Source organism: Ammodytes marinus (assembly GCF_949987685.1).
Source record: "Ammodytes marinus genome assembly, chromosome: 6".
NCBI classification, from domain to species: domain Eukaryota; kingdom Metazoa; phylum Chordata; class Actinopteri; order Uranoscopiformes; family Ammodytidae; genus Ammodytes; species Ammodytes marinus.
Genome location: NC_137235.1, coordinates 18,747,615 through 18,808,562, shown reverse-complemented (window position 1 = coordinate 18,808,562; position 60,948 = coordinate 18,747,615). Strand labels below are relative to the sequence as shown.

The 60,948-nt window shown below is 38.8% G+C and overlaps 5 protein-coding genes across 5 annotated transcripts; 3 read left to right on the top strand and 2 right to left on the bottom strand.

Annotated features, from left to right (window-relative positions):
* Nucleotides 1-330: 330 nt before the first annotated feature.
* On the bottom strand, nucleotides 331-19,028 carry mcoln1a (mucolipin TRP cation channel 1a). Its single transcript, XM_080030011.1, has 14 exons — nucleotides 18,887-19,028; nucleotides 10,820-11,097; nucleotides 8,983-9,150; nucleotides 7,726-7,882; nucleotides 6,654-6,735; nucleotides 6,258-6,354; nucleotides 4,526-4,625; nucleotides 4,114-4,220; nucleotides 3,729-3,878; nucleotides 3,503-3,604; nucleotides 3,192-3,314; nucleotides 2,641-2,847; nucleotides 2,387-2,517; nucleotides 331-2,106 (listed from the first exon to the last, which is right to left on the bottom strand). The coding sequence occupies exons 1-14, from the start codon at nucleotides 18,915-18,917 to the stop codon at nucleotides 2,070-2,072; spliced, it is 1,770 nt and encodes a 589-aa protein (XP_079886137.1). The 5' UTR covers nucleotides 18,918-19,028; the 3' UTR covers nucleotides 331-2,069.
* A 2,846-nt stretch (nucleotides 19,029-21,874) lies between these two features.
* Nucleotides 21,875-32,771, top strand: pglyrp2 (peptidoglycan recognition protein 2; the record flags this gene model as incomplete). The annotated part of the gene is made up of 4 exons (XM_080028818.1): nucleotides 21,875-21,947; nucleotides 30,087-30,947; nucleotides 31,522-31,732; nucleotides 32,465-32,771. The coding sequence occupies 4 exons, from the start codon at nucleotides 21,875-21,877 to the stop codon at nucleotides 32,769-32,771; spliced, it is 1,452 nt and encodes a 483-aa protein (XP_079884944.1).
* A 1,248-nt stretch (nucleotides 32,772-34,019) lies between these two features.
* On the top strand, nucleotides 34,020-36,239 carry LOC307251914 (lysozyme g-like). The gene is made up of 5 exons (XM_080029368.1): nucleotides 34,020-34,098; nucleotides 35,025-35,102; nucleotides 35,231-35,430; nucleotides 35,529-35,676; nucleotides 35,767-36,239. The coding sequence occupies exons 1-5, from the start codon at nucleotides 34,095-34,097 to the stop codon at nucleotides 35,919-35,921; spliced, it is 585 nt and encodes a 194-aa protein (XP_079885494.1). The 5' UTR covers nucleotides 34,020-34,094; the 3' UTR covers nucleotides 35,922-36,239.
* A 1,594-nt stretch (nucleotides 36,240-37,833) lies between these two features.
* On the top strand, nucleotides 37,834-49,205 carry LOC307251446 (uncharacterized protein). Its single transcript, XM_080028817.1, has 12 exons — nucleotides 37,834-38,131; nucleotides 38,811-38,879; nucleotides 38,979-39,056; nucleotides 39,184-39,398; nucleotides 39,494-39,644; nucleotides 39,734-39,859; nucleotides 41,404-41,426; nucleotides 42,189-42,270; nucleotides 48,215-48,289; nucleotides 48,430-48,635; nucleotides 48,738-48,876; nucleotides 48,967-49,205. Exons 1-12 carry the CDS (start codon nucleotides 37,876-37,878, stop codon nucleotides 49,098-49,100), a joined length of 1,554 nt encoding a protein of 517 aa, XP_079884943.1. The 5' UTR covers nucleotides 37,834-37,875; the 3' UTR covers nucleotides 49,101-49,205.
* Nucleotides 49,206-49,726: 521 nt separating this feature from the next.
* LOC307252433 (zinc finger E-box-binding homeobox 2-like) lies at nucleotides 49,727-54,815 on the bottom strand. Its single transcript, XM_080030100.1, has 6 exons — nucleotides 54,768-54,815; nucleotides 51,806-52,089; nucleotides 51,436-51,665; nucleotides 50,809-50,925; nucleotides 50,528-50,693; nucleotides 49,727-50,061 (listed from the first exon to the last, which is right to left on the bottom strand). The coding sequence occupies exons 2-6, from the start codon at nucleotides 52,062-52,064 to the stop codon at nucleotides 49,883-49,885; spliced, it is 951 nt and encodes a 316-aa protein (XP_079886226.1). The 5' UTR covers nucleotides 52,065-52,089; nucleotides 54,768-54,815; the 3' UTR covers nucleotides 49,727-49,882.
* Nucleotides 54,816-60,948: the final 6,133 nt, after the last annotated feature.

Genomic DNA, 60,948 nt, shown 5'->3' with positions numbered 1-60,948 from the left:
CCTCTCAACTAAAACATGCAAAGTATTTAGCTCACAGCTCTTTGAATATGTGTAAGATTGAATAATTCAATTAGAGGAATGATAGTTTATATTACATCCTCTGTCTAGAAAAATGGACTTATAGTCCTTTGGTGCAGTGTTGCATGACTCTGTATATTGTCGCATGAACTTGCCCCCTCTCCTGATAACCCAGACGAACTGCACCCAAAGTTACTGTGGATCAAATAAGGTTGAGATACAAAATAAAGTAAAACAATGTTTTAATAGAGCAGACACTCCTGGAAACTTTGATCAGTGGTTTGACAATCACTTTAGGAACCCACATGTCTTTGTGCAGATAATTTGAATAAAAAATATGAAATTGTAGGTAAAAGGTACATCTAGGCATTACTACATAGTATATACATGCTTGTCATATTATTTAAAGTTAAGGCCATGCACAAATTTGGCACGTGTTTGCCAAACTTGAGATGACTTGAAAAATACTGTCATCTTGCACTTCATTAATCTGCTACATTGGACCAGAGATCAACTCTCCTTTACAAACCAAACCATTTTCCAGAATATACCTTCTGGAGTCCAGGCTGGGAGCCTTCTTTTAGCTATTGTTTTATTTGGTACAAAGAATAGATTCAAGCGTCTACTAAAGATCCAGTCACTTTGCAACAGTTTTTAGCAAGACATCACAATGCAGACAACAAACAGACTTAAAAGCACGATAATTCACTTTGACAGGACACCATTACCAAACTACAAATATGTGCCCGCCATCATGAAGTCGTCTTCTTGTTTTCTACCCTGAACCCTGCTCCGCTCTGTAAGGCAATTCAAGTAATTTTTCTCCTCAAACAAGGCAGACATACTGTACAGTTTGTAGACTGCCATCAGTGTGGCACATAAATAAAGCAAGGGGCTTACATGTCTAACTCCTGAACAATGTATGAACTCTGTGTTTTTTCAACATACTTTGACATCATTAAAGTAACATGCCTAGGGCCTCTGGAGAATGGCTCTCCGGGCCGTAGCAAAACTGGCAATGTAGAATGCTCTTGAAGCAACTGATTGGATCCAATTATATCTACAATATAAAGCTCAGATAAATGCAATACATCACACAATCTACCAGCCCAGTGACCAAGTGCTGCAAATAAACCCCACTACAGTATCCACATTTGGAGGCAATGTGGTGCATGTGCAGTCAGGCCGCAGCTAACGTTGGCGTTTGAAACTTCATACTGGAGGTTCTACACACAGGAAAGAAAAACAAATCGATTCTACACCTGAAACCCCACACTGTTTGTTTGTGGTCCTGTTTCCCAGTATTTCTCTTCCTGATTGTCTGCTATAAGGTTGACTGACTTCCCTCGTTCTGTATGACGTCACACATCCCATTATGAATTGATATGATCCTAGTGTTTTTTGCAAAGTAGTTTTAGGAGCAAAGAATGTGTTTAGAGTGTTAGGGTCTTTTTTGGTACTCCTAAATATTTAGTATTGGTAGATGGGCATAAGAGAAGTGGCTGGATATGTTTTGTGAGATGTATAAATGCCTCAATTTAAGAGCCCAGCACTCAGGAGGTAACATATTCCTTAAAAGGAAAAACGCACAAAAAACAACAAAAACAAACTAGTAAGCACCATGGTTGCACTAGTGCAGTCATCAAAATGGCAGCCGAGCGTACCTTGACAATCCGTCCTGTTACTGGTTCAGCATTGTGCATCATTAAATACATAAGAAAAAAATACTTTTATAAACGACAAGGAACAAAAAGTCTGTGCATTAATAGTCATCCATGATGCTGCAGAGTCCTGCTCATACAAAGGGAAAGGTCCAGTTCCGCATCAGTCTGGGTTTCTTCTTCTTCACGGAATTGAGGACAGGAAAAATAAGATGTCCAAGAAGAAGACTGCTTGTACACGTTCCTTCTGCAGAGTTCTGGTCCAGCTGAGGGGGACTACTCCTTCAGATAGGTGTGTCAGTACAGAGACAGACACTGGGCGTCAGGAGAGTGTGCAGTGCATCTCAGCAGCGGAGGATGGCGATGCTTCTGAGGTCACGTAAGTCAACTTCAGTTCACCAGCAGGACGTCCTCATAGGTCGTCGTTCTGGTGGAAATCAAAAGCAACATGGCTCATGTAACGGTTTTTCTATGGTCATTGAGAAATATTTTATATGGTATGTACTGTATGTATGCTTACTGTTATGCAAGATTCAATATCTTCAAATACATTTTTATCACTAATACACATATTCGGATTCCATATGAATTATTTACCCTTCTTTCCTTTGCTACTACGGTCTGTTATTAATTAACCCTGCTGTCGTTCTGTTATACTATACTGCTGTGAAGTAATCTTTTCAAAAGAATGATCCTGTCCTCCTCACCTGTCGCAGCAGCAGAAGATGGAGCACGGTGAAGTCTCCACACCCCTGAACTTCCCAGAGTTCGGTGCGTCCGTACACTCTGCAATAAAGGCGTGCAGGTCTGTGATGTGGAAGGGTTCTTGGGTTTGGTGCTGTGGAAATCAATGATTTATTGTTAATTATTTTCTATTTTTCTAGTGTACTTCAGCTCCGACAACACCCTGGCAGTCCCGGGAAAAAAAAAACCCTGCTATAAGTCAAACCCATTTATCTACCTTGATGGTCTCGTAGGCTCCTGTGATGAGAGCGATGAACAGCGACAGCACCATGTAGATGAAGAGGGAGATGAAGGTGTACAGGTACACCTGGCTGAAGAGCCACACCAGAGTGCTACTGTCCTGCAGCTCCGAGAACGTCACAAACATGTCGTCCCCGTTAATGAGGGAGAAGAGGCACTCGGACACCATGGACAGAGAGCGGAACTGAGGTAGTGAAAACAGTAATGTACAAACGTTAAGAAATGTTCTGCAAGTAAAAGAAACAGGTCATTTAAAAAAAAACAGACTACCAGACTTAGCAAATATTATAGCCAGAAACATTAGTCAAAATAACCCATATTGGTAGTAAACAATAACTTCTGTATTTGTAAATAAGCAACGCTTCCCTAAAAAAGTGATCTAAATTAATTTCATTATTATAATAATGTCAATTTGTGTCCCTCTGCCCCCAAGTGGCCAAAATTATTATTGCTAAGGGTTAAGTGTTTTTTTTTTTTACAACACTAAACAATCAAATATCTTTCTGCCAGAGCTTCACTTAAGTTGACCTTGACGTGGTATGGTCCCAGGACGATCCAGCCACAGAAGCAGTAGCCCAGATATATAACGGCCACGCAGCAGCAGAACCGGATCACATTGGGGAACGCTGCCCGAAGTGTCACGATCAGGATCTGTGTGAGGCACGGAAGCATTAGACAGATGAAATTACAGCGTGAGAAAGAGAGAGAGCAGGGAGACTAAATTAATAAGGTTTATTACATTACATTACATCAAGCCATCAAGAGGAGCCTTTTCTCACTTATGATGAAATCAACAGGGACATTATCAGTTGATGCACGTCAGCGCATCTCCAACTTACATTGTACTTCTGGAAGAATGTGAGGTAGCGAATAACTCCAACCCACACCAAGAGTGTGGAGGTTCCCAACAGGATGCCACACAGGTCATACGAGGACATAGTCTGTCAGGGCAAAAGAGGGCAGAATGAAATAGTTAATTATTGACTTGACGGTGCAGGGGGGGGGGGAGGGGGGGACTACAGCAGATATTGTCACTGAAAAGTGTGTGGTGGTGAGAAGACACACCTTAGACTCGATACCAATTTTCATGATACTGCCCGTGATGGTGAGGAGGTCGCTGATGACGAGGAGGATATACCAGCCGTTAATGAACTCCATACGGTCGGCCCAGACCACTTTACGATCCAGAGTCTCCTTAAAGAACTGCACATACTCCTGATAAACACAGACAGTAGGGGAGGAATTAGCCAACCCTGAAGTTTGAAGAACACATTAAGTAAAAGGCTTATTGAATGGACAGTACATTATACAGGTACGTATACAATTATTATAGCCTAGCTGCTTACTCATATTATCCCTTAATATACAATCTAAACCCCGATTCAGCTGGTGATTGTAATGCTGTCATTCAAAGCCCTCATTCGAGTGTTCCCCCGTCCTTTTTCTGTACCTGTTGTAGCATGATTCCGCGCAGTATGGAGCGTCCACACAGCAGCAGTGACAGTGTGCATACCAGAGCCACAGCCACATCAAACGCTAGACGTGTGTAGTTCTCAGCTGGTGGGTTTAAGGTGAGAAAGTAGAGCTGTTAGCAGTGTTTCAGTCAGATGCGGTAGATGTAGTGTACTGGTGAGGAATAAAAACAATCTGCCTGTTGCTTCAGTATTGGTAAACTAAAGAAACTTTTTAGAAGATTTCATCATGATCTGTAACACCTTTGTAAACCTAGCCACTAGTTCAGTGTCATAGTTCAATTGAAGACTACTATACTGTTGCAGTGTTTCTGACGGACTGCTTTGGGTCTTCTGCTACTTGCCGCTCTCTCTTTTTTTTCCCATCCATCCACTCATGTGGTCTCTCACCCTGTCCGGAGATGCTGGGGTCTTTACACTCCTTTATGGAAGCTTGGTTTTCTAGCCGGATCTTCACCTTTCCACTGTGAGCCTTGTTGTCCAGGACTATCTGGAGAGGAGAAAGGCAACCACAGAATAATTCATATTCTTTGAAAACTTTACCGTATTAGAAAAATGAGTTTGCAGAATGAAATAGTATATATATCCATATATATCAATACAACCCACATATATATATATATATATATATATATATATATATATATATATATATATATATATATATATATATATATATATATATATATATATATATATATATATATATATATATGGGTATATGCATGTATATACCCATATATATATGTATATACATATATATATATGGGTTGTATTGATAGATATGGATATATATACTGATTGTATAGATATGTATGTAGATATGGATATATTGATTGTATATAAATATAGATATATGCATTGTATAAATATATAAAATATAAAAAATCATAGTATATTAAGTTGTATGTATGTATAGATCGTAAATGTCAAATATAGTATCGCCAATTGTATAGATAGATTGTATAGAGATTATATGGAAGACAAGAAGCGAATATAATAAATATTTAAATTTTTTTTACTATGGAAAAGGGGTAGGATTAAATAAGTGTATACTTCTTCCTGCTCCTTTTCAGGCATATCACATCAATACAGATAATGTTTTCTTTTTTTTCTTTTTGTGAAGTCATTTAAACATACATTTTGTTTATTGTATTTTTATGCTTTTCATTTGTTTTGTATTGTTTTTGATATGTCTGAAAAAAAAATTATAATAATAATAAAATAAAAAAAATAAAACATTCACAGCTGCAATTGAGAGCACAGGGGTTGTGTTTTTGAGTGAGGGGGTTCATGTCCTGAACAGGAGTTTGTTTAAAACAAAAATTATTTTTGATTTAAGGTATAACATGTTTTTTACTAAATAACTATAATTCAATTTGATAATGTTTAAATGACTAAATACAATAACTTGAAAATAAAATAATTTATTCAAATAAACTTAAATTTGATCAAATCCTTTCTAGTCCTTGTTTTTTCTTAGTAGAACCAATTAGCAATACATTCGGGGCAAAGACTTTTTCCACGCTTTCACAAAATTCGCAAAAAGTTTGTTCTTAACTGATCTGCTTTGTTAATTCTGAAAAATACAAGTTAATGTACAGTTACAAAATGTTTTACTGAGTAAGTTTGGTGACAGAAATTACAATACAAAATCAAGTGATGATTTGGAAGGAAATCACAGTAAATGGTAATAATCCCACTAACTCTGGATTTGTTAATAAAATAATTAGCCATGTTTTTGATTAATTTGTCATTTGGTCCTAATGGTCAGCATGTAATGAATTGTAACCGTTGAAACCCTGGTCAGTAGGTGTCATTTATAGTTATGATGGGAACATGTCTTAGTTCTGAGTTAAAGCCGTTTCACACCAGTGCGATGCAAAAATCCAGTGTGGCAATGTGGAAAATGCTCATGTGATTTTTTTTTCAACCAGACATCTTAAACATTTTTACCCACAAAGATTTTCTGCAGGGGTGTGCATATGTTAATAAGAATTTAATCTGTTTTGTTTTTAAACATTTAATTCCAGACAAAAATCAGTGCTTTTTAATGGAAGGGGTTTTAGCCTGAAGGTGGGAAGGGACAGGATAGATAACTTTTAGGCCTTTCATTGCTTACCATTATGTAAAAAGTGTAGCAGTCCGGGATTTCACTGTTGATGATAGTCTGTATATTGATCGCCTTCAACTGGAACTCTATGGTCACGTTAATGAGCCTTGGAAAGAGCAAAGACAAACAGACAGATGAGTGGGGGACCGGCACAGACTGAGAGGCAGAAGCAGACATTTTATGTCACCAGAATGACTGAAAATAACCAGAAACACACGAAGGGTGACGATTTTTGCACACCTCTCTCTATATGTGTTTTTATACAGAAACCAGTGCTGTTGTACTGTGCATGCTTCACTAAGTGACTTGCTGAATGGCGTCATCAGACACTATAGAGATAAATCTCACCACCGCGAGGACATTAAACGAGGTGGAGCAGGAGCCATTTAAGAAATGAAGCCATACTTGTGAAACTTGAGTGTAAAGTTCTTGTAGCTGCTGGTGAGTGGAGCTGGAGGGATTGACAGCGGGTCCACACCGACACAGTCTGAAATAATAGTGAATAAACAGACAAAAAGTGTAAGGGTAAATACATGCATACAAGGGAAGAATTTCTCATTTCTAGTTCCTCTCTATTAGCAGTGAATACATCATGAAACAAACACGATGCAATTTATCAAAATTATAAGAAGCAGCTCACATAGAAGCATTTGACATACTTCTGAAATGAGGTAAGAAAGAATTTTTAACATGTGGCTGTTTCCACTTTTCTTACTTCCTCTTAACCTGGTCAAATCGGAATCAAAAGCAAGTTGATATAAGGAAGTAAGATACTGAGGGTAGAAATCACCCTCTCTCATTAGGCCTGTGTGTATGTATGATGTATGTTAAGATTAACAAAATTGCTATTTAACATGTAGGAGCGGTACGTAAACATTTAAAAAATGGTTTATAACAATATAATGTAGCTGGAAGCTCCTATAAGGACATTTGACATGTTTATTGATATACAGTATTTGTCAACTTTATTTTCATTAATTATTCGTTTTTACATCAGCCATTTTGTTCTTCTTTTGATTTCTGACCAAGGATGAAGTGACATAAAATACTATCGCAGGAAAAAATAACCTGTGAAAATAAATTGTGCTGAATCATAAAAACATCAATTTATCAAATTTTTGTTTAGAATAAGCCTGGTTGAGAATACACTCCAACTCTGGTAGTTACTTGCGTCAAAGCCAGGGTGCATCCTCAAACACACTTGCTTGAAGGGATAAAAAAAAATCTTGACTTGCTCCCTTAGGGCAAAATCTGTCACCCTGGATGGCCTGCAGCTAACTGTACTCTGCTTGACTTCTCTGACTATATCTAACTTAATTATATGCCTAGAAAATAATTTTAGAATCATACATGGTCTGCCTCTGCGGCACTATCGCCACTCTTTCTTGTTTGTTTAACGTACAGAAATGCTCACTTGTATGGAATGCACCACAATGGTTAAGCAATATCTTCTCACTGTACAGTGTAGTTCATTTACCTGTGATGATGCGTGGGTCTATAGTGAAGGTGTCATTGGCTGGGTCGATGCGCCCTTTCTTGTAGTACTGTTGGCAAAGGGAGAGTGCACTGCCATTCACACCCACACCGTAGACGTATGCATAGCGTCCCACCGTGGTCTCTGGTAAGGTTAGATACTGGGGAGAAGATGAGGGGTAGAACAACCGAGTGGACAATGTTTCATGATTTTCTATGGCAGACAATTTGTCTCTGACACACTTTCACTTTTTGTTTGTATTTAGCATAATGTATTTTTTATTTATTATCACTGAACTAATAGAAGTTGTTCTCTAACTTATGAAATAGAAAAGTGAATCAGCTTTCTAACGCGCCCCACACACATCCTGCGTCTACCTCTGGAGCGCGTCGCCTTACCTTACTGCTGCCTCTCTCGGACTTTTCTCGGACACACATGCAACGTCTCAGCAGCTGCTGCTGCTTGTTGGAAGTTTTATTTTGAAGGGGACACACCAGGAAATGGTGAAACTACAGCGAAAGCTGCCAGTATGAAGTCAATATGACTCTCAGCAGAGTATTTCAAAAATCACTTTACTGATTTATACGGGAGAGAGAGAGGGGGGTGTGGTCGGGGAAGAAGAAGGCCGTAGACACAGATAGAGCAACGGAAAACTGTTGCGCTCATCATGATCTTTTTTATTTCTTCACTATATTGGATCTCTATATGTGTCATTTATCCAAAAATGAAATGCCAGAACTAATTGAAAATTAGGTTTTGAATCCCTCGGATTTTGATTGCACAATTACATCGTGAAATAAAGGGATTATTTGCGTATACGACTGAGGGATGTTTTATTTTGAAATAAACACACCGGGTAAACGTGTAACTAGAGTGAATGCTGCTGGTATGACTGTCAGCAGAGTATTTCTCTATCAGTTAAAGCACAGAGACGCGAGAGAGACGCGCTGCTCTCAGAAAAAAATAGGCGAGCCTCCTGAGGTGAAGGGGAGCGGCGCTGCAGACGTGCCTCCGACGCGCCTCAGCAGTGCGTCTGAGGTTGGATGTGTGCTCGCTCTACGTTGATTTCACAGTCTGTGACCAAAAGTCAGACGCAGACGCGAGGTAGACGCGCAGTAGAGGTAGGATGTGTGTGGGGCGCGTAATGCAGCATCTTACCTAACAATACTTGATAAATGAGAATCAAAAATTGGAGCACTACTATAATTGGTGGGTTCATATATTTAAGCGCAACGTTTCCAAATGTTCTCAGGGGGGTACCTGCTCTACGGCGTAAAAGATTTGGTCGTAGACCTCTTTCTGTGTGTAAACAGCAAAGGAGTCGTCTGAGGACTCATCGTAGTCTTTGAGGAAGAGGTGCTTGAAGGTCATGGTGTTCTCCTCTTTGAAGTTCACCACCACCTGGTTACTGAGGCCAAACAGCACCAACTGCAGCAGAGAGAGGAGAGCACGACGTGTTATTGGAGTGTAGATGGAGAAAAGCACTGAGAAAATAGGTTCCAGACGCATCTCCAAGACTGCAGGCTCTGTGTTAATGATTGGCTGATTTTCAAAAAAAGTAAGTGACTGTATGAACTTCTGACAACAAAATGTATTTGGATTGAGATGAGAACATTTAGACTCTCCCATTTAGACAATACGCAATTCATCAAAGCTTTGAATTGACACAGGTCAGCATTATTTACAGGAACATAACTGTTTTTATATAATCAGTAAAGGAAACAGATTGAAATCACTTATGTGGTACTTTCACGTAGTGTTGTTTTTATACCTACAGATCACAATTTTTCATCAAAACCGTAAATTATTTATATAACTTGTAATTTAAAATGGCATAGGGGAGAACGGGGTAAGTAGGCACACTTTTTACTCTAGTGAGAATTGCTCATCACCTAAACATCTTTCAATAGTCATTCCTACATTAAATTGAAGCTTAAGGTGTTGGCTTGAAATGTGTACCCCTCACTTTTTCTATCTTATTGTAATAAAGAAGAAATTAATCGTCAAAGACACCCTTACACATTGTGACAACCAACCCCATCAAGGGGTCGGTTGTCACACACTATGGGGTTGTTTGTCACAATGTTATCTTAATGGGAATAATCTTAAAAAGAAGACGAGAAAGCAGAACAAAATTTTAACGTGTAATTGCATTGTCAAGTTGACAAATAGGCTTACATAACTTACTGTAGCCTTGGCAGCTGGTCTAGTTTGGGATGCACTGGGTTGTTTTGATTTTTTTTCTTTTGCATGCTAGCTGCCTTTTCCTGCTCTATTCTCTCCTTCTCTGGGGTGTCAGTGAGGACACAGCTTGACAATTTCTTTCGTTATTGTGTTCCTTTTCTGGCTGCAGCCTTTGGATAACATGTGACAACCAACCCCCCAAAAAATGTGACGACCAACCCCAACTTGAATTTCTTGCTAGCATCAAGGCCTACAACCATCTGACAACTAATTAGCTTGCTAACCACAATCTAAACTATAGTTTACCCTTCACACTTTTTATGGGTAACAAGTGTTTTGTTATAAACCCATTGTGTAAAAGCCTAGAAGAAAAATACTGAGGAGCTAAATATTTTCAATTTGACATGAAAAACACAAACAGTCCTCTCACCTCAAATTCAGCAGTCTAACTCCAAGGAAGACTATGTAGGTGACCTCTGACCCCAATTGTGGATATTTACAAACCAAAATTTCACAGACAGCGCCTTCTGGTTCCGAGATATAACGATTGTGACAACCAACCCGTGTGACAATTTACCCCGTTCTCCCCTACATACAATTACAATGAAAAGGCTACAAAAATGGGTCGGAATAAAAGTTTTCTGCAAAGTGAAACATTATTTTACATTTATAGGTGCCTGTGTCTTGTACTGTATTTTAGATTCCTTTCAGCTTTACACTTTCACAAAATTCAATTGACTAAATAGAAAGAAGAAACCATGCATGTGCAGTTACAATTTAAAATGTGCTAAATAAATAAATAAAAGTGAACAAGTACATACTGTAAGTACGTAGGTCTGATAAGGAAAGAAAAACATTGTTGTGTTGAGAAACCAAAGAGCATCACAGGATTTAGATGCTACATGTTTCGTACCTGAGCCGTGACAATAACGATCTTGAGCACCTGCAAGAACAGCTTATAAGGCTTGCGGCCCTTGGCGTGATATTTATCACAAGGGCTCATGAAAAAGTACTTCAGCTTCCTACGAATGGCTTCCTCTTCCTGATCAGCCCCGACCCAATGACCTGCCGTCGCTGTTGGAAACTGATGGTTGCTATGCTTGTTGCCATGACTGTGACTCGGATGGTCATGCTCCCCGCTGCTGTCTGTGGAGCCGTAGTGAGACACTGAGCTGGACAGGCCTCCTCGCTCTGAAAGAAAAGTAAATAAATAAGAAACTTTTCTTTCTTTTTCCCTAAGAACTTCATCTGAGTCAGAGCGATAAACTGTATGTAATTAATCTTTGCTCAGGACTCCGCTTCAAAGACAACTGATGTAATGGCTTAACAGACTGAGAAACAAAAAAATATCCCACGGGTTTACAAGCCATCAGTAAGACTCTTGTCGATACTAGTGCTTGGTCAAGAAATCTTCTGGCGCATCCTTAGTTGCAGTCCTTTATATGTGTCCATGTAACGCGTTAGCCCACTAAAAAGCCCTTTAATATTAGCAAAACTCCAATGTGCAGTATATTAAAAACACATTATTCTTCTGAATTAGTGTCTTCCCTCATAATTTCTCTGGATTAGGACTGATAAAATGTAATGTTTTATTTGATAGAGGTGTATTGTAGGCCTATTTAGTTGTATTACAGACGATGTATTCTACAGACTTTGGTGATTCCTAAATCTTCACATCTAGCGCCACTATAAGGTGGAATTCAGTCTGACCTTAAAAAGTAATAAAATACGCAACAGCCTCAGCTTTGATTTGTTTTGTTTGTTCGCTAATTAGCAAATGTTAGCATGCTAACATGCAAAACTACAACAGTGAACATGGCTAGGTCATATGGGTGTCACACTAAAGAATGCCAAGGCAATGATAAACCAAACATCCATAGTAGCACATTGAAGAAAACTAGGAGCTGAGCACAAGGACAGGAGATCCTATTGTGCAGTCCAACAGTTGTAACTGTAACAACTGCCACCAGTCACACAGGGGCTGGTCTTCCTAAATGTTGGGCTGATCTCTATTAATTTCTTGCTAAACTTGATTCCACTTTGGACTAACTGACACCTACTTCTTCCAGCGACAGCATCCTGTCAGCACTCAGCACCAGACGGGTACCTGCTTCAGCTTTTACTGCTTTCATCTCAGTCTGACACTTTCTCTTTGTCTCTCAGTGTATGGATTTACTTCTCTCTGTCCCCTCAGGCACTTTGCACTCAACTCAGCTACACATGTGATGTAACCCTTCAAACGCTAAGGCTACATGGATGAGGGGAAACAAAGAAGTGTTGTTCTCTAATGTACAGTGTACATCAAAAGGGAATTATTCGTTTATATGGTTATATTAGAGTGTTAGGGTGTATTCACACATGGAAAGTCCGTTAGTTCACTTGCTTTGGTCCAGACCAAATAGAATTTGGATTTTTTTGTTTGGTGTGGTCCACTTTCATATTGCCCCTTTTGCAAGTGAACCAGCATTACGAAGCAAAACCACACGTGATCTAAGGTCATTCATTCATTGGACAGACATTCTGGGGTGGAGAGAAGCAGGAAGAACGAAGTAAAAACTGCGAATTTATCATTGATATAATATGGAGTTAAAAATAATACAAATGCCTACATCTAGCCTATAAATAAAGAAGAAAAAAATCTAATTATTGTTGTTTCATATGTTTATAATATGTAGCCCTATGACAATGCCACGTTATGTGGCTTCTAGCCTACGATGTGAAACATCATTTTTACTGTATTTTTGCTGCTGGACGCGCGACTCGCGTGAAGAATAGGCTCAAACTGAAACACAGCTGATTAAGCTGTGTATCAGCTGGGTGTCAGTTCGGCGCAGTTCAGCACCAAACTGACACGGGGACAGTATTGACGGTCCCGTTGGGAAGAACAATAAAAACACACACTTCATGCAAAGCGCAGCGTGAACCTGTTGGCACTGTAGGCTACGGGAGACGCTCCTCTCCATCTGATCGCTGATCCGCACGCATCATTATCAAATGTAATATTTTCGCTCGGGGCTCCCGGTCAAACCACAACTAATCTTCCTAACAATGGCGACAACAACACTTTCCCATAATGTGAAGCTGATGGCGATTTATTAAAAAAGAAAAGAAAGAAAAGGCGCAGTGCTTCCTGCAATTGAGTCGGATCGAGTCCGGCCAAATTCACACCACAAACGAACTGCAGCAGAGTGCGTTTTGAAGCGCATCGAGACTACCTCTTCAGCTGGGTCTCGGAGCGTTTGTTTGGTCCGCCCCCGAGTGCGATTGCTGTATTCACACCTGTCTGAAAGATGCGCACCGAAGGTGGAAGTGCACCTGAGTTCGTTTCAACCGAACTAAACACAGCATGTGTGAATACACCCTTAATGACTTCTGAAACACTTTCTCCATTTCACTTTGAATACCTAAAAAGAAACTGATGATAAGGGGTAACTATAGGTCTAGTCTTGTAAGTGCAGAATTGTATTTCAGTCAGTGTCTGCTAGTTACTGCTGACATCAGCGTAGTACATGACTAGTGGTGGGAGAAGTGAGGCAGATTCCTAAGATACTTAAAATAATACCTGACAAATCCTAGAAGTCAGGCCTGACTGGGTTTGACAAGGGTAATTTATGAAAGTACATTTAGGGTTCAATAAACACACCTACCACTTAACCAATATGTTCTGCTGAGCATAATGACAAGGTTATCCTTTTAGGTAATAAACACTGTGTTAACACACTCATTCCGACAGGCTGAAAAAGAAAATAAAGGCAAAATGAAATACTGCGATATCTTTCCTAAATCCAAAGGTTAACACTATCTGACTGTATTCTTCTTTCTTTTTTAAAAAGATTTGAATGTACTCATCCTCCGTAGTTAAATGGTAATATGCCCTGGTTTCAACTGAAATATCTTCAACCTTTAACTGGTTATGACTTTAAATGCTTTAGTATAGTGTGTCATTGTGTTATTTTTGTGTAGAATTTCTGCACAGTCCACACAAAACTGATTCACCACCTATTTTACAATATAACATCATAATACCAGAGCGACTGGCTGCACCAAAAAAAACAAAAAAACAATAGATATTGTATTAAAAAACAGAGCAGAAAATGTATGGTCTGAAACAATGTTGCTCCAAGTGTCTGTGTTGGAAGTGGCCTCCATCATAGAAAAGCCACATCACGAAGTTGGCTAATCACGCTTAATATTTGTCACATGCTTTTAGCTGGCTGGACCTGGCTGTCTTAAAGAAACAACCAATAATGGGGTCCCTCAGCTTGTCCCACTCAGTTAAAATTCAGGAAAGGACTCGCTGGGTTGGCAACTTGGCATAAACTCTCAAACTAGTCATGGTGGTTAAAGTTGTCCTTTTGATTGTTATCGTTTAGTCGACGACAGAGTCACATGAGGAACTAAAGTATTATAATGTAGTCAAAGAAAACACATGCAAGGCCGAATAAACTGCTGAGTCAGGATGAATCCAGACAAAACTGACACAGTAAGTCAGCAGAGAAATCCACCAGCTTTAGCAGAGTTGTCGATTGTAAATGAGAAGTGAAACAGGACAGAAAGAATGTGTATTAGCCAGCAATAACTGTAAACAAGTTCAGCGGAATAACATTGCAGAGAAAAGTTAGGGACGGGCGTGACCCAAAATTCTTGTCACACATTTTTTTGTTGCAATGCAAACAAACAGAAAAAAACAAATGTTCTTTGTCAAGTTTTATGGTTTTGCAACATGGTCAAATTCTTCTAGCAAAAATAAATAACACAGTTTGATGAAGCGTCACATTAACCGCCCAGCCTAGGGTTTTAAAGATCTTTTGCGCAACAATGCGGAAATTGATTTGTTTATATGGGTGTTACCAGCTAAGGTAACACCCATATATGGTTTAAGTCTTAAATTAAGTCTCAAGTTTTTAAGACTTTGTTGTTTTCTTGCTTAACGTCTGCTGTCTGACTGCAATGTTTACCCAGCATGAATCACCTTAGGAAACAATCGGTAACCTGAGGGTTTATGTTAACTGCATGTGGTTTCCTGCAGTAAACCAAAAACCATTTTCACAGGGATCGGTTCCTACTTTATCCAACACCTGTGGTTTGACCTGTGAAAATGTATAGCTGTGACTGTGATATGAATAAGATGAGAACTTCGGCTTCAACAACATTTTGCAGAGTGTGACAGCATCCTAATTTAACTTGCTACAAGCGAGGCAGACGAGCTGACCCGGCTTTGACAGGGGTTGCGTGCCTCCGTGAGAAGAATGAAAGACAGCTGAAAGAATCCAACCACTTTACATTTCAAGCAGACAATAGGCGGTAGACGGAGTGCACACATATCTTTGATCAGATGAGTATATCGACCGTCACGGAAGATAGCAATCGGACAAACAGAAGTAGGTGAAGGCCACTGAACGTGCCACCACATTTGACACAAGCTGAGTAAATCCGTGAAAATATCTGGCTTCACGGATGTCATCAGCGTGCTGGCACAAAAAACACTATCGCAATCAAAACCCTTGGTCTGTAACTGGAAATCTGTCCACAACGTGGTATATGTGCTTGCATCTAGTCTGGCGGTCCACAGCAAGAGGCCACCCACATGGTGAGAGTCACAAACTTCCACTTACACCTGAGATAAAGGACACGGATTGAATGAAAAAAGATGATACGATAGCCATGTTCTGGGCTGTTTGTGGGTAGGAGGTGATACTATTTATCAGCTGAAATGTTTCACTTGCAGGAATGTGTTTAACTTCACTTTACCATGAGTATTTGGATCAGTTTACGTTATCAGGGGAAGAAAATAATTCCTGATAATGGGTTATGACATATCCAGTTAACCCAAATGACCAAACACAGCATTTTCTTACTTCCCCCTAACAGTAATAGTTAGTGGAGGTAAGCAAAAAAGCAGCTCAAAAACCTTAATAAGCGATTAATCCATGTGTAATTCTGGTGAATTTACCCTTTAACTTGAAGCCTACTGAACAAATACTGTGTAGGATGATGCTCCATAAACCCTTAATCTATATGTGATGCTCCTTAAAGCAGAACAGGAAAACACAAACTGGTATTAAATTATTTCAAAAATCTTAAATCTCAAAAATATGTTAACTCAAGGTCTTCTAATGGCCTTTTTTTAGTGTTTTTCCTTTCCACCACATCCTACACTCTTAGAAGTCTTGCAAAAGCTTCTTGAATCAAGAGCTTTCCCGCCTAACTAACATTTCAAATGTTAAGAATCTCAATTAAAAAAAACCATCACAGTGCAGAGTGACTAAAATCAGTGAAACCTTAATTCACCCAAGCCAACCCATGTAAACAACCTGTCAAAAAGAGGAAAAAAAAGGAAAACCCCTGCAGATTCATGCATGAGAGCCGCTTAGGAAGGTTGTTGAAATTATCTTTATGCATGACAAAGTCAGGCTGTTTAGATGTGCCTGATTAAGTTGATTTTCTGGTGGATGCCGAGTCTGGGTCTTAATGGGGGACAGTATCAGCAATCTCTTTTAAACCAACCACACCAACCACTGGAACCGCAAGATGCAAAATTTTCCCAACAGTGCTAATGTTAAGTCAGCTGATTCAACTTCAAGGCACTTTCTATTCATTTCAATACGTTTAGCCCCGTTGAAGCGAAATGCCCATAATACACATCTTGGGATGCAACTTATAATACTTTTCCTTTTAGAATAACCTGTCATTTTCCAAAATTAAACAACCAACCATTCTAAAAAGGTCATTAAATAGTAAAAAAATAATATATGCCACTACATCACAATTTTCAAAGAACATAAGGTCATGTCGACCAACAGCCCAGAACCCAAAATTCGGCTATCCATTTCCAATCAAATGCAAATCTTGACATTAAATAAGCTGGTGACAATGAATCTTTGGCGTTTTTTGCTTGAAAATTAATCAAATGATTAACTGATTGTCAAAATAATAATATATAATATTAATAATAATAAGCTACATTTGTTGATGCGACAATTCATTTTACCTCTAATGTAGGCCTAGTTAATTTCGGCTCTATATTCCAAAAAACAACTAGTGAAAATACAACACCCTTAAGTTAGTAATGTGTACCATAGCCTATAGGCTATAGATAATTTGTTATTTAGCCTAGTAACTCGACAGGTTGAGCTTTGAAGATCAAGTGCCAAGACTTTCAGGAGAAGATAAGGAATTGATAGCCTACCCATCTCTAACTGGTCGGCTTTAATCGTTTTTATTGTTTGTTTACTATATGATAATCAAAGAAAGGTTGTGTCTAAAAAAAACTCTGTAATGAGTTTAGGCTACATTCTCATCTCTGCCTGAATGCTGCTACCAGAGTTTATGTTATTAACTCATGACTTGTGGAGGAGTGGAGGGGGGGGGGAATTCCACTTTGTTAATCATGGTTAAAACAAACAGTCATCGCCAGGCCCAGTTCTAGACAGTTAGATTAGGGTGGGCCTGTAGAAATTTTAGGTGGGCACACTGGGCAGAGAGACCGAAGATGCTCGAGCGCTCTGCGAGCATCTTCAATTCAATTTATATCTTCAAATTTTTTGCCCTTGTAAGATCTCTGCGTCTGCTTTTCGGCACATGTACTGTGCATTGTGTAGAACACAATATGCAAATAAACTTTGAGTGTTGCTGTGTGGGAGATTTGATTCTTGCATGTTTCTTTTCCAAAATGTTTATGAATAACATATAATATACATTATATACAACATAATGTATCTTTTTTTTTTATCGCAGTATTAACTGTAGGCAGCCTGAGATGATGGAAGAGAAAGCTTTGGGACTGGGCAACCTGGATGGTGGTAGTCCAGAGCTATATACTATACACACTATATATACCTGTATATATAGTCTTTCCACTATTGTCCCTGATGTCCAGCTGGGTGAAAATAGTCTAGGTCACGACCCTGCTAGGGGGGTCTGGGGGTATGCCCCCCCGGGAGATTTTTTTTACCTTTTTAAAGTGAAATGCATGAATCTGGTGCACTTTGAGAGGAAAATTAAGAGGCTAAATCTGAGGAATTTTGTGTGAACAAATAATTTGGGGACACTGGGTCGGATGAATTAGAAGCTATTGAAGAAAGACACATGGATTTTCCATAGAAATATATATTTGAAATAAAATATTATGCAGGGTCCTCTGGGATGGGCTTGGTGCTCTTTTTCTTTTACGGGACATATTTTTCTGTAATATAATGAATTAATTTAAATGCAGTGATTACATACTACATACTTTACATTTACATAATATGATGTTGATATCAAACACACAAACTGCCAGGGGGCCCCTGGCAGTTGTGACCCTAAGCAACCGCTCATTTTGCTTCTGCCTCGGGCCGGCTCTGCTGACCAGTGACCACTATAAGCGGGTGGGTAACTTGGAGGCAGGCTGTCCTGCCCACCCAATAATACAATTAGAACCAATGCATGGTAATGGTATATTCTTTAGTATTAATTAATTGTCTGAATTTTATTTGACATTTTCTTGGACAGCGAATGAACAGGTCCGTCCGATAGTGGGTCTGGACTTCCACCTACAAAAATAATAATTATATATATATATATATATATATATATATATATATATATATATATATATATTTTTTTTTTTTTTTTTTTTTTTTTTTTTTGATTGGGTGGGCACGGCCCATCCTGGCCCCTGGCTACCGCCGGCCCTGGTCATCGCAGAAGAAACTAGATGTTGACATATCTGTTTTCTGATGAAGATGACTTGCCTACTGTAACACAGCTGCCCAAGACATGACAGAGCAGAAATACAGTAGGCTAATGTTTTGGATGTCTCAACAACATGAACTACAATTAGGCATAGGCTACCTTGTATAAGATAAAAAGCATCTCTAAAATAAGATCCGGGGTAACCAACGAATACTGTATCAATACGCAGAACACTCTGTAAATGTAGAAACAAACAACAATACGTCGTGCAAGTTAAATGTCGGCACCAGCTCCATTGGCCTACCTGAGGAGTCCTGGTGTCCCGTCGAAGCCATGTAGTTAACAGTTTAAAAAGATAATAAGCAGTTAAATCATAAAGCTAAGTCAGTGTAGCCAGCTGTTATTATTTTTTACTGTAAGCCTACTAGTAACTGTCTCAGCCGTTTGCCGGGGCCGAGCTACTCCGGGTTTGCTCCGACTCGCTTCCTCGCTCTCGAGTCATGTGACCATTACCACGTGACCCCGTTAGTGTAGTTACAGAGCCACAGAACAGAACAACCATCTCCAGTGTGATGCTGTATTGCTGCAGAGTGAAGACTCCCTGGGGTGATCCCGAGTCAGTAAAAAAAAATATTAAAATCACGCGTGCCTTTTGGAATGCTTTCCAAACTTGGGTAGCAAATTACAATTGTATTAGGCCGAAGTAGCTATTGTCAAACTTTGCCTTTTAATGGAGGACAAACATGCTGAGTTTAATAACCTATTAGCAAAGTTATGGATGTTCATAAATGTCACATTCGCAACACGTGCACACGCACACGCACGCACGCACACACACACACACACACACACACACACACACACACACACACACACACACACACACACACACACACACACACACACACACACACACACACACACCTGCCCCTCTGATATGACCTTAAGGCAGAAGCATGGCAATGTGCCATTAGGGTGCCCCGTTCAGATGAGAAAAAATATATAAAAAGTGGCTCATGTAAAGTGCTCAATGGTAGGAATAAAGCTTAATTTTTGCCCTATGGTCGCGCCAGAGATGCCCCTCTAAGTGACCTCAGGGCAAGTGTGGAAGTCCCATTAGCCAACAAGTGGTCTGAATAAAGATTTCAAAAAGGACACTTATGCACTCCAAACAAACGGGCAGGAGAATTTGCTCTACTTGCACCCCCATCTGCTGTAAACATCTGCAAAGAGGAGCCCCTGAACCTATGCCAGGAATATATCTTTCATTTCAGCGTTCACAAAAATAAGCTATAACTACTATCTCTTCACCTGCTTTTGTTGTTGTTTCTGCTACTTCCTTAAGTGTAAACGTCACTTTTTCAGATATCACCACGGACCTGTTCAGATTGCATTTCTTCTTTCTTTCCACCCCCCCTTGCGTCAGTGGTGTTGCATTACTGCCACCTTCTGGTCCTAGTTAACTCCTACAATGTATTTTTTGTTGACATTCCTTATTAGCCCAGTGCACTTGATAAAAATGACAAGACACTTCCTGCCCTTTCCTCTTTCAGCACAATCCAGTGTTTTGTTTAACCTCACTCCTGCTTGCCCTGATCTTTGCATTGCCTCCACCATGTCCTCTCTCTATGAGATATATTTTCTGAGTATCTGTTCTTCTATTTCTGTCCCTTGACAATGTATAGCTACATAGTCCTGTTGGATGTTTTCCAAGAATGAGGAGTCTCGTTCAAGTTAATATTTCTTCCTTCCTATTCTCAGTCTGGCTACTGCCTTTTTCTTAGGCTCATTCCCGAACAACGGCATTTATCTACGGAGGAGACGCCCACTGACCAATCGAAATACACAATCAAAATAAAACCTTTTGGTTTTGGTTGATTTGACCATGGCAAGTGGAATCACTCCATAACTATGTTACATATAGAACTATATTACTAAATCTGTCTTTCTTGCCTTAGCTCTTATTCTTCTGTAATAACAATTATACCGCAATGCTCCAAACACACATCAAAGAACGATTGAAAAAGTAAGAAAAGCTAAGCCAGTCAAAATGATGTTCCTATATCAATCTGCTGACCAAATTGGAAGTCAATTTATAAAGTAGTAAATAAAAATTATGGGACATTATGACAGTAAGTCAAGTATGAGACACAAAACTTTAACTCTGCATCTATACAATTCTGACATAATTCCCATACTGTATCATAATTCTTTTTTTTTTCTTTACATTTTTTTTTTATTGTAGTTATCAGTTTAAAGAACAAACAGTGAAAACAAACGCACATAACATACAGAACTGTATCATCACTTTAAATGTGAATACATCAAAATAACTTTCTCATTCTGACAATTTTGACTTACTATGAGAACTAATTCCTCATATTTATTATCAATTTTTCTATACTGGCAGAAATAGGCTTCCCTACATTTGGCTTGCACGCTTTGATATTTTATTTGTTTATCAATTCATCTCAATGGTTTCATAAAATCTAAGTTACACAGAATCAGATTTGATGATTCACGTGACTTAAAACTGTACTGACCGTTACTTTCGTCAACCTATCACATACAAAGGACAAATGGTTATGCCAGCTTTGTGCTTTAACAATAACACAATCCTCCTCAAATCCGGGACAAGCTTTGTTTTCCTTCATTTCTCTCCACTCAAAGATCCTGTGCTTGACTGTTTATGTGTTCACAATTGACGGAAACATGTTTCCTGACTCAGGAAACATGTGACACTGCTGAGTACACAACAGCCGCGTACATCACATCCATTGGTAAACATTAACTATAAAATAAATGCTTTATCTTTCACTTCAGCTGTCTTTATCGAATTAAATACTATCTACAAAGGATTTGTTAATGGGCTGTATAACACATGGGGTAGCGTGAGACAACCCAATTTTATTAGTCAAATAATCACAAATTTGTAATTGTTGTCAATAAAACTCCCTAGAGGAGCCAGACTGTTTTGCTCATGACTCATTCAAATGTACCTAAGGCTGATCAATATTTGGAACCGTCAGTGTACAAATAGTACTTTTCCCTATTTGGACGCAACACTGCAGTAGTGCGTGTACACCTACACAAATACACTTACACTGCTGGTCCCAGAAGTTGTGGGGAGCTCAAGGGTGATATTCAGTTGGGAAGCCTTCATGTTGAAGGTTACATTTCCTTCAAATCTCACTGTTTATGTTGTCTTTTGTCATTCAGCCTGGAGAACCTAATTCTATTTTTTTAGGTGAGAAATTTTGCTCTTTTAAAGGCAACAAGCAGGAGGTAAAACATGACTTTATTTGGACTATCATATTTTGTTCTGGCTTTATCCTACTTCTGTGCGGTTTATAGCAGACCAGCAGGTAAGTTCATTGATTCAAAGTATCTAAACAGTTTTGATATCTTCACTTAAATTCTTCAATGTCAGGTTATGGTTCACTAGTTCACTAAAATATTTATTCTTTGAAGTAAGATTCTTAGACTCTTTAACCTCTGAGTTTTCTGAATTTAAATAAAAAACAAAAAAAATTTTTGAGAGTCAATCATACAGATGATAAACATATGCTTACACCCATGCTCATAAAATCGTAAATCAAATAAATAGATACACACAGGATAGTAAAGATACTCATTGCATTCTACATACAGTCATATGAAAAAGTTTGGGAACCCTTCTCAGCCGGCATTATAATTGACTCTGCTTTCACAAAAAAAATATAAAAGTGGTATGTCTTTAATTTACCAGGAACAGTTAAGTACTGGGATGTTTTCCAAACAAAGATTTTTTGAAAAGCAGTATTTGGTTGTATGAAATTAAATAAAATGTGAAAAACTGGCTGTGCAAAAATATGGGTACCCTTGTGGTTTTGTTGATTTTAATGCCTGTAACAGCATGTAAAACTGATGACTTTAAACACAAAGTTGGTTGGATTATGTTGTTAAGCCTTGAACCTCATATAATTGTCTGTTTAATCATGAGAAAATGTATTTTAGGTGCCTAAATGCAAGTTGCACTTCTCTTTGACTCTCTGCTGAAGTGAGACAGAATGGGATCATCAAAACAGCTCCCAAAAGATCTGAAAAACAAAAATTGTTCATTGTCAATTAACGGGGATATTGTCTCATAACTCTGATCAGTAACATTTTACAATAAGGTACACAAAATTGTAGTTGCTACTACATACCTACTACATAGATATGTGTTACCTACTACATAGGTTTTTTTTGTGTTACCTACTACATAGGGTTTTTTTGTGTGCTACTTAACACATAGTTTTTTTTTGTGCTACCTATGTGTTAGGTAGCACAAAAAAAACCTATGTAGTAGGTAACACAAAAAAAACCTGTGTTAGGTAGCACAAAAAAAACCTAACACATGGGTTTTTTTTTGTGTTACCTACTATATAGGGTTTTTTTTGAGTTACCTACTACATAGGTTTTTTTTGTGCTACCTAACACATAGGTAGCACAAAAAAAAACCCACAGTCCCCTCCATAAGTATCGGAACAGTGAGGCCAATTCCTTTATTTTTGCTGCAGACTGGAAACATTTGGGTTTGACACCAAAAGATGAATATGTGACAATAGCTCAACATTTCAGCTTTCATTTCCAGGTATTCACATCTGGATCTGATACAGAACTGAGAAGATATAATTTTTTGAAACGGAACACAACATTTTTAGGCAAGCAAAAGTATTGGAACAGATAGACTTTAAATAAATTAAAGTGAATAAACCGTAATATTTTGTCGTAAATACTTTGCTTGCAATAACTGCATCAAGCCTGTGACCCATTGACATCACAAAACGTTTGCATTCTTCTTTTGTGGTGCTTTTCCAGGCTTTCACCGCAGCCTCATTCAGTTGCTGTTTGTTTTGGGGGGTTACTCCCTTCGGTTTCCTCTTTAGCAGGTAAAATGCATGCTCTATAGCGTTTAAGTCTGGAGATTGACTTGGCCAGTCTAAAACCTTCCATTTCTTGCCCCCGATGAACTCCTTTGTTGTTTTTGCAGTTTTTTTGGATCATTATCTTGCTGCATGATGGAGCATCTTCCAATCAGTTTGGTTGCATCTTTCTTTAAATTGGCAGACCGAATGTTTCTGTAGACTTCTAAGTTCATGTTGCTGTTGCCATCATGTGTTACTGTGTTGTTGTCAAGATGAACCTTTACCAAAGTGATGGAAAGGCTAAAGTTTGGAGAAAGAAAGGATCTACTCATGACCCCAAGCATACAAGCTCATCTGTGAAACACGGTGGAGGCAATGTCATGGCTTGGGCTTGCATGGCTTCTTCTGGGACGGGCTCATTATTCTTCATTGATGATGTAACACATGATGGCAACAGCAAAATGAACTCAGACGTTTACAGAAACATTTTGTCTGACAATTTAAGGAAAGATGCAACCAAACTGATTGGAAGATCCTCCATCATGCAGCAAGATAATGACCCAAAACACAACAAAGGAGTTAATCAGGGGCAAGAAGTGGAAGGTTATAGACTGGCCAAGTCAATCTCCAGACTTAAACCCTATAGAGCATGCATTTTACCTGCCAAAGAGGAGACTTAAGAGAGTAACCCCCTAACACAAACAGCAACTGAATGAGGCTGCGGGGAAAGCCTGTAAAAGCATCACAAAAGAAGAATGCAAAAGTTTGGTGATGTCAATGGGTCACAGGCTTGATGCAGTTATTGCAAGCAAAGGATTTGCGACAAAATAGTAAGTTTTATTCACTTTAATTTATTTAAAGTCTATCTGTTCCAATACTTCTGCTCGCCTAAAAATGTGGTGTTCCTTTACAAATAATGATATCTTCTCAGTTGTGTATCGGATCCAGATGTGAATACCTGGAAATGAAAGCTGAAATGTTGAGCTATTGTCTCATATTCATCTTTTGGTGTCAAACCCAAATGTTTCCAGTCTACAGCAAAAATAAGGGAATTGGCCTCACTGTTCCGATACTTATGGAGGGGACTGTATGTGTTAGGTAGCACAAAAAAAAAACCCCTATGTGTTAGGTAGCACATAAAAAAAACCTAACACATAGGGTTTTTTTGTGTTACCTACTATATAGGGTTTTTTTTGTATTACCTACTACATAGGTTTTTTTTTGTGCTACCTAACACATAGGTAGCACAAAAAAAACAATGTGTTAGGTAGCACAAAAAAAAAAAACCTAACACAGGGTTTTTTTTGTGTTACCTACTATATAGGGTTTTTTTTGTGTTACCTACTACATAGGTTTTTTTTGTGCTACCTAACACATAGGTTTTTTTTGTGTTACCTACTACATAGGTTTTTTTTGTGCTACCTAACACATAGGTAGCACAAAAAAAACCTATGTGTTAGGTAGCACAAAAAAAAACCTAACACAGGGTTTTTTTTTGTGTTACCTACTATATAGGGTTTTTTTTGTGTTACCTACTACATAGGTTTTTTTGTGCTACCTAACACATAGGTTTTTTTTGTGTTACCTACTACATAGGTTTTTTTTTGTGCTACCTAACACATAGGTAGCACAAAAAAAAACCTATGTGTTTGGTAGCACAAAAAAAAAACCTAACACATAGGTTTTTTTTTTGTGTTACCTACTATATAGGTTTTTTTTTGTGTTACCTACTACATAGGTTTTTTTGTGCTACCTAACACATAGGTAGCACAAAAAAACCCTATGTGTTAGGTAGCACAAAAAAAAACCCTATGTGTTAGGTAGCACATAAAAAAACCTAACACATAGGGTTTTTTTGTGTTACCTACTATATAGGTTTTTTTTTGTGTTACTTACTACATAGGTTTTTCTTTTGTGCTACCTAACACATAGGTAGCACAAAAAAAAAACCTATGTGCTAGGTAGCACAAAAAAAACCTAACACATAGGGTTTTTTTGTGTTACCTACTATATAGGTTTTTTTTTGTGTTACCTACTACATAGGTTTTTTTTGTGCTACCTAACACATAGGTTTTTTTTGTGTTACCTACTACATAGGTTTTTTTTGTGCTACCTAACACATAGGTAGCACAAAAAAAACCCTATGTGTTAGGTAGCACAAAAAAAAACCCTATGTGTTAGGTAGCACATAAAAAAAACCTAACACATAGGGTTTTTTTGTGTGACCTACTATATAGGGTTTTATTTGTGTTACCTACTACATAGGTTTTTCTTTTGTGCTACCTAACACATAGGTAGCACAAAAAAAAACCTATGTGTTAGGTAGCACAAAAAAAACCTAACACAGGGTTTTTTTTGTGTTACCTACTACATAGGTTTTTTTTGTGTTACCTACTACATAGGTTTTTTTGTGCTACCTAACACATAGGTTTTTTTTGTGTTACCTACTACATAGGTTTTTTTGTGTGCTACCTAACACATAGGTAGCACAAAAAAAACCCTATGTGTTAGGTTTTTTTTTGTGCTACCTAACACATAAGGGTTTTTTTTGTGCTACCTAACACATAAGTTTTTTTTTTGTGCTACCTATGTGTTAGGTAGCACAAAAAAAACCCCTATGTGTTAGGTTTTTTTTTGTGCTACCTAACACATAAGGGTTTTTTTTGTGCTACCTAACACATAATTTTTTTTTTTGTGCTACCTATGTGTTAGGTAGCACAAAAAAACCCTATGTGTTAGGTAGCACAAAAAAACCCTATGTGTTAGGTAGCACAAAAAAAACCCTATGTGTTAGGTAGCACAAAAAAAAACCCTATGTAGTAGGTAACAAAAAAAAACCTATGTAGTAGGTAACACATATCTATGTAGTAGGTATGTAGTAGCTACTACAATTTTGTGTACCTTATTGTAAAGTGTTACCCAAATGTTTCCAGTCTACAGCAAAAATAAGGGAATTGGCCTCACTGTTCCGATACTTATGGAGGGGACTGTATGTGTTAGGTAGCACAAAAAAAAACCCTATGTGTTAGGTAGCACATAAAAAAAACCTAACACATAGGGTTTTTTTGTGTTACCTACTATATAGGGTTTTTTTTGTGTTACCTACTACATAGGTTTTTTTTGTGCTACCTAACACATAGGTAGCACAAAAAAAACCTATGTGTTAGGTAGCACCAACAGGGTTTTTTTTGTGTTACCTACTATATAGGGTTTTTTTTGTGTTACCTACTACATAGGTTTTTTTTGTGCTACCTAACACATAGGTTTTTTTTTGTGTTACCTACTACATAGGTTTTTTTTTTGTGCTACCTAACACATAGGTAGCACAAAAAAAAAACCTATGTGTTTGGTAGCACAAAAAAAAAACCTAACACATAGGTTTTTTTTTGTGTTACCTACTATATAGGTTTTTTTTTGTGTTACCTACTACATAGGTTTTTTTTGTGCTACCTAACACATAGGTAGCACAAAAAAACCCTATGTGTTAGGTAGCACAAAAAAAACCCTGTGTTAGGTAGCACATAAAAAAAACCTAACACATAGGGTTTTTTTGTGTTACCTACTATATAGGGTTTTTTTTGTGTTACTTACTACATAGGTTTTTCTTTTGTGCTACCTAACACATAGGTAGCACAAAAAAAACCTATGTGTTAGGTAGCACAAAAAAAAAACCTAACACATAGGGGTTTTTTTGTGTTACATACTATATAGGGTTTTTTTTGTGTTACCTACTACATAGGTTTTTTTTGTGCTACCTAACACATAGGTTTTTTTTGTGTTACCTACTACATAGGTTTTTTTGTGCTACCTAACACATAGGTAGCACAAAAAAAAACCTATGTGTTAGGTAGCACAAAAAAAACCCCTATGTGTTAGGTAGCACATAAAAAAAAACCTAACACATAGGGTTTTTTTGTGTTACCTACTATATAGGGTTTTTTTTGTGTTACCTACTACATAGGTTTTTCTTTTGTGCTACCTAACATATAGGTAGCACAAAAAAAAAACCTATGTGTTAGGTAGCACAAAAAAAAACCTAACACATAGGGTTTTTTTTGTGTTACCTACTACATAGGTTTTTTTTGTGTTACCTACTACATAGGTTTTTTTTGTGCTACCTAACACATAGGTAGCACAAAAAAACCCTATGTGTTAGGTAGCACAAAAAAACCCTGTGTTAGGTAGCACATAAAAAAAACCTAACACATAGGGTTTTTTTGTGTTACCTACTATATAGGGTTTTTTTTGTGTTACTTACTACATAGGTTTTTCTTTTGTGCTACCTAACACATAGGTAGCACATAAAAAAAACCTAACGCATAGGTTTTTTTTGTGTTACCTACTATATAGGGTTTTTTTTGTGTTACTTACTACTTAGGTTTTTCTTTTGTGCTACCTAACACATAGGTAGCACAAAAAAAACCTATGTGTTAGGTAGCACAAAAAAAAACCTAACACATAGGGTTTTTTTTGTGTTACATACTATATAGGGTTTTTTTTGTGTTACCTACTACATAGGTTTTTTTTGTGCTACCTAACACATAGGTTTTTTTTGTGTTACCTACTACATAGGTTTTTTTGTGCTACCTAACACATAGGTAGCACAAAAAAAAACCTATGTGTTAGGTAGCACAAAAAAAACCCCTATGTGTTAGGTAGCACATAAAAAAAAACCTAACACATAGGGTTTTTTTGTGTTACCTACTATATAGGGTTTTTTTTGTGTTACCTACTACATAGGTTTTTCTTTTGTGCTACCTAACATATAGGTAGCACAAAAAAAAACCTATGTGTTAGGTAGCACAAAAAAAAACCTAACACATAGGGTTTTTTTTGTGTTACCTACTACATAGGTTTTTTTTGTGTTACCTAGTACATAGGTTTTTTTTGTGCTACCTAACACATAGGTTTTTTTTGTGTTACCTACTACATAGGTTTTTTTTTGTGCTACCTAACACATAGGTAGCACAAAAAAACCCCTATGTGTTAGGTAGCACAAAAAAAACCCCTATGTGTTAGGTAGCACATAAAAAAAAACCCCTATGTGTTAGGTTTTTTTTTGTGCTACCTAACACATAAGGGTTTTTTTTGTGCTACCTAACACATACGTTTTTTTTTTGTGCTACCTATGTGTTAGGTAGCACATAAAAAAACCTATGCAGTAGGTAACACAAAAAAAAAACCTATATAGTAGGTAACACACAAAAAAAACCCTATGTGTTAGGTAGCACAAAAAAAAACCCTATGTGTTAGGTAGCACAAAAAAAAACCTATGTGTTAGGTAGCACAAAAAAAAACCCCTATGTAGTAGGTAACAAAAAAAAACCTATGTAGTAGGTAACACATATCTATGTAGTAGGTATGTAGTAGCTACTACAATTTTGTGTACCTTATTGTAAAGTGTTACCCTCTGATCTAATCACCTCGGCAATTCAGAAAAAAACGGTGCAAACATTTTTTGTCAAGAGCATCATTGCTTCCGTATGAGAAGCAATCTATTTTAAGAATTAAGTTACGCATATCAGCAGCAACAAAATTATTAAGCTGCCGCTGCACAGCATTGCTGACAGTGTTTTATATTTGCTGTATTATGTAGGCAAGCTATAATAGCCTACTGTGCAGTAAACAGACTGTCGCTTCTTTTAAATGGGGAGTGAAAGATATTAACGTTTGACACATAAGGTGACAGTTTCCATTGTAGATCCTGATTGATTTATTACCAGATCCCTTGTCCTCTAGTGATCACAGTTTAAATTATTATATAATTATATATTCATATTAGGCTATTTAACGAGGGTCGTCTGTGACTTTGTCATCACGCAAGTGAACAGTAACGATCGCGTGCAGCCGCAGAATTACATTTCAACCTGACATAAATAGCCTATGTTCAGTGGCACAGATGTTAAAAAAACTCCTGATAATAATACAAATAAATAATGAGATACATACAATACAATAGGTTTATCAATCTGAATGTAAAGCATGTTCACGATGTGTAAGTGGCTGCATATGAACGGCACGAGGGCTGATAACTACGCTACTGATCAGATAAATGATCGATCAAACGTAAAATCATCAGTACATGATAAAAACATCCCGATGGAGATTTCTATGGAGTGATTTTGCTTTAAACTGTACAGGGTCGCGTTGTGGCAGTGACACTCTTTCTTCAGTCGGAGCTGCAGCGTAAAGTGAAAACGAACTCAGGGTATGTCTAACCACCTCCCGAGCAGGTTAGACCCACGGCGTATGTTGCCGCAGTAACTGACTCTCGGTTGCGCTGAACCTGCTACCTGAAACGGAAAACCCAGAGTTTCCACTAACTCAGAGCAAACAAACTCTGGGTTGCCTCAAAACCAGCTACCTGAAACAGGCCTCAGATTTGAACATGACCCTGATTGTTACTAAAAATAAAAATAAAATCATAATACGATTTGCAATGTCATATTGTTGATAGTAGCGTCAGATCAGAAAACTAATTTATCAATTGTCATGAAGGGCATTGACATGAACATGAATGGCCTGTCATTGAAAGTTAAAATGTTATCTCACTAGGTCAATATAGAACTATGATATTCTTTGCTTCCGTTTTTTCCTAATTTTTGTCGTTGTCAGGTGTCCACCTGCGTAACATGGAGAGCTTCATCCAAGCTGTGCAGCAGGTTGAAGACTCTAACCCTGGCCTATCACCACTGGCTATGGTCAGGGCCATGCAGAGGACCGCTGGCCACGATGATGAGATGACCATCCATTTCTTGGGTTCGTCACAAAATCTCAGTGATGGTGAAGTCCTGGAGACAGCCATTCTGAATGCCACATCCTTCAGCTTTTTTGACAAGGCCATCCACCACATTGTGACGGATTTCGGAGAGGAACGAGGGGTGGTCCTCTCTCCAGATGGCACCACGGTAGCACTTGCACCCTTACTGCTAGGAATCGAATCGGGACTGAAAGCCAAAATGGAGGGGACTCTAGCCATTGCGATCTTCCCTCTCACCTTAGGCAGGACGCTGGGCCTGTCCTTCCTCAGCCTCCAGGACATACCGCCGTCCTATCGCCTTGGACCTAACGGGTGCTGGGACGACGTGGACCACCCTAAAGTGTTCAAGTTGTCTCGGCCTGCCACTCTGGCCACTGATGCTGTTATCAATGGGGGCATGGATGGACTTATACTGGGCATGGACATCAGCAACCTACCTGCATATGAAAGGCCACAGGCCCTCAGTGAGATTTTGAAAGGATACTACAGTTTCACTCTGAATGAGGGGCAGGGTCTTGATGCTGTGAGGGGCCACGTCAGTCCGAGGCGCAGGGAAATCTCTAGATCAATTCTGGAGCCACTCGATCTTCACAGTCAGGTGATGGAGACATTAGCATTAGTCTGGAAGTTGGAGAAGACAGAATGGTTTGCTATGGACACTGGTGTGAGGAAGGCAGTAAAGGACGGATTGCAGACATTTGTGCACAAGTACTGGGGTAAGCTATGAAATGATCAAGAAAAGCACTTGCGCTTCATTATTTCGTCTGTAAAGTTTGAGCAAATCTGCAAAGCAATTCGTCACAAGTTCCTAAGACCCATCGTAGTAGCATTTTAATATTTATTGTGTTCTTTTGACCAGCCAACACTGTTTGGTCTTGCTGAGCGAGACTGGATGGAGGTGATAAGTTGCTCTATAAATGGGGTGATACTTTGCTCTAATATCTGCCTTAATTAATGTTCTTGTTGAATATATCTTATTGTTTATTCCTTGATTCCAGAAATAAACCCACAGAGAATTATCACCAGACTCCCTAGAAGTTTAGGCCCTTTTAGCGTATTTTAGCTGGGAATATGTGATATGGTGAATTAGCAACACATTGAACACATCCACTTTATAAAAATCAATTTTAGTTCATTGGCTTTAATGCACCACCAAAGTCTTTACACTAGAAGGAGATCATATCAGTCAGGCTCTAGACTCTTGTCTGTTTTGAGCGTTGAAAAGATACCCTTGTCGAATGATAAAAGTGGTTTTAGTATTGTAACCCTCATCCTCTCTCTTCTCCTCAGACTGCCCTCAAATCATCTCTCGTTGTCAGTGGGGGGCAAAAGCCCATCGGGGTACACCGATCCCACTGTCTCTGCCCCTCCAGTTCCTCTATGTTCATCACACCTATGAGCCATCCTCACCCTGTTTGTCCTTTCCAATGTGCTCTCGCAACATGAGATCCATGCAGCGTTTCCACCAGGAGGAACGTGGTTGGAGTGACATAGGATACAGGTAACCAACCTTTAAAGGAATAATTTCCCATCGTGGGAAATTAGCTTATTCACTTTCTTCATGAGAGCTATATGAGACAACTTTGATGTCTTTAATGCATTTAGAGAGCTGAATGGAAGGTGAAACAGCTAGCCTACAATAGCTCGCTAGTCTAACTACCACCTTCTCTAAAGGCCACTATTTAGCACATTGTGCAAAACCTGTTGTTTAATCTATGCACAAATACAAATGCAAGATGAGAGTTTGGGGTTTAGCTGGTGGTAAAAACATGAAGATGAAAGACTTATTTTACTTAAACCAAAATGTTTTGTTTTTGACCTTCTATTTTTGTCTTGATGAACCAAATGAGTATGAACTTAATTAGTGAGCTTTTGAGGAGCTGAGGCTTGATGCTAAGCTAGGCTAAACAATTCCTTTCTCCCCATAAGATAGTGTAATTTGCAATTTTCTCTTCTAATGCCGGCAAGATAAGCGAATCAGCATGTTCACCGAAACATCGAACTATTCCTATGAGTAGAGATCATTCAAATTCTGTTAATGTTACTGGGAGAATTCTGCTGATTGTCTTATTCACATGTATCACACTTTATGAATTGGGCATGACTTATAAAAAAACTGCATTATTTGAGTCTCAATATTACCTTTTTGCATTAATGTTAAATTTACTTTGGACCAGTTACCCAATGCTGCATTCAATATTGATCTGATGTAGTCTATCTTTGCGGCCTTCAGCTTTGTGGTCGGCTCTGACGGTTACGTCTATGAAGGCAGTGGCTGGAAGCACCTCGGCAGGCACACCAGGGGTCACAATGAGGTCGGCTATGGTGTGTCAATCATTGGTAACTACACTGCCACCCTGCCTTCTCGCCATGCCATGGACATGCTGCGCCATCGCCTAGCCCGGTGTGCAGTAAATGGAGGAGAACTAGTTGCAAACTTTACCATCCACGGCCACAGACAGGTGGTGACCTACACCACCTGCCCTGGAGACGCCTTCTTTGCAGAAATAAGAAGCTGGGAACACTTCAGGGAATTATAGAACCCCCCCTTGCACTGACATTTTAGGATACATAAACAACATTGTAAATGAGTCCCCACAGTATAATTACTTTCACTGTCTTAATGTTCGAGTTAATCCTCCACACTCTTTTTATGTAAATTACTTTACATTCCCCTTATGCGGTGCAGGATTCATTTACATTTCTTTGATTAACGGCCAACTAAATGGATCTGTGTGGGCATCTTCACGTCAGGCACCAATGGGTTACACACTGGTTTCACACTGAGACTCAGGCAAGTAAGGGCTCATTTAAAGACAGAGATTGTCAGGCATGTAAATTGGAATATCAAAATACTTGTTGTGTTTTCCCCATCAAGTGAGATTATTTTGTTTAAAGTCCCAAGTCAGCAGGACAGAAATAGAAACACTTCATATATCCCCTTTTAGGGTTTGGAATATGACCAAATTATAATGAGATGGAAATGAAAGGTCATTGTTTCTAATACCTGTCTTGTTCATTTGCTTTCCACTAGCAGGATTAATTGGATGGTAGAAAGCTGGCAGAGAGGGTGTGGAGTGTACATCAGAAATGTATTGAGGTCCACAGTGAGCTAAATTTAACTTTCCATCTTCATGAGAAAAACAGTTCCTCTAATGGGTTGAGGAATGTAGAATAATGTGGACAGAAATGTGACACCACCTGTACATTCTGCAAAAGACCGGTGAAAAGCCAAATCATCTTATACAAAATTCCCTGGATTCTGCCTCAATTAACCTCTTTTCATACAGGTGAATTTAAATGCTTTTTGATTGATATATTTTTGAACAGTAGTTACAATTGTACTGTATGTAAATGTGAAAAATGAAGTGGAAGAGTTTTGGTGTAGGGGTAAGTTAATACAATTTCAAAAATGTGGCCTTTTGTAGCATTTTGTGTGAATGCAATGAAAAGTGACCCAAAATGAAGTCCACAATGACCTCTGTTGTGTTGCTTGTGTGAAGAGTAAAAAAAGGTAGTCAACCCAGTTGCAATTTGCACACAGCCTGCCACAGAACATATAGATCATCCGGTTATAGTGAGGGAGGGCTATTTCTTGTAAATCAGCTGCTTTCACCCGGGCCTCTCCCCTTTCTGCAAAGGCAAACCATGCAGGAGGTCAGGGTCCCTCTGCAGGTGATCAAGAGAATTTCAGATGAGATGAGGACGTCGGAGCGAAATAGCGAAACAGAAAGTAAACACAATATAGGCTACAAATATCGCCCTTCCCTGCATGTTTGCACCAAAGATTGGACAGAGGTGTGAGGCTGTGTTTAAATTCTCACGTTGCAGTTTCAAGACCATCGGAAGAAGAATCAGGAGAAATGAGTGAGTGCTTGCTCTATTTTACGATCTTAACATAGACATCGTATGGAAGAAAGTAAAGAAATAGGCTACAATATTGTGCATGCAGAATTAGAGTTTTAAAATCCTATAGGCTACTTTTTTTTTCAACACAAACATAAACCTTAGCTCCCTTTCTTTTAACATTATTGTTTTAAATTATTATTATTATTATTATTTTTTTTAAAGCTCCAGTTAGTTGTCCACAACCGTTATCTCCAGCGTCGCAGCCTCCGAGAGGGTTAGGTGGAGTCAGCCATTCTGGAGAATGTTTGTTAGCAAAAACAGTTTTTGTCATCAGTGAATATCTCCTCACGACCAGCTACCTTTAGGCTACGTAGGCATGGGGGAAAAACCCAGTGTTAGTTATTAGACAATTAGTCTCGAACAGCCAGACCAAACTAGGCAATAGGCTCTGTAATGTTGATATGTTGATGTAGGCTGTCGTCCAAAGTGAAAAATAAATATAAGCTACTTAAAATATGTTTCATGCTATGTTTCAAGTCAGTTTTCATGACTTTGTAGTTTGTACTTTTTAAAAAATGGATTGAAAGTATATTTATTGTACTACTATCCATGGGGTATTCTTACCACACTTAATTTACAATTGAATTAAACTTTTTATAAATACACTACTGCAAAAATATATTATTAGTCCAATTTATGTTCAATATGTTAAGTGCACTTTCAAAACACTTCGCCTTCACAAACCTCTTGCTTCTCACAGAATGTTTTTTCACAGTGCATTTATAAAACGTACACTATAGTTCGATTGTAATAGCGTAGTTAAATGTAGGCTACACTTAACTTTGGCTTTTATTTGCAAGGATTTGTAGATTATTTAACTGTAAACTATTGATGTGGATACGCAGATGTCTTGAAAAGTAATCGTACACACTGAACACTTGCAGGTTACGGAAACATCAAGAACGTGACAACTAGTGGTGCTTCATCAAGCACAGCAGAGGCCGACGGGCTGAACTACTCGGGTAAAAACTGCAGCCTCTAACGCCTGCATTGGCAGTGTTGCTACTGTATATCTATAGGATTGACAGGGCAATATGTATTTGTTGCACTAAAGCCTTATTCTAGTTCTCTGTTTGATTTATCTCTAAAGGTAGGAGCGCATCACACACAATGGCCGAAGAGGATTTTGAGAGAATGAAAGAATACATGCGTAAAATCAAAGGTGCAGCAGATGATAGTGGAATCGACCCCTTTGTCATTGCTGCCATCATCTCCAGAGAGTCCAGGGCTGGAGATGGGCTGGATGATGACGGCTGGGGAGACGATAAAAACGCCTTTGGCCTGATGCAGGTTGAAACAAATACTATGTTTATCTCACATCAACTTTATACAGCATCACATTACAACACAACAGCAGTGTTCATCCCATCTCATTCCCATCTCTGTAGGTTGATAAAATATGTCACAACCCACATCCAAACAGCGAAGCATGGGACAGCTTGAGGCACCTCTGCTACGCCTCAGGGATCTTGGTTGGCTGTATTGGAGATATCAGAAGAAAATTCCCGAAATGGAACAAGGAGCAGCAGCTAAAAGGTTTGTTTAACTGAATCAGTAGACTTCCACAAGCACAAGCTCCCTTCAGACTTTACTTAGCTTTGCTCTCCTTTCCATGTGTCTCTGCAGGAGGTCTAGCAGCCTACAACATGGGCGCTAGCAGGGTCCATTCCTATGATCAGGTGGATGCCAATACAACAGGCAGAGACTACTCCAACGATGTTGTTGCCAGAGCTCAGTGGTATGAAAAAAAACACTCTGAGAGTTGGTGTGGAATTTTTTAATACTAAAAGTGAATGCAAAGACAACAGCATGATATCCTTATCATGTATATATGCCTTAAAGCACCAAAATAAAAGTACAAAAACATTTCATGCTTTGCACTTTGTACAGTAATGCGGCGACACACCAAACACTGTTTCTTAAATTAGACATTACTTTCCAAAATGATACCTCCTGTTGTCATTGAGAAAACACATCACTTTTAAAAGCAAAACACACGCAGGCACGCACCACACACACACACACACACACACACACACACACACACACACACACACACACACACACACACACACACACACACACAAACATGTCTCTTATCTGCTTTTACTCTTTTCTGTACATTAAATTAAAAGTCTCAAAGATTTTGTTTCACAGTCTTATTATTTCTCTCCACCACAAATTTCCACCACACATATCAGTTTGCACTGATCTAATCTACAGTGGCTTGTTTTGTTACCTGATAAGTGTTACACTACTGTGCCCACTGAAGAAGAGCAAAGTTTGAGGGCTTGAAGTTTTACATTACGCAACAGTAGTATGTATGTGCAAAATTAAATGGAATTTTTCGGTGGGGTTGATGTCATTTCCAAAGATTTGGACAGAACAAAACATTTTGTGTCAATGCAATAAAAAGTGACCACATTGACCTCTGTCTTTGTTGACTCTGAAGAATACATAAAAGTAAAATTGGTGTAAAGAAATGTGAGTTAGCATTGTCAAAAAAATGTAAGGAATAAAAGTGAAACAGATGTAGTGTTTTCGATGTCTGCCCTGTTATTTCTTTATTTCAGTAATACTATTAATAAAAAGATTCAGAGTGGGTACAACTTGTCCAGGCCAATAAACAGAAACAAATAATCGGTTTGTTTCACATTCTATTTTAACTTCTATCTTGGGCTTCCATACTGTGATGCAAAGATACTGAAAACAACACCAAGATATCATTAGTCATTGCAGTCCACAATTAGCATTATAGTTAAAAGGATTCAGTGTGAATTACATGAAAGGGAGTTTCCCTGTGGAAGTTAAACTGTGTATGGGTACTGTCGTGAGAAAAGTCAAGCAAACGGTGATATAGTGTATAGCATCAGGTTTATTTTCAATCAAGATAGCAAGAATTCTCCGCGGAGAGGTCACCGGTTCCAACACACGTAAGTATGTTACAAGAAGTGACAATGTTCACTCAAAATCATGGACTATTTAAGGACATGGTGGGAGGCGGGTAGACAGGTAAGGCTGGGTGGGGGGAAGGAGGGGAAGGCAGGTTGGGAGGCAGACAGGTTTTGAGATATACATTCATATTATAATCGTGGGTGGGGCAGGCTGACCCAGAACAGCAGGAGGCTGTCTGCAGGAACATTGTCCTCTTTCAAATGTATAGTCAGGCTGGCTCCACACGGGAGATTGAGGGGGATGGTTGAACCTACATTTAAGTTAATCAGTTTACACTAAAACACAGTCAATGTATGCCTATACAGGCCTGTAGCAAATGTTTCCTATTTCATTAATAAGCATTCTAACATTTGAGTCCAGACATACATCATATGCAAAATCCGCCACCACAGTACATTAAGGGGGCACCCTGAATTCTTCAACACCCTCACTGAAAAGTCAAGCTACTACATAGCCCCAACAAAAGGAAATCTCAGGGACCGCCTCTGCTGTGAATTTAAATTCTTTAAAATATTCAATAAAGGGGGGCTAAGCCAGGATTCTGTTGGTGGCTGGTGGGAGAAATTAAGGAAAGTTAGTTTCCCTTAGAGTCAGCTGCACTAGTGACTGAATCAGTCCTGTTCATTGGACTCCTCCCTCTGGTCAGCCCCGTCCAAATGTCTGGACAAATTCCAGTCCCCATCCCCTGAACTGTATTTGCTACTCCAAGTCCTGCTGCACACACAGCGAGGGGGAGCTCACAGCAGCCGTGTGTTTCTGTTGTTCAAGTGAGTTGCAGGCATGCCTCCCAAGAAGACCGTTAGAAATGTTTTGGTCGACATGCTGGATGACCTTGATAAAATGCAGTTAAAAAAGTTCTGCGGGGCGATCCTGGACCGTGAGGGAGAACCGAAGGTCAAACGCCAGATGCTGGATGATAAAGATTGTGAGGATATCGCAACAGTCCTGATTACAACTTTCACAGAGTCAGGAGCTATAGAAGTGGCTCTGGAGACATTAGAGATAATCCGCTGCAACGCGCAAAAAGAGAGGCTCGGTGAGTTTGACTTGCAACCTTGCATGTGTTCGCCTACTGTAGGGTTTGGGTTGGGGGGTAGGGTTAGGGTAGGTAGCATACTAATTGGTAATTGGAATGTACTTGGTTGCGTTTGCAAAAGTAGGCTTGGTCTGATTAACGACCTCATTTTACCAACTTGAAAGAGCTGCGTGCATCAGTTTCCTTGCATTCTTCTAGAGAAATTAAGAGTACGGGTTAAGCGGATGGGTGGGCACACTTCAATGCTGTCCGGTGTGTTCAAGTGACCCAGCGCTGTAGAAAAGTTCTGGCTCTCTGAGTCATAATAAGAGACATTTCAGAAATACAAAATTAGTTATAGTTACAAGTTATTATCTTCATCTTTTGCACTCCTAAATATTTAAGAGTTGTTCTCCAATGCCTATCTATGGAAACGTTTCATTGTCAAAGCTCTTTCAGAATAGTTTTACAGGCTTGTAAGGTGTCAGTCAGTGATAGGGTTGCACCATAAACAGTTTCTTATCTTAACTTTATTGTTTGACCAATTGTTTTCACTTTCAATTTGAGCATGGTCTACCCTTTTACCAGCCGGCCTTTCTGCCCCTGCTGCTCAATGGTTACCAAATGAAAAGTAATATTGATTACAGAAGTCTTTCAATGTACTGTATCATTTCAACATTGTGTCTTTGTATCTTTTCAGTCAAGGACTTAAGAGAAGCATCCCTGAACTCTGTGTCAAGTGAAGTACCACCAAACTCTGTTTCCATAAGTGAGTGGTGGTTATGGATGATGCCGCATACATTCATGTATTGTGCTCATGTTGATGTTCTGAAATATAATCAAACAAATGGATGATTTCATTTTACAGGATATGGAGACATCATGAAGGTAGAAACTACTGGTGCTTCAAAGCTAACAGCTCAGCAGGACCAGCTGAAATACTCAGGTATTAACACTGATAGTATATCCATCTATTATACATATATCTACAGTTTAACCATATCAACAGTTTGAAGTGGTGATTGCTGCACTGATGCCACATTTCTCTTCTCTCCTTGATCACTTTGAAAAAGGTGTGACTGCATCAAACGCTATGGCAGAGACTGATCTGGCAGACATGAACAACTACAAATCCAACATCATAAAGGCGGCACAACAGAAAGGAGTTGATCCTGCTCTCGTTGCTGCCCTCATCTCCAGATCAAGCAGGGCCGGAAGGACCCTGACGGACGGCAAGGGGTGCTACAATGAAATGAGAGGAGCATATGATACATTTGGGCTGCTGCAGGTACAATGCAACTTATACACTCACTTGCTCTTAGTATCGTCTCATGTTACAGAGGCGTTTATTTGACTTCACCCTATTAACTTACATTTCAATAGCTTGATGTCAATCCAAACGGAGGTGGACACAAACCAAAAGGAACATGGGACAGTGAGGAACACCTTTGCCAAGCCCTAGACATCCTGCTGTATTTCATCATACGCATAAAGAATACATTTCCTGAATGGACCAAGGAGCAGCAGCTGAAAGGTTTGTTTCACCCAGTTAGTAGACTTTCATGACAAACTGCCTTCACGCTTTTGTTTTTGTTTTGTTCTCATTCTTATTTGTCTCTACAGGAGGGATAGCTGCCTACCACTCAGGCGATGGGAACATCCACTCCTATGAAGCGGTGGATGCCAAAACCGCGTGTGGGGACTACTCCAACGATGTTGTTGCCAGAGCTCAGTGGTACAAAAGCGAAGGTGGATTTTAACAGCTGAAGCTGTCTTCAACCATCTCAAAATCATGTATGAAACAATGTCTGTAATGACTGCACTCAGGTGAAGCCTGGAGTTATAATGAGCATTTATATTCTATGCTTTGATGAATGAATAAAATGAGTTATGATTAATTATTATTGAGAATTGTGAAATCAGAGATAATTATCACGAAACGTGTAAATCACACTGGAATCTATATTGATGCAAATTATGGCAATGAAAGCACCTTAATCTGTGAGCTGTGAACTGATGCTTTTACTGGTCACTGTGATTTTCGACCAAACTACAATAACTAACTTAGAAGAAAATAGAACATGAAGCAGGACTACAAATACATTTTTTTCTTCTGTTGTATTGGCCTCAATTTGAACTCATTGAATTTTTTTAACAACAGTTACTCCCCAGCAGCCTCCATGACTGTTGTGATCTACTGTTTTTGATAACATAAAAAATCAGTGTACTTGACATGTGATCATGTGACTTAATGAGTTTTGAACACGTTGACAAACTGTTGTGTGTATAAATAGTGCTGAAATACATTTTGATGTGTGTAATCATTCAATTGTATCATTAGCATTTACAATTGTGTTAGTGTTATGAACACAAAGAAATAGCCGATAAGATTGTAATATTAACACATATGTTAATAAACGCTTATATGGCCTTTTTCTCTTACATCTACATTATAGTGTTTTAAAAAATATAATCATATATAACACTGCTAGTGTTTATATACTGCTTATAAAATAAGTGTGTAAAAAAAGTGAATTCCCCACATGGTAAAATTCGACCCCAGAACAGCTTACGGACCTTTGATTACAGATGAAATTATTGCTCAGTATGGTTCTATGGCACGATCATTCATTTCTACCCTTTGCACCTGCAGTGATGCACAACTGGAAAGTACAAAGTGTGAAGTTCCTAGCCCCCATATAAATGTTCTTTAATATGCACAATGAATGTCTTTTCTATGAAAGGGCTTTATAATAAAGACTTGCAATTCCTCGATATAAATACACTCAAATTAAAGCTAAGAGTTTGCACTTCCATACATAATCACATATTTTGCTTTAAGAGCAACTTCAATACTCTTTTGTTTTGTAAAAATAGCTTAAACTACAAACATGTTGTCAGTTTCCAGCTATAAAGTCTTCATATAATAATAACTTAATAATAGTAATTAATATTTAAATTGAGCTCAACTGGAAGTCTCCCGGGCCCTGTGCTTCAGGAGGTGGCTGGACAAAATTATTTCCTTTGCTAGGATGGAACAGATTTGCGGAATTCACAAGACAGTTTTAGTAAGATGTTCAAACCATTTTTGAAATTGTTGGGAGATACTTAAATGCTTGATTCATGTGCTCTGCTGCTGTTTTTATTTTATTTTACTCTGTATTGACTGATTTATGTTATCCTTAATACTGTCTGATGTTTAGGCAATCCACATTAAGCACCTTCAAGCAATGTTGCTTTTTGTCTTCAGGTTTCTTTTTCTTCCTGTTTTTGTTGTTGTTGTTCTTTCACAGGTTGGAAATCCCGCAACAGATTGGTGAGAAGCCACGTCGTCCCATTCAAATACAAAAAGGATCCTGCCTCACTTGCCATCTTTCCCTACTTCGTCTTTAGCAGTCAATTTTTATGCATTTATATATATACAGTATATTTTATATGTACTTTTAGATCATTTTATTACATTCAACAGTATTACAGTTGTATGTAAACGTATCCATTGAAAGCATTTTGTGTAAAGGCAATGTACAGTTTAGTTCACCATTACCAATTGTAAAAATGAAAGCAAGAAAGTGAAACGGGTGTTTCCCAGTGGAATTTGCCCAATTGACGCAACATTTATTACAATGCGGGGTTTAAAGCCTGCCACAGAACAAATCAATTAATCATGTTCATGTAAAAAAAAGGTAAAAACTAAGTGTAAAGAAATGTGAGTTAGCAACGTCAAAAAGCTGTAAAGAATAACATTGAAACAGCTGTAGTGTAGCCTATGTGGTGTGCCCTGTTATTTATTTCTATACTTCAACATTCCTGTAATGAAAGGGAGTTTCCGAATGCAATTTGCACACAATCTGCCAGAGAACATATTAATAAACCTGTCATAGTCAGGAAGGGCTATTTCTTGTAAATCAGCTGATTTCACCCGGTTGTCAGGGTCATAGGTCCATGGTCAGGCTCCCTCTGCAGGTGAGCAAGAGAATTTCAGATGAGATGAGGAAGTCGGAGCGAAATAGCGAAACAGAAAGTAAACATACCACAATATAAATATCGCCCTTCCCTGAATGTTTGCACCCATGGTTAGCGAATATTGGACAGAGGGAAACTGAGTTACAATTCTCACGTTGCAGTTTCAAGACCATTGGAAGAAGAATCAGGAAAAATGAGTGGGTGATTACTTTATTTTACTATCTGAACATTGAGGAAGAAACGAATCAATAATACTTAAAATAGTTTGCATCTTGAGAGTTTTTCATAGGAGTTTTTATGTCCTATAATTTTTATTGCGACACAAGCCTAAAACTCTACCTTTCTTAACATAATTGTTTTTAACTTTTTAGCCATTCTTCTTCAGATTAGACCTTGAAGAGAAAATGTACTTACAACCCCAGCAACCTTTGATCCTCCGTTTTTTGCATGCTCAAGTCGCTGTATAGCCGCTTTATTTGGACTGTCTACATTATCTCAGAGAGTCTAAACATTCTTAGTGACACAGTTTCAGATTCCAGAAACCTTTAATTGTATTAATGAAAATGCAAAAAAATTATAAAAATTCCCCACATGACGACCACATTGGACCAGGTCCTGACCAAAAAGCACTACACCTAGACTCCTCAAGTATGCACTACTTTTTACACTGCGGTCAAGCCAGCCGACCCATCGAAAGCGACAGTCAAGCCAGCCGACCCAAGTTTTTGCTGTACCTGTTTGTACTAGCCATTACGGTAATAGCGCCACAGAACTAGTTTCAAAATAAAAGCATAGTTTGTGCATTTGTCTGGTAGATAACAGAAGACAGTAAATAAAAGCAAATACTATCAAAGGAAATGTACGGACGTTGTGATATGTACTTTCAAAATAAAAGCCCAACTAATTGACAAATGTAAGCTTATGTCCATATTTTTTTTTAATGTATATTTAAAAGGAAACGCCTTGTTATCGCAGACTAATTCCAAATCAGGTTTATAGTACACAACCCCAAAGTGTGACCCAGTAAGTTTCAAGACCTTCTCATGTGTAGTTTCAAAATAAAAGCCCACTAGAAATTGAAAATATGAGACAAATTAGATAGGATTTTGGATTCAATTTAAAAAAAAATGCCCTGTTATGCCAGAGTCATTCCACTGCAGGGTCATAGTTCACAACCCCATGAGGTCACACAAGAAGTTTCAGGACATTCTGATGTGTAGTTTCAGAATAAAAGCCCACTAGATATTGAAAATATGAGACAAATTAGATATGATTTTGGATTCAATTTCAATTTAAAAAAAAATGCCCTGTTATTCCAGAGTCATTCCACTGCAGGGTCATAGTTCACAACCCCATGAGGTCACACAAGAAGTTTCAGGACATTTTGATGTGTACTTTCAGAATAAAAGCCCACTAGATATTGAAAATATGAGAGAAATTAGATATGATTTTGGATTCAATTTAAAAAAAAATGCCCTGTTATGCCAGAGTCATTCCACTGCAGGGTCATAGTTCACGACCCCATGAGGCCACACAAGAAGTTTCAGGACATTCTGATGTGTACTTTCAGAATAAAAGCCCACTAGATATTGAAAATATGAGACAAATTAGATGTGATTTTGGATTCAATTTAAAAAAAAATGCCCTGTTATGCCAGAGTCATTCCACTGCAGGGTCATAGTTCACAACCCCATGAGGTCACACAAGAAGTTTCAGGACATTCTAATGTGTAGTTTCAGAATAAAAGCCCACTAGATATTGAAAATATGAGACAAATTAGATATGATTTTGGATTCAATTTAAAAAAAAAAAGCCCTGTTATGCCAGAGTCATTCCACTGCAGGGTCATAGTTCACAACCCCATGAGGTCACACAAGAAGTGTCAGGACATTCTGATTTGTAGTTTCAGAATAAAAGCCCACTAGATATTGAAAATATGAGACAAATTAGATATGATTTTGGATTCAATTTAAAATAAAATGCCCTGTTATGCCAGAGTCATTCCACTGCAGGGTCATGGTTCACGACCCCATGAGGCCACACAAGAAGTTTCAGGACATTCTGATGTGTACTTTCAGAATAAAAGCCCACTAGATATTGAAAATATGAGACAAATTAGATATGATTTTGGATTCAATTTAAAAAAAAATGCCCTGTTATGCCAGAGTCATTCCACTGCAGGGTCATAGTTCACAACCCCATGAGGTCACACAAGAAGTTTCAGGACATTCTGATGTGTACTTTCAGAATAAAAGCCCACTAGATATTGAAAATATGAGACAAATTAGATATGATTTTGGATTCAATTTAAAAAAAATGCCCTGTTATGCCAGAGTCATTCCACTGCAGGGTCATAGTTCACGACCCCATGAGGCCACACAAGAAGTTTCAGGACATTCTGATGTGTAGTTTCAAAATAAAAGCCCACTAGATATTGAAAATATGAGACAAATTAGATATGATTTTGGATTCAATTAAAAAAAAAATGCCCTGTTATGCCAGAGTCATTCCACTGCAGGGTCATAGTTCACAACCCCATGAGGTCACACAAGAAGTTTCAGGACATTCTGATGTGTAGTTTCAGATTAAAAGCCCACTAGATATTGAAAATATGAGACAAATTAGATAGGATTTTGGATTCAATTTAAAAAAAAATGCCCTGTTATGCCAGAGTCATTCCACTGCAGGGTCATAGTTCACGACCCCATGAGGCCACACAAGAAGTTTCAGGACATTCTGATGTGTACTTTCAGAATAAAAGCCCACTAGATATTGAAAATATGAGACAAATTAGTCCTGAATTTTCTTTTAAATTGAATCCAAAATCATACCTAATTTCTGTCATATTTTCAATATCTAGTGGGCTTTTATTCTGAAAGTACACATCAGAATGTCCTGAAACTTCTTGTGTGGCCTCATGGGGTCGTGAACTATGACCCTGCAGTGGAATGACTCTGGCATAACAGGGCATTTTTTTTTAAATTGAATCCAAAATCATATCTAATTTGTCTCATATTTTCAATATCTAGTGGGCTTTTATTTTGATACTACACATCAGCATGTCCTGAAACTTCTTGTGTGGCCTCATGGGGTCGTGAACTATGACCCTGCAGTGGAATGACTCTGGCATAACAGGGCATTTTTTTAAAAATTGAATCCAAAATCATATCTAATTTGTCTCATATTTTCAATATCTAGTGGGCTTTTATTCTGAAAGTACACATCAGAATGTCCTGAAACTTCTTGTGTGACCTCATGGGGTTGTGAACTATGACCCTGCAGTGGAATGACTCTGGCATAACAGGGCTTTTTTTTTTTAATTGAATCCAAAATCATATCTAATTTCTGTCATATTTTCAATATCTAGTGGGCTTTTATTCTGAAAGTACACATCAGAATGTCCTGAAACTTCTTGTGTGGCCTCATGGGGTCGTGAACTATGACCCTGCAGTGGAATGACTCTGGCATAACAGGGCATTTTTTTTTAAATTGAATCCAAAATCATATCTAATTTGTCTCATATTTTCAATATCTAGTGGGCTTTTATTTTGAAACTACACATCAGCATGTCCTGAAACTTCTTGTGTGGCCTCATGGGGTCGTGAACTATGACCCTGCAGTGGAATGACTCTGGCATAACAGGGCATTTTTTTAAAAATTGAATCCAAAATCATATCTAATTTGTCTCATATTTTCAATATCTAGTGGGCTTTTATTCTGAAAGTACACATCAGAATGTCCTGAAACTTCTTGTGTGACCTCATGGGGTTGTGAACTATGACCCTGCAGTGGAATGACTCTGGCATAACAGGGCATTTTTTTTGTTTAATTGAATCCAAAATCATATCTAATTTCTCTCATATTTTCAATATCTAGTGGGCTTTTATTCTGAAAGTACACATCAGAATGTCCTGAAACTTCTTGTGTGGCCTCATGGGGTCGTGAACTATGACCCTGCAGTGGAATGACTCTGGCATAACAGGGCATTTTTTTTTAAATTGAATCCAAAATCATATCTAATTTGTCTCATATTTTCAATATCTAGTGGGCTTTTATTCTGAAAGTACACATCAGAATGTCCTGAAACTTCTTCTGTGACCTCATGGGGTTGTGAACTATGACCCTGCAGTGGAATGACTCTGGAATAACAGGGCATTTTTTTAAAAATTGAATCCAAAATCATATCTAATTTGTCTCATATTTTCAATATCTAGTGGGCTTTTATTCTGAAAGTACACATCAGAATGTCCTGAAACTTCTTGTGTGACCTCATGGGGTTGTGAACTATGACCCTGCAGTGGAATGACTCTGGCATAACAGGGCATTTTTTTTAATTGAATCCAAAATCATATCTAATTTGTCTCATATTTTCAATATCTAGTGGGCTTTTATTCTGAAAGTACACATCAGAATGTCCTGAAACTTCTTGTGTGGCCTCATGGGGTCGTGAACTATGACCCTGCAGTGGAATGACTCTGGCATAACAGGGCATTTTTTTTAAAATTGAATCCAAAATCATATCGTAATTTCTCTCATATTTTCAATATCTAGTGGGCTTTTATTCTGAAAGTACACATCAGAATGTCCTGAAACTTCTTGTGTGACCTCATGGGGTTGTGAACTATGACCCTGCAGTGGAATGACTCTGGCATAACAGGGCATTTTTTTTTTTAAATTGAATCCAAAATCATATCTAATTTGTCTCATATTTTCAATATCTAGTGGGCTTTTATTCTGAAACTACACATCAGAATGTCCTGAAACTTCTTGTGTGACCTCATGGGGTTGGGAACTATGACCCTGCAGTGGAATGACTCTGGCATAACAGGGCATTTTTTTTTTAATTGAATCCAAAATCATATCTAATTTGTCTCATATTTTCAATATCTAGTGGGCTTTTATTCTGAAACTACACATCAGAATGTCCTGAAACTTCTTGTGTGACCTCATGGGGTTGTGAACTATGACCCTGCAGTGGAATGACTCTGGCATAACATGGCATTTTTTTTAAAATTGAATCCAAAATCCTATCTAATTTGTCTCATATTTTCAATTTCTAGTGGGCTTTTATTTTGAAACTACACATGAGAAGGTCTTGAAACTTACTGGGTCACACTTTGGGGTTGTGTACTATAAACCTGATTTGGAATTAGTCTGCGATAACAAGGCGTTTCCTTTTAAATATACATTAAAAAAAAATATGGACTTAAGCTTACATTTGTCAATTAGTTGGGCTTTTATTTTGAAAGTACATATCACAACGTCCGTACATTTCCTTCGATAGTATTTGCTTTTATTTACTGTCTTCTGTTATCTACCAGACAAATGCATTTATTTTGAATATGGACATAAGCTTACATTTGTCAATTAGTTGGGCTTTTATTTTGAAAGTACATATCACAACGTCTGTACATTTCCTTTGATACTATTTGCTTTTATTTACTGTCTTCTGTTATGTACCAGACAAATGCACAAACTATGCTTTTATTTTGAAACTAGTTCTGTGGCGCTATTACCGTAATGGCTAGTACAAACAGGTACAGCAAAAACTTGGGTCGGCTGGCTTGACCGTCGCTTTCGATGGGTCGGCTGGCTTGACCGCAGTACTTTACACATAGAGGGAAAAGATTATGGTTAACCAGGTTTCTGATTCGTATTTGTGAAACTGAATTTCTTGTTTGACCTGTTCCTTATTGAAAGATATAATACAGTTCTCATTTGATTGAGGCGAACGATTCCTGAAAACAAAGTTGTGAACCCCGTTTTCACTGTTCTTTTTTGTTGTAACTTCAATGTATTATGTACACACACTGTGGCGCTTGTTTGCAAGGATGTGTAGGTTATGTAGGCCTAACTGTAAAGTCTCGATGTTGATGTCAGGGTTCCAGACTCACTTTTTCATTGATTTGACCGGTGCGCCTAACTTTTTTTTTTTATTTAGGTGCAGCATATATTTTGGGTGCACCCAATATTACATTTAATATGACGTGATACATTTCAGGTGCACTGGTGCGGCCAGTGGAAATATCTAGGCGCACTCCACAGATATTTAGATGCATGTGCGCCCAAAACAGAGGCACTCTTGAGCCCTGGATGTGCAGGTGTGTTTAAAAAATAATCTTATACACTGAACATTTGCAGGTTACGGAAACATCATGAATGTGCAAACCAGTGGCGCCTCAGCAGCTACAGGAAGCCAGGACGGGGCGGGCTCAGGTAAACACTGCAGAAGAGAAACACAGGAACTTATTTGATCAAACATTGTAGACAAAGTAATCAAGTAGCCTCCATCGTATATATTGACAGGGCCACAGAGCGATTTATGTTCCCGTTCTCTGCTTGATTTTTCTCTAAAGGTGTGGGCGCATCACACACCATGGCCCAGACGGATGCTGGCAGAATGGGAAAATACACGTCTATAATCAAAGGTGCGGCACGTAGTAGCGGAATCGATGCCGCTCTCATCGCTGCCATCATCTCCAGAGAGTCCAGGGCTGGTAGTCCTTATGCAGGCATTGTGAACGGCTGGGGAGACAATGGAAACGCCTGGGGGCTGATGCAGGTTGAAACAAATGCTACTGTTTTCCTCACATTGTCTTTGTAGAGCCTGGCATTACAACACAACAACAGCAGTGTTCATCCCATCTCAATCCCATCTCTGTAGGTTGATAAAAGATGGCACACTCCGCAGGGTGCATGGGACAGTGAGGAGCATCTCCGCCAAGGCGCAGGGATCTTGGTTGGCTGTATTGGAGAGATCAGAGGAAAATTCCCGAACTGGACCAAAGAGCAGCAGCTGAAAGGTTTGTTTAACTGAATCAGTAGACTTCCACAAGCACAAGCTCCCTTCAGACTTTGCTAAGCTTTGCTCTCCTTTTTATCTGTCTCTTCAGGAGGGATAGCAGCCTACAACATGGGCGCTAGTAGGGTCGATTCCTATGATCAGGTGGATGCCAATACAACAGGCAGAGACTACTCCAACGATGTTGTTGCCAGAGCTCAGTGGTACAGAAACAATGGCTTTTAACAGCTGAAGAACTAAAACCTCTGAAAAAGCTCCTGCAAATTATAAAGGAAACACTCTGTAGTGTGCCCTATGTCAAGATCACATTTAAATAAACGTAACTGAAAACAAAAACCCCATGAAATATTTGTTTCTTTGGCTCAGTGTGGTCATTTGCAGAAAATCGAAGGAAGGTGAGAATATCTGTAGCCTTGTTGTGGAGTCAGCAGCTTCTGGATGTAGATCACTCACTTGATCCTGATGCTGCATCACATTCACATTGGCAGTTAGTTTGAATTGAATTGTTTGAGTCAAAGCTACATTTCTAAATCTGTATCTACAGAGAAAAAAACTGTGTCCCCTTTAATCTTCTTTAATAATGCCATTCAATATTTTGTTAAGGACCATGTAATGTTGCTTTACTCGGCACAGGCCTGATAAATAAAAACAACATACAAACAATGGTAAACATTTTTTTTATAAATATAAAACGTGGCGTTTAACAGGAGTGACTCAGAATAGTTAAAAAAGTACTAGTAGTAATTTTGATAAAAATACACTGCAGATTCAAGTTAACTATGGCCTCCAACTTTTGTTTTGTACTGTGTTGAAAATCCTGTGAGCAGTATCGTTTCTCCCTCAGTGTACTAAATGATAATTCAGTCCAACAAATAAACTATTACATCTTTGGATGTAAGATTTGATCTATGGTAATCACAACATAAACACAGTCAGTAGCTTTCCGTCCTCTCTGTGTTTCCCCTGGCTGTGGGTGAAGGCTGAGGACATTGCCTGGGCTCTGTCAGTCAGCGGTAGGTGCAGTGGTTCTCCTGGTGCTTCCGCAGGTCTGCCTTGTGCTGGAAGCTGTAGAGGCAGCTGGGACAGCGGTAGGGCCGGTCGTCCCTGTGTTTACGACTGTGGGTGATGAGGTTGGAGCTCTGGCTGAATGCCTTCCCACATATCTGACACATGTGGGGCTTCTCTCCTGGTGCACAAACACAGCTAAAGTCACTGGATGTTCAAACTGCAATAGATATTACAGACACAACTCTGACTTGTTGAACAAAAAAACAACGAAGTATATAAGTAAAATTATTTTCCAGTAAAATAAGATTTTATATGACAGATGTGCATAAAGGCTTGCAGCAGTGGTCTGCTTGTGTTCAAATTGGCAGCCATGATCAATTTTCAAACAGAAATTAAATAGAAAGTTATTTGTCAGAATAAAATAGATTTTACATGCAGATGAGATAAGGGAATGCTGTCGTGACAAAATGCGGTACTTGCAGAATTGGTTTGCGGCACTGGTAATAGGCTAACTGGGAACTTCTGCTGACACTCAAGGTTGGGGTATAAAGTGTGGGCAAAACCGATTTTCACTTCAATACTTTCACAAGAATGATGCCAGCTGGGGACTTAAAATTCAACCAAATGTGATTCATAAAACCCACCGGTGTGTGTAAAGGTGTGTTTCTTCATGTCAGACTTCTGGTGGAACCTCTTGCCACAGTATTGGCAGGGGTAGGGCCTGGTGTCTGAATGAATGAGCAGGTGAGTGGAGAGGGTGGAGGAGCGCTTGAACACTTTACCGCACACTGTGCAGCCAAACGTCCTTTCCTAAAACAAAACGCGTGGACCCAGGAATGTCACATGCATGAAATTGATTATTTAAGTATAGTAGCAGTGTGTGTAAGTGTGTTCTAAGATGTTAAAAAGGAGCTGGGATGCTGACCTTGCCTCTGCATGATAATCCTGGAGTATCTGTCCTGCTGGACTGGATGTGTGCTGGTGCTCTGCTTCCATGACGCTTGCATATGTGAGTCTTCAAACTTGACAGACTTGAAAAAATCTGCAGAGACAAGGTGAACATATTTTCACAGTGTGAAAAACTACAGGTGTCGTTCTGTTTTCACATTTTAACTTTTATAAGTCACTTTTACTAGGCTATGGTAAACTGAAGTCGAAAGCCATGGTCCTCATAGGTTCACACATTATAGACTTTTAGGTAAGCTGATAACATTCATAGTATTTTGTGTATTTGAGTATGTTTTATACTGTGCTGAATGCCGAATTGTCTTGTTATGCAACATAATATAATAAAAATATGCTTTTTCAGACTGAAAAGCATCTGTTCACATCTTCACATGTTATATTGGGGGTTGAGTGGCTTGAGGTGCTGTGACTGAAACATATCCTTTGACTGGGAGCTGTTGTTTATGTAAGCTCACTTCAAATGGCAATGAAGTTAATTCATCTCCACTAAGTAAAGTGAGGCTGAGTCTTATTGCTTCAGAGTCTTTGCTGATATGCAAAATTGTACAGTATACTGTTTCTATAATGTAATGGTGAGATGCCATACTTTGTCACAGAGGGGGCAATCTTGCTTCGGAGCACTGATCTTGGAGCAGCCTCTACCCCTGGTCTCCCTCAGGATCTGAGTGTGCTGAGTCAAATCTCCCCGTTCCACAGGCAGTTGGTCTGGATATCCTGAGCTCACACGTGGTCTGGAAAGGCGAGACTTCCCTGCTTTCTCCACGGGGCTAAACGTATCTGAGTTGACAAGACTGCAGGGTTCCACAGATCTACAGTCTGAGTACAAAGACACTCAGGTAAGCTAACTGGCTGCTTTTTATGCAACCTCCTGAAACTTTGAATAGCTACACTTTTGACATGCTTTTGATAAAGGCCTATCCGTACATAAAGAAACATGAAATACATCTGTCACCCACTGTAAGATTTGGGACAGAATGGCCGCAGGTGCCCACTTCCATCTGAGGGTCTGGCAGCTTGAAGATCCAGCTGCAATGCGATTGGCACGGTGTTATTATTTGGTGCTTCTACAGGGGAGTCTTCCGGGGTTGTATCCCAGAACCCCATGTTCTTTCCTAGCTTGCTAGCTGGTATCAGGGTGGACCCAGGGCCTGGGCTTCTTACTGCGGGCCGAAGGTGGTGCAGCCCTCCTCGCTTCACCAGGAAAGAACGCGGCATCACTCAGGAGGGAGGAAGACCTGTTCTAAAACAGAAATCAAGTCAGGATTCAAAAGAGAATGTTGACATTAAACAGTTTGGCACAGGCTAGACAGATCCCATTTTCCTTATCTGAATCTTGAGAGTTCCAAATTTGTAAAAGTTGTGGAAAGTAAACCAGTGGAATCCAGTATTTCTATGCATCAGTAGTTTATATGAATGGTAACAACTGATAAACCATAGCTGAAGACAAATACACACCCGATGAACCAAATAATTCTTGCCCAAAAGACGGCAGCAAAACTGCGTTTTCGTATTTAGTTTCTCTGGTTGACTCTATGTAAATGCTACTTTTGAACATTTAGGCTACTGTTACGCAGAGAAAGAGTGGGATCATTTGATTGGACGAAACAAAATGCAGATTACAGTGTATTGATAAGTTTGTGCTGGTTCACAGTTTGTTGTAACCTATGATTTAAATCATAGTTTAGTAATTTTGTCTAGCTTTTTATTTGTGTGCCACCAATCCATTCATGACATGAGATAAATGCTGTACATTTGAGTTTTGTTGTTCAAATGTCGATGTGGAAATGTATTTCTCTGTCAAATAAACATGAAATAAAATGAAAAATATAAGGACAATTAAAGCAAAAAGTTAGATGAAGATACCCTACAAGTGTTTTACATGTTCCGGCCCATTTCTTCTGACTCATCTTGAATCCACTTCAGCCAGCATTGTGTTATTTCTGTCATATCTGTCCAGCCAAAAGTTGAATCTGTGCCCTGTGTTACATTGTGTGCTCTAGACAGGGGTTCCTCCGTTTCAGAGGTCACTTTCTGTTACATCCAACGTCCTCCTTCTTGTTTGCTCTTTTATATTCTGCTTGTCAAACTCCAGGTGGCCTGGCTGTCAGATATCTCTTTTGTCAGCAGTTGCTTTCTTAACACTAAAGGTCTGATTACCTTAGAGACATTTTTTCTCTCTCCCTCTTTTGAGTCTTTGGAGCCTCCGGTAAGCTACATTCACACTGCATTTGACAGCAGCCCAGATCTGTTTCAGATTTCCAACTGACATTTGGACCTAAATTTGTGATAATGTGACAGTCATATTGGTATTGCAACTATATAACTGAACTGCAACACCTATCATGACTCCCTGCTAACATTTGAGCAAAGGTGAAGCTGCAGTGGGGTTCATTGGAGGATGCTGAGTTGTTACACCACACGGCAAGAAGCAAATGTGACACGTTGCACATATAAAAGGTTTAAGACATTATGTTTAAGGTTTTCTGCAGCAGTGGATTAAGTATTCAGATATTTTGCATAGGTAAACGTACCAATAAAACAATGTAAAAAAAATACTCCATTATAAATAAAAATCAGCTAAATATACCTGTCAATGGTTTATAATGATATATTATACCATCAGATTGTTAGTGCTGCGACAATGTGTGAGCAAACTGTAAATGTTTTTACAACTTTTTACACTTAGTTAAGTCATGTAGTTCCAAACCTTGGGTTCAGGGCCCGCCAATGGGTCACAAGATGAATGAATCTGATGGGTCGTGAGATAAATAAAGGGATAGGAAAGAAGTCGTTATGCATAAATCTCTATCTAGATTATGGACCTTTCTCTGATCTTTGCTACCACAGTGCATTGCAGTGAAGTGCATAATTTTACCTTTTATGATCATCAAGCTGTTATTCAATATAATTAAACAATGAGGAAATGCGGAACTAAATAGGCAAAAAAGTTGGAAACCACTAGTTAAATCATTAACAATGCAGGGTTTTAATATCATAATGTGTGCCCATTTACTATAAGCAAAATATTTTTAACAAATATACGTATGTGTTTAAAGAACAGAAACTACTGCTGCTATGACCCACATTTTATGAGATTAATCCAGCGGTGAGGACCATAGTTTGCGTGATGGCACAGATTCAATGATCCATTTCATTTGTATACTTCTTTGCATGAGCATGTTTAGTATTTTTATTGCCGTTCGGCTTAATTAAAATTGGTTATAAATACTGACTACACTGAACAACACTATGTGAGCAGTCAAAAATTATTTGCTTTATATTCCAACCGTGTATGCCAGCCCATACTGTCTTTCAATTTGAATATTCAGAAAAGTTAATGGTCTATTACTACAGTGACTCATTTGACTTTGTTTTTGCTCAAGCGCGCCCTGTGAACACGCTATTAACACCTTTTAAAGATAGTGTTTGCTGTGGAATCCATTGTATTTTTGAGTCTACAAGTAGCAAAAAAAGATCTATGCTTAATTAAGTCACCCATTCAGTGTGTGACTGTATTTACAGAAAAAGCAAAGCATAGACAGTTATATTTGTGACCTCTAAGACAACATGCACTCATTTTGTTTCAGGCTATTTGTGCATTTTTCTTTTTCCTTTATATTTTAACCGAAACAATTAAGAGAAAATTCCACATGGCCACATGGAGATTAAACAAACAAATTATTATCATTTCCACTCATAAAAAATGTATGCTAAATATAGGTCATCGATACAGGTATAATACGGTCCAAGTATTTATTTTTATTTTTTTATCTTTAAAAAAAAAATCAAACACAGCTAGCATAAGGGAACAAATAATAATTTAAAAAAAATTAATTCATAAAGTTACAGGTAACAGCTGTCACACTCACTTCACCACTAATATAAGGAGGGTTTTCAGATATTTATGCAAATACTCACCAGATTCTTACATTCGACCAGTGCCTCTTGAAGCCACACTTAAACTTCACACATATAATTGAAAAGAAAAGATGAAAATCTTATATTAAGAAAGATGGAACGATGAGATGTCAGCTTGACACACGTGAGGTCAGTCTGCTCTGAGGCGGATTTGCAGCTGTAGATGTTCTCTGTTAGTCGGCTTGATGAGAGAGAAAAGAGGACGAGGAAGTGCTTCAGCTCTGACACCTCTGAGCCAACACTGTGACCACACTGCTTCCTCACACACAAGCCCAAGCAATGAACACTCGCAGCAGCACTAGATCTGTCCAGCCCCACTTTTTTTTCCGTTTTCTTTTCTTTTTATCTACAAACTATACACAGGATCAGACTCATTTTGGGAAGACAGATAAAGCTGATGTGAGAGGAAGAAGGTGGGTGTCTGTGCTGAAAATTCTTCAGAAGGTGTTGACACACTCTGTTGACACAGTTGTGTTGCCAAATAGACCACTGAGGTCAAGTTTAAAAGAAGCTGGCTGATGCAACAGCAGATGCCCTTCCATAGTATTTAATGAACAACACGGTAGGCTACATTAACAAGAAAGAGACACAGAGAGAGGAAATCTTAAATTGTCTTAAATGTGTAATTAAACATTGATCTTTTTTTTGCTACCCAAAGACAAAAAATACAAATTATTTTGTGATCACAGGGCATGCTGTGTAAATCAAGATTATTAAGATCACAGCATCCTTTTGCAGGTCACAAAATGTGTGTTCATACGCTGCTGAAAATAGTCCCCAATAAATGTACTATTTACTTCTTTTTGAATGACCGTTTGCTGCAATGGTCAGCAAAAAGTAATGCTTGAAAAAGGGAGAAGTCCAGGGAGATGGTGTTACACGTTAATCTGAAAAAAATTGCATTTACCTATAGTATATCATACTCAAAATCTTTTTGAGTTTGATTTTACAATGATGATGATACCATGCTCTCGCTGAGTTGCACCAGCTTCATGTAAATCCATCCCTGCTTTTGTTTGTGAAGACCTTCCTGAGTTCTTAGAAACTATTAACTGCAATGATTTATGAACAGGAAGCCCCTCTATCACAGATTGTGACATAACTGTCAGAAGAAACAGTAGGCCTATTGGGTAGTTTGTATGTAAACCCTTAAGCTAACTGCTTACCCTTTGTAAATTAATAGTATCCAAGCAGTTTAGAGTGAAGGGGGAAATAAAAAATTATGCTAATTTGACCAACGCTACTGATCTAAATCATAAATGGTCCCATCAGCATAGTATTTTGTAATTCGAGACATACTCTGTTATTTCTATATCATTGTTAAACAATATTTTTTATCAAGTTAGATATGTCAACCCATTTTTTTTGTTACCCGTTTTCCTTTTTATTTAAACTCATTTAGCATTAGTAAGCTGATGTTAGCTTCATCAGCTAGCTACACAACAGTTAGGCTACCGCTTTCAGTTACTGGGACCAAATACTGTATGTGGCAACAAGTAATCTCTAAAAACTCATCTTTGAGGAACAGACCGTTTTGCTATTGTGACTGACATGTAAATCTCACACAGTTTGACATTAATACAAAGCTAACTACTAGCTGCTCGACGACAACAACAATAACATAACCAGGCCTTTGCAAAGGTGCAATGTCAAAGTTTATTTTGTATCATTCATAGGATACAGAACACTGAAATGTATTTTTCCCCATCATACTAGAGTTCATATATTCTTTACAGTCATTTAATATATTTGATAACATCGGTTGAATTGCAAGACAGAAAGAGAGAGGGTGGACATGGTTCCCATGGGTACAATGCTGTGGATATCAAACAGCCGTCACATACATCACATAAATCCGACAGCAGACTAACCAGGATGAACATTGTTCCGTTTTTCCCTTCGTCTGACACACTGCATTGACTCGTCTCCCGCCTTAAATCAGGGAAAACATGTATGGGCTTTACAGTTTCAAGATGATAAAACGGGAGAAACAGTGTGATCTCAATTCAATGCACACACAATTCACTCCATAATACATGGTCGATTTGTCGATGAAACCCTCGTTAAACATACATGAAGTCATAATGTGTAAATCTCCCTACCTTTATGGCACGTTAGGATGTTTAATCATCACCTCATTTACCGCTGTTAGCAGGACAAACCAAAGTACTGATGGTTATTGTAGCTGTTGCTGAAAGGGTACTTTAAATAGGGTAAATAAATATCAATAAATAAGTTCATGATGAGCAAGGTTATACAATATTATTACAAATGTGTGATTAAACCCCCTGGTGAGAATGTGTATTCTGTCAATTTTGTTGCAAGGCGGAACAATTGTTGTAACGTTACCCCCCCTACGGACTGATGAGATGAGAGAACATACAAGGAAGTTGGAGCAGTAAACACGTTGTTTTTAGCTCATCGTATGATTTCCAAGTTATACGCATTGTATTATAAGTAAATTCAAACAAATCTCTGTTAGAACCTCTTTTCGTTACAAGCAGCCAACGAGGTATTGTATTTTTGTGATTTCATTTCTTTATTAGTGTTTATTGATGCGAACTATTATCTGACGTACTGTATTGTACTGTGTTTAAGTTCTCACGGCGTGGATGGTGTGTACAGCAAGAAGAAAGGCATCAATAAACGCCCGTTTGACAAAAAGGAACCGTTCCTGTGTTGCCGTGTATCGAAAGGAGTTACAGTGAGAACTCGACTGCCTTCGCGGGTAGGAGAGACACGGGACCATACGGTGGAAGAAGACGACAGAAGCAAGATCAACGAACATTGATAGCTAAGTTTCCATTCATGCTAGCGCATCTCGAAGACGTAGGTTAGCCTGCCTGTCAATCAAGTCGATTTCCAGGACAAAGAAGCCTCGCCAAAGCCGAGTGGTGGGAGAAGAAGTTCCTGGAATTTACAAGGACTCAGGTTATCGCTTTGCAAACGGTGCTTTGTATGAAGGTTTCAAACTAGTATTATGTTCATTTGCTGATATTGTCGAACTGTATGTGTTTAACTGCAAACTAGTCCAACTGCAGACTAAGAAGGCTTTAGTTTCAAACGGTGCAACAGCATAATTCAAAAGGAAGATTGTGTAATTTCCATTTATTGTGCCAGGTGTAAAAGGCATTCTTAAGTTAAAGAAATATTTGCATATTTCTGTTTATTAAGCCAGATTTATAAGGCATTTTTGAGTTTGGTCAAGACTTGTACATTTTCTGTTTATTAAGCAAAAGGCATTTTAAGTTGAATTTATAAGTCTATGGGAGATTCAATGTACATATAAATCCAAAATTAAGTGATTATCAAAATAGGCCCAAGTAACTTCCTCTTAGTAACAACTTTCTGCACAAGCCTGTAGGAAGCATTTGCAGTATTAGCAAGTAAACAGTAGGCTATTCAAGTCAAAAATAGCCTAGGCTAAATAGGCCTAACTTAAAGGACTAGGTATTTCAAATAATTTAAAACTACTACCAAATTAGTTTAATTAATCTTCTCAACACATTGTCAATTGACAAGCCTCATTATTTCAATATGTCAGATTCAAACACAAGTTCACACATTACCGAACAACATACAGACAAACTAGCTCAGCCCGAGGTTGATGCCCAAGCTGTAGAAGGAGAAGACACTGTGCGAAGAAGCAAAAGAACTCGAACCTTGACGGAAAAAGGGAAAGAGCTTCAAGAAGAAAAATCAAAAGGCATTCATCGCAGATACAGGATTGCTTATGAGAAATGGAAGTGTAACGCAAAGGTAACTAAAGAGTTGATGAGTGATGAAATCTCAGAGGAAGAATTAAACAACTTGATTGATAATCTGCAGGCCACATGCACTGACGTTAAGACAACATATGAAGAACTCCGTCAAATACAAGCTCCTGATGCAGACGTGCGACGTAAAGTGGATGCATGTGTAGCGATGTCTGAGTTCATGATTAAAAGAGCACAACAACTTGTTGACGGCGATGCTGCAGTGAATGAGGAGCAATGGCCAGACGTCGGCTCCATTTTCAATTCATCAAGTCCATCATTAAAGTCCCTATACCTCCGCTCAGAACACAACACTCAGTTGAGTAATCATTCAGTCAAGAGAGTTGAGGCTGTAGCTGAAGCAGCTGCTGCCAAAGAAGTTTTGTCAGTGCTAGAGGAGCAGGACAAGGAAGTCGCTGAACTTCAAAGATTAGAAGCTGAAGAAAAGCTACGCGCTGCACAGTTTGAGGCTGAAGAGAAGCTACGCACTGCACAATTTGAGGCTGAATTGCTAGCTAGACAACAGGCAATGAAAAATCAACTCCGAAAGCTTGAACGCCTAGAAGAAGTAAAAAGGCTGAACGCAGCCACAGCCCGAGTCAAGGTGTACGATGGACACAGTGACAAGTCCGAAGTAGGTAGCCTACCACATTATGTCAAACTACCATATCATTCACAAACCCTCAAAGCATCAAGCCCTGCATTCATTCTTCAACAAACTCAAGTACAAAGTCATTATCGCCCCGACGTTCAATCAGTCGCACAAGTTCCACCAAAGGTGCAGGCACATGGTCCTGATTTAGCAACTGCTCTCGCTGAAGCCATGAGTGCTAATCGTCTCCCAATACCTGAACCTACAGTATACATGGGAGATCCCATAAAGTACAACGACTGGAAATTGTCATTTCAAATACTAATTGACCGAAAAGGCATTCCAAAAAATGAGAAACTCTACTACTTGAGAAAGTATCTAAGCGGTGCTGCGAAGAAAGCTGTTGAAGGACTCTTCCTGATCGGCACAGAGGCAGCGTACGACACTGCATGGGAGCTGCTAGAGAAGCGCTTTGGAGACCCTTTCGTAATCGGGAAGTCCTTCAGAGACAAGCTCCATGCGTGGCCAAAGGTAAACTCTAAAGACGGATGCGAACTCAGAGAACTTGCAGATTTCCTCCAGAGCTGTGAGGCTGCAATACCTCATATTAAGACGCTAGAGATTCTCAACGACTGCACTGAAAGTCAGAAGATCTTGTCAAAGCTCCCAGACTGGCTTGTGTCGAGATGGAATCGTAAAGCCATGGAAGCAAGACAAGCAAAGGCTGAATATCCTTCTTTCAAAGAGTTGGTGAACTTCTTATCAAAGGAAGCAGACCTGGCGTGCGACCCAATATCCTCTGTCCAAGCACTCAAGAATACACAGAATGAGAAACCAAGGCAGACAAGGACTGAAACCATAAAGGCAAAAACATTGTCAACAAATACAACACAGAACACTGTCTCTTGTGTCTTCTGCAAGAAGTCTGGACATCGGCTGGAGAAGTGTTTTAAGTTTGTGGAAAAGCCAGTCCCAGATCGCATCAAATTCGTACAAGAAGAAAAACTCTGCTTCGGCTGTCTAAAGACCGGTCACCACTCCAGAAATTGTGAGGATAAGAGCAAGTGTGATACATGCAGACGAAGACATCCAACATGCTTGCATGACGACAACTTCCAAAGGAGTTCTCAAGCAAAGAAAGTGGAGCGCGACTCAAATAAGGCCAGAGGAACAGAGCAAACCCCTGCAACTGCCACTGCAACCACCAATAGAGTTGCCCAAGGCAATCAAGGCTCACACACATCCTCAATAGTACCAGTCTGGGTCTCCTCCACAAAACAGCCTGACCATGAGATCTTAACATATGCATTGCTGGATACGCAGAGTGACACGACATTCGTCCTTAACCAAGTTGCTCAAGAGCTCAACACGAAGAAAGAGAATGCCTGTCTGCGACTTTCCACAATGTCTTCAGTTTCTACAGTCATACCCTGTCAAAAACTGTACAACCTTCAAGTGAGAGGCTACAACATGGACAAAGTGATTTCACTACCACCTCTCTTTTCACGCGAGTTCATTCCTGCTGAGAGGTCGCACATTCCCACCTCAGAGACAGCTCAAAAATGGCCTCATCTTGAACCATTGGTCGACAAGATTCCTCCACCATTGGACTGCCAAGTCGGCCTACTGATAGGTTACAACTGCCATCAAGCTCTTCTTCCCAGAGAAATCCTTTGCGGAGAAGAAGGCCATCCATATGGTCAACGGACCGACCTTGGATGGAGCATTGTAGGCTGTTCCAAGCCAGCTACTGAGTATGAAGATGCAATAGGTGTGAGCCATAGGGTCATTGTACGACAAGTGACTCCTGCCGCACAACCTCTAAGTCGACTCA

Excerpts from the sequence above, each read along its gene's own strand:
- mcoln1a (XM_080030011.1), bottom strand. The coding sequence starts at position 18,917 with ATGGCTTCGACGGGACACCAGGACTCCTCAG. Across the intron at positions 11,098-18,886 it reads GGGACACCAGGACTCCTCAG|AGCGAGGAGGCCTGTCCAGC; the intron begins GTAGGCCAATGG and ends CTTTTCTTTCAG. Across the intron at positions 9,151-10,819 it reads TCGTTATTGTCACGGCTCAG|TTGGTGCTGTTTGGCCTCAG; the intron begins GTACGAAACATG and ends TCTCTGCTGCAG.
- LOC307251914 (XM_080029368.1), top strand. Across the intron at positions 35,431-35,528 it reads ACGCCTTTGGCCTGATGCAG|GTTGATAAAATATGTCACAA; the intron begins GTTGAAACAAAT and ends CCATCTCTGTAG. Across the intron at positions 35,677-35,766 it reads CAAGGAGCAGCAGCTAAAAG|GAGGTCTAGCAGCCTACAAC; the intron begins GTTTGTTTAACT and ends GTGTCTCTGCAG.
- LOC307251446 (XM_080028817.1), top strand. The coding sequence starts at position 37,876 with ATGCCTCCCAAGAAGACCGTTAGAAATGTTTTGGTCGACATGCTGGAT. Across the intron at positions 38,880-38,978 it reads ACCAAACTCTGTTTCCATAA|GATATGGAGACATCATGAAG; the intron begins GTGAGTGGTGGT and ends TTCATTTTACAG. Across the intron at positions 42,271-48,214 it reads AGAAGAATCAGGAAAAATGA|GTTACGGAAACATCATGAAT; the intron begins GTGGGTGATTAC and ends GAACATTTGCAG.
- LOC307252433 (XM_080030100.1), bottom strand. The coding sequence starts at position 52,064 with ATGCCGCGTTCTTTCCTGGTGAAGCGAGGAGGGCTGCACCACCTTCGG. Across the intron at positions 51,666-51,805 it reads ATTCTGTCCCAAATCTTACA|ACTGTAGATCTGTGGAACCC; the intron begins GTGGGTGACAGA and ends CTTTGTACTCAG. Across the intron at positions 50,926-51,435 it reads ATTGCCCCCTCTGTGACAAA|ATTTTTTCAAGTCTGTCAAG; the intron begins GTATGGCATCTC and ends TTGTCTCTGCAG.